The 72,089-nt window shown below is 42.7% G+C and overlaps 2 long non-coding RNA genes across 8 annotated transcripts; one reads left to right on the plus strand and one right to left on the minus strand.

Moving 5' to 3' along the window:
* Positions 1–11,358: 11,358 nt before the first annotated feature.
* Positions 11,359–57,241, minus strand: LOC140633408 (uncharacterized). 6 transcript variants are annotated; one of them, XR_012031017.1, is made up of 8 exons: positions 57,047–57,239; positions 49,310–49,433; positions 47,150–47,220; positions 45,138–45,291; positions 44,251–44,369; positions 40,482–40,587; positions 33,819–34,564; positions 11,359–15,204 (listed from the first exon to the last, which is right to left on the minus strand). It is a non-coding gene; the product is annotated as an uncharacterized lncRNA (long non-coding RNA). The 6 variants fall into 6 exon arrangements; XR_012031016.1 differs by lacking the exon at positions 11,359–15,204 and adding an exon at positions 31,869–32,012; XR_012031018.1 differs by lacking the exon at positions 11,359–15,204 and having other exon boundaries at positions 32,714–34,564; positions 57,194–57,241.
* LOC140633409 (uncharacterized) lies at positions 47,753–55,978 on the plus strand. 2 transcript variants are annotated; one of them, XR_012031021.1, is made up of 4 exons: positions 47,753–47,927; positions 52,359–53,560; positions 53,700–53,808; positions 54,781–55,978. It is a non-coding gene; the product is annotated as an uncharacterized lncRNA (long non-coding RNA). The 2 variants fall into 2 exon arrangements; XR_012031020.1 differs by having other exon boundaries at positions 52,359–53,808.
* Positions 57,242–72,089: the final 14,848 nt, after the last annotated feature.

The following is a 72,089-nucleotide window of genomic DNA, read 5'->3' on the forward strand; positions in this document are numbered from 1 at the left end:
TGTCATCTCCATCTCCCTCTGGACCGTACGTGACATGAAGGCCCACACCGGTCATGTCCCTACTGTCCCACAGCGAGGGATGCACACGAGGGGAGGGCTTAAAGCTGAGTGCCTGTGGGGAAGACAGCTGTGGGGACCGATGCCCATTCCGGAGAACGAGCTCAGTTCTGTCCCCAGCATTTGCAGGCGGCAGGGAGACTCCTCCAAGCAGCATCACCGTGGGCTGTCATAGCTCTGAGTCTAGGGCCAGGGTGAGGCGCTAGGAGCAGGAGTGAAGATCTGCAGCAGAGGTGACAGCTGAGGACCCGAGAGAGGGACCGCTCTCAGAGGAGTGAGGGGAAGGAAGAAACCAGGGTTCGCTCTTGGAGGACCACCCCAGGTCTTTCTGCCACGAAGGACGGGGAGGGGGGGACCCACAGGCACCAACTGTCCGTGCAGACGGGGCCTGAATTAGACCCCAAAATGATGGTCCTAATAGTGAACACTAAAAAAAAAAAAAAAAAAAAAAATAGTGAACACTTATTGAAAACTGATTATGGGCTACATCTTGCTTCAAGTATTTGATGTCTATCATTTCAGCAAATCCCAGTGACTACCGTCTGTGGTATGGCCCCACTCTCCAGGTAAAGAAATGAAGCACAGAGAGTTTAAATTATATGCCCGAGATCATAAAGCTGCTAAGTGTTCAGCCTCAAGAGCACTCCACACCCTCTTCCTTGACATCTTCCCACTAATTTTAGTTACTGATTTCTTTTCTATAATCTGCTGATCACCCCATTTCACTGGATCCACACAGAAAAAAAATCACAGTATATCCCATTTGACATTCCAGCCATGACTTTCTTCAGGCCAGTCCAAAAGCCGTTAATGCAATTACCGCTTGAATCTAGAGGAGAAAGAAATACTCCCATCTATTCACGTTGCAGTTGTTACTATCTGGTCACCAGAGAGTGACCTTTCAGGTGACACAAGAGCTACACCCAATTAAGAGAGATGATTCCTCGAAAGCCCAAGGCCACGAATAATTGAAACCCTCCAGCCAGAGCAGAGGCAGGTCAGAGCAGGGTTTCCTTAGTAGACAAATTAGGCCATGGTAACTTCACGAAAAACCTATTCCCTGTGGTTTCTGTTGCCACTGCTTCCTTTAGGATCACGATTGCAAGAAGAACACGGGATTTTTCTCAGTCAGGGGCTGTAGGACAATAACGTATATATCATAATATGTAACATAATAAAAATACATCATGTATTTATACACAATATGTAGCAAAATCATAAATTATAATAATTATAATTTTAAGTAAATATAATTTTAATAATTATAATACTACTTAATATATAATATAAAATAAATATATACATTATATATTAAATATTACCAATATGTAATATATTATAGTATCATAAAAATGTTAAATGTGTAGATATAAATTTTAATTTTATTTTAACGAAATTGTGATTTTAGTTAATTAATTCATGCAATATATATTGCATAAATTTGTCCCTGCAAATTTATCTCTTTCTCCCTGTCTCAGGGTTCAAACAGGCTCATGATTTCCTGACAGGAGTTTCTTTTGTTATTCATAATGAACCTCTTCTGACTAGACTGTGTCTGAGTTTCTGCCAACAAGATGACTCATGGTGGGTTCCTAGATAGTTTCAAGGGAGGGTCTAGCTACGCCGGAAAGATCAAGCATGTGATTGGAGGACTGGAACTCAGCCCCACTCCCAGATTTCCAGAAAGGGCAGGAGGGCTGAGGTTGGGTTCAATCACTAATGGACAATGAGTTAATCAACCAAATCTGGGTAACCAAAAGTCGATGAAAACTGGACGATAAAGTTTGGAGAGCTGTCTGGTTGGTAACCATATCCATGTACCAGGAAGGTCGTCTTGTACCCCGACTTCTTGGGGACAGGCACTCCTGTGTCTCCCCAACACAGAAACACAGCCCTCGCCCTTGGTTTCTTCCCCTTGGTTGTTTGTGAGTTGCATCCTTTGTAATCAAACTGTATTGTAAATCTAGCATTTTCAGTGAGTTCTGTGTAATATTTTAGCAAATTATCAAATCAGAGAAGGGTATTGTGGGAACCCCCAACTTTATAGTTGTCCTGGCAAAACTGTGAGTAGCTTGGGGATGCCCAACACTTGCCACTGGCATCTGAAGTGGGGACAATTTTGTGGGACTGAGCCTTTAGGGGGTCTGCACTCCTGTGCATGCAGTTAGTGTCACGATGGAATTGCATTGTAGGATGCCCAGCTGGTATCAGAGGATTTGTTCTGGATCATAGTAGCTAAAGTGAAATGGAAGGTGAATGTGTATTGAAACTCACCTTGGCATAAGGTGAAAGCACAAACATACGTGACAGGTTATTACGTTTATTCTACAGCATGTTTCCCATTTGCTGATAGGACCCAACTACTTGAAATAGTGACTTTTCAGAAGCTCCTTCCAGAAGCCTTTGCTAACTTGAAAGCTAACTTAGACACAGCTTCTCTGGATCTGGGGCATATATGTCTCCTTGCACATATCACATGGAGCAGCATGGTTGACTTATCTATTGGCTTCGTCCACTCATTGGTTCTCAACTGGACAAAATTTTGCCTCCCAAGATACATCTGGCGATGTCTGGGGCCATTTTTGATTCTCAGGACCAGATGGAGATGTGGGTTGAGGCCTGAGATATTGCCAAACATTCTACAAGTCACAGAGCAGCCCCCACCGCAAAGAATTATCAGCCCAAAATGCCACTGGCACCGTCATCAAGAAACTCTGGGTTTCCGCTGGATGGGGAGCTTCTTAAGGGTGGAGAACATATCTTACTCATTCCTGCATCCTTCGTACAGAAGCAACTCTTGCTGAATGGCTGAAGAAATGAGAGAGGAAGCTAGGACCCTTCGGTCTGGCAGCTATAAAGAACAGGTTGGTCTATCTCGAAATATTCGCTAGCAAAATTTAGCACGAAAAAATTCACAACCTAAAACATTTACATGAAGTGGGCTGGGTTTAGTGCCTCACAGTACCCATCCAGGGTCTCAGAGATGGGCACAGTGGAGGGTCTGGAGTGGTGCTGAGTCCGGGAGGGTAGAGCTTCAGTGAGAAACTGGGCTTTGGCACCAAATGTGGACTAATTTAATTTCTGACATTTACAATATAATCTTGAGTAAGCGGTTCTTTTCTTCTGAGTCTCTATTTTGTCTTCTAAAAATGGGAATATGCACTTTACTTTACCACATGGACATCATGCTAAGTGAAATAAACCAGTCTCAGAAAGACAAACACTGGGTGATCCCACTTACATGAGGTCCCTCAGGCAGCTAAATTCATAAGCACAGAAGGTCGTGTGGTGGACGCCAGGGGATGGGGGTGGAGGGGATAGGGAGCTGCTGTTGAGTAGGGACAGATAAGTTTGGGAAGAAGCAAAGTTCTGGAGATGATGGTGGTGATGGTCATACAACAGTGCGATGATGCTTCATGTTACCGAACTTTACATTTAAAAAATGGTCAAAATGTTCAATTTTATGTTATGTATATTTTACCACACACACACACACACACAAAAAAAAAAAAGAAAGAAAAAGAAAGAAAAGAAAAGAAAAGAAAAGAAAAGAAAAGAAAAGAAAAGAAAAGAAAAATGAGATCTGCTCATTTGCAACAATGGGGATGGACCCAGAGGGCATTATGGCGAGTGAAATAAATCAGAGAAAGACAAATAGCATATGATTTCATGCGTATGTGGAATCTTAAAAAACAAAACAAAGAAACAAAGAAGTCTCTTAAATATAGAGAACAAACTGATGGTTGCCAGAGGGGAGGTGGGGGTGGGGTGAGCAAAATAGATAAAGAGGATTAAGAGGTAGAAACTTTCAGTTATAAAATAAGTAAGTCACGGAGATGGAAGTACAGCATAGGAAATATAGTCGACAGAGTTAACAAAGCATAGAGGGCAAATGAGAAATGGGTCCATATGTATGTAGATTTGATAATGGGAAACATTTCAGATTCCTTCTTCTTCTTAAACTCTGCACCCAGTGTCCAACTCCCCCCAAAAGTTTTCTAGTCCTACCTGGAGCCCCTGGCATTTTGTTCCAAGATGAGCCCTAATACAGGCTAAAGCAGCCACATAACTAGAAGTAAAAGCATTGCTAGTCTGAAAATCACCCTCCCTGACCTGCTCTCCCAAAGGTTTATCCAGGGAAAAGCTCAATCAACCTCTTCTCCTCTTGGGCACTGGTGATAAATTACATTGGGCAAAAGGCAAGAGCAAATATTTATTGATTAATAAATCATTAAAATTGACAGACAACCCTGTATGATAGGAGTGAGTATTTGTTAAGGTTTATGGGGTGCCAGACTCTGTGTAGGATTTCTTTTAATAACGATGATAACGCCACCTGGAGGGGGACTATTGTTACGTGGATTTTAAAGATAAGGTGACAGAAGAAGGAACCTGCCTCAGGACACACCAGGGAGCGGGCAAGAATCTTGACTCAGGCCCCCCCTGTGCTGTCCTGCCTTCCACCATTTCCAGAGATATTCATTTTCTGTCTGGAATGACGTCAGTCTACTCTACAGACTATCAGCCCCGTGTGGGTACTTAGTGAATTCTCCAGAAGTACTTGTTGCACCAGCAAACATTGGTACTGCAACTGTGTCTAGTGTTTAGGGTTAGCTGAACTAAGTCTCCTGGAATGGAGGTTCCAACCACTGAATTTATCAGCTCCTTGAAGCTTAACCAGGTCTCTGGGCTTCCTCCCTTCTCCACACCTTGTTCTTGCCGCTCCCTCTAGCTCATCCCCACCTTAGGTTTATATGAAGGAGCAGCAACCTCCTGACTCAGTGGCAAGGAAGTTTCTAAGGGCATCACCCATCTCCCGAGTCCACCCCAAACTTGGAACTGTGCTGGGTCCCACCATCCTCTTGCCTGGCTCCCCACAGGTGTGGGGATAAAAACCCAAGGCTCCTTCTCTCCGAGCCTTGGGAGGCACTAATTCAGTTTGGATAATGAGAAGGCCTGCCTTCTGGTTTTATCTGCCAACGCTGATGATTTATACAAACTCAGGGAAGATTTTCATCCCATTGGTGTCCCATCTGCCTCTCTGAAAATCAGAATTTTAGCCTAAGCTGCCATTAATCCAGAATCTAACCAACCAGAAAATTCATTACCAAAATGCTTCTTAAAATCAGCAGTTGGGAAGAGCAATCAGCTGTAGGAAGACGGAAGCTCATGCCAAGTGTTCGGGTGCTAAGAAATATTACCATTTCCTGTTTGTCTGTTTTGTTTTATTAAACAAAGCAAATTCCCCTCCTTCGAAGTTGGGGGGTGGTGGAGGCAGAGGCAGGAGGTCTATGTGAAAAGAACGTGGAACGTGAAACAAGGCTGTGATGAAGGGAAGTGTACAGGGCCAAGAAGAGATAAAGTAAAGAAGGGAGGTGGGCATGCAGAAGCACAGTAAAGACAGTGGAGGAGGGGATCCCTGGGTGGCTCAGCGGTTTTGCGTCTGCCTTAGGCCCAGGGCGCGATCCTGGAGTCCCGGGATCGAATCCCATGCCGGGCTCCCGGCATGGAGCCAGCTTCTCCCTCCTCCTGTGTCTCTGCCTCTCTCTCTCTCTTTCTCTCTCTCATAAATAAAATAAAATAAAATAAAATAAAATAAAATAAAATAAAATAATAAAATAAAAAAAGACAGTGGAGAGGAACGAAGGAAGTGGACATAGAAGAGAATGGTCAGTGATCTCACTGTGCAACAGGCGTGTCAAATGCAAAGCATGGATTTCGAGGGGTGTGTCATGGAAAGTCCAGAAGAGGAGCTTACAGAGGAAGCCCGGGCTCTCTATATTCAGTGTATGTTCCAGGACGGCTTTGAATTGGAGATGCTGCTGGAAGACTCTGCTGATGGGCCGGGGAATGTTCCCTGACACGAGAGTCACCCAGGAATGCTCCGTAGGCTGAGCTCCCATCTCGAGGCACTCCTTGGAAGGCACCTGGGGTGGAAGCCCTGGGCCTCTATCTCCTCCTGGCTTCAGATTTAGTTTGTCTTTAAAATGCATACAACGATACCTACTTTTTGTTGGGAAAGTCAAATTAAGCAAAAGATATGAGAATATGTAATATCATAGGGGCCCCATAGGGAGCTCAGAAAATGTCAGCTGCATCAAGCTAACGGTTTGCATTGTTTAAATGAACTGTGTTCAATACACACGGCTTTCAGCTAATAATCAGAGCATCTCCGGTCTCCGACACGAGCAAAAGATTTATGTTAGGGAGTGCAGCTGACTGGCTGCCCTGGTGTACTTTCTGAAGGCTGATTCTCAAAAACTGGACACGAGATGCCTGTGATGAAAGAAAGATCTAGACACCAGAAGTGCAGAAGAAGTTTGAGATTTTTTTTTGAAATGTAATTGCAAAATGTGGTCTTGCTCCCAAACAATTTCCAATGCAGATAGCAACAGTATGCTTTGGCGCTGCCTCCTGAAACCCAGTCGTCAAATTTCATGTCATCGCAATGCCTGTTCTTACTTCCCAGGCTCAGTAAAATCAAACTGTTGGGGGGAAGGGGGGTAAAAGCATCACTGCCCAGGAACTGGTGTGACACACGTTAGCTTGTGGCTTAGGAAAGTCAAGTAAACTATACATAGGCCAAGGCTTTATTATTTTTTTTCTGACTTGTCTCATAATGTGTTTGTAGTTCCAGTGACTTCCAGGGGGATTTCAATTTTAAAGCGTAGGTGTAGCTGAAGTAGAATGCTATGGAGAGAGCTCATTGGAAAGGAGGATTACAATCTAAAAAATTGTTTCCATCTCTCTACTTGCCATTAATATACATCATTGATTCAATCTCTGTGCCCAGATGTTACCCAAAATGTAAGGCTTATGATTATAGAAAAATGGCACAGGGAAGGTGATCAATCGTCAGATCTGCAATCTTGGTTTGGCAATCTTGGTTTGACACAGAATAGGTGATTTAGAAATGTTTTTGAATTCTGCTAGAAGGGAAACAAAACTATTCACTATTCCTTTGCAGAAATGAATTCTAAGAAAGAATTTGAAGGCTTTCACTATTCATCAGGTCTCTGGAAAATGAATCCAATTAATGCAGTAATCAATTGAAAGGGATGGACTTTGTAAATATAGCAAGTTTTGGAGAATTTTTGTTTGTTTGTTTTAAACAAGCAGCACAACCACAATCACAAGCCAATTTCCTATGTTAATGTTTTTGATTTTTTTTTTTTTTTTTTTTTGCATGACATGAAGCAAAGCAAGGGCAGGTGGGACGATGTGTTTTGTCTAGTTCTATTAAATAATTGGAAACCAGCTCACCAGTTGCTCCCAGCTGAGAGCAAACATTAATATAATTTCCAACCTGCTCTTCCAAAGTTCAAAGCTGAATATGAACTTAAATACTTGAATATTTCCCACATGTAAAATATATTTCTCTGAAACCGTGGTAGCGCATGGACTTCACTAAATCGTGCCATGTAATTTCAGAGGGGATTAAGAATTAAGTTCTTTTTAAATGTTGTTGAGTTGTGTGTATTCAAGATAGTTCCTTATTCTCCTGACTCAAAAATGTACTATCATTAGAAGTGGAAATTCATAATAAAAAAGTTTTCAAAAATCCCTTTGATTATTTGTATTACTCTTTGCTAAACAATGGGGAAATGGGTCCTGAACTTCTAAAAGCTCTAGAATTATTACATTTTCCAACTGTAAGAGGCTTAATTTTTTGAGTCTATAGCATTAGAATATTTAAGAATTGACTTTCCTGTTTAGAATCTGAGTTATTGTACTCTTTTATATCAGATTATTTTGTATTTGAAGAATTTCTAAGTAATGTTTGTGCACAAATCAAATATTTTTTTCTTGTCATTGCTTCCTGGTGTCTATCTTACCCCCAAGTCCTGACCCCTAGTTCCCCTTGTCTGGACACGAGTTCTAAGGGGCACAGGATCCTGGCTTTATAGCCACATTATCCTTGAAAGAATAGGTAGGAAGTGGTAAAAGTCATGTCCTCCATGCAGTAAGGCTGCCATTAACACAGTACAGAATGCTAAGTAAACAATGGAAACTGTCTTTCGTTCAGGCTACTGTTACAAAACACGAGAGCCAAGTGCCTTAAACTACAGACATTTACTTCTTGAAGTTTCTGGAGGCTGGAAGTCCAGGACTGAGGTGCGGGCAGATTCTGTCTCTGGTGAGAGCCCACTTCCTGACTCACAGATGTCCACCTTCTCTCTGCAGCTTCACGTGGTGGAGAGAGCGCTCTCTCTGTTTCTTATAAAGCCACTGATGCCCTCACGAGGGCCTCACCCCTGTGACCTAATCTAACCTTAGTTACCTCCCAGAGTCCCATCTCCAAATAGCATCACATGGGGTAAGAGCTTCAGCATATAGAGTCCGGGGGAGGGGGGAGGGGATATGATTCATTCTAAAGCTCAAACCAAAGCAAGAGGAGCCCAAGGGAACCATGGCAAGACCCAAACTGAAAAAAATTCACTGCAGAACGTTGATTTGAATTAATTCCAGAGACAGAAATGTCAGTGTACCTGCAGGAGCTTCTTGCACATTCCACGTTGCATTTGTAAAGGGATGTGCCATCGAAGGGGACCAGGTCAGCATGCAGCCCCCGTAGCTGATTTAGGACCCTCCACACAAGCTTGTCTGCAAGCAGACACTCGGGGCCTTTGAGCACTGACCTCCTGCTCTACCTAGACCTACCTGGGGTCTTCGTTTTGTGAGTTTTGGATTGCTAGACATAGCCTCACTGTGATTGAATGCGTACAACTTGCTGCAGCAGAGCAGCAAGAGGGAGCCAGGATGGCATCTGGCGGAGCGTGTCTGATGCTGTTGCTGTCCCAGCTCATCCTCCCCACTGCCCTCATGTATGAGGAAACCTCCCCGTACTTAGTCTGGATGGGGTTGAGAGCAGGAGCCAGGGACGCTGGTTAGCCCCTGGGTTGCTCTCACTATCGCCAAAATAAGAGGAGATGAAGTGCTCTTGAGGCCGACATAGCCCTAGTTCAGGCACCTATTTTGCAAGCAGCTGAGGTTGAAGAAGAGGAAGAAGAAGAAGAAGAAGAAGAAGAAGGAGAAGGAGAAGGAGAAGGAGAAGGAGAAGGAGAAGGAGAAGGAGAAGGAGAAGGAGAAGAAGAAGAAGAAGAAAGAGATGGATTTTTTTTTTAAGATTGACCAAAGATACAAAGGGATTATTGGATTTGAAAGTCAAATGTCTGATCTGGTGAGAGGAAATGAAAAACGGAAAAGTATAATTAGAAATAATATTAACAGTGAGGAAAGGAAGGAGGGAGGCAAGGGGAGAGAGAGAGAGAGAGAGATTGTGCCTAAAAGTCAGATTTCTAAATACTTTGGTCATTTCCCAAACAATCACTAAGGACTGATTACGCATATGACATAATCAATATGGGATTCAGAAGTCTTCTGGAAAAATTTATTTATTTATTTATTTATTTATTTATTTAAATTTATTTTTTATTGGTGTTCAATTTGCCAACATATAGAATAACACTCAGTGCTCATCCCACCCAGTGCCCCCCTCAGTGCCCATCACCCAGTCACCCCCACCCCCCGCCCACCTCCCTTTCTACCACCCCTAGTTCATTTCCCAGAGTTAGGAATTTAAAAGAAAATAAAACAAAATAAAAGTCCTGTTGCTTGAAGCCCTGTCCGTCAGTCCCTTTCCCCAGGGCTCCATATCCTGGCCCAGACAGATCTCCCTTACCACTCCCCAACCAGGCCTCCGCAGGACCCCTGGATGCTGACCTCAGCATTGTAAAGCACAGCAGTCCAGAGTCCAAGTACAAGGGCCTGATTTGCTGACAGTTTTATAAGCCTCCGTAAATGCCAACGGCTCCCTCCTCCTGCCTTTGTGGGGCTTACAGGTTTGCATTCTGGGGGCTCGCAGGCTGCAAAGCTCCAGCTCTGCAGTTCCCGTCTGAGGCTCGGGAAGGAGCTGCCCAAAGAATCACAAAATGTGGCCCTGCCCTGGAAGGCAGCTGCCACATGAGGCAGCTGTGGCATGAGGCTGCATGGATAGCAGCAGGTCGGGGTCCCTGTGTCGGGGGGAATCTCTCTCTCCTGCTTGGGTAACCACCCTTCTACAAGTGTGCAGAAGCTTAGGACAGGCATGCTGACCAACTCAAAGGCTGGGGAGACACATGCCACCGTCCTGTGACAACTTCTTCTCTTTTAAAACATCATTAATTCCAAGAAATGGAATGCAATAATGCAATAATGGGAACCCAGATGAAGTGAGGACACCCTGCAATAATGGGAACCCAGATGAAGTGAGGACACCCTGCAGAATCTTGGAGAAGCAGAAATACTCCCCACCTCTGCTCCCACTGCAGTCAGAATAAACACACACACTGGCACAAGAGGGTACACACACACACACAACACACACAAACACACAGGTTCACACACACACACTCACACACACACACACACACACACACACCACTCTCTCAGGCTGAGAATGTTCAGCACTTAAGAAGTTGAATCTGCTAAACGGGTACATCCATGTCGCTTCTCCCCACTTAACTTGCAAAACCTGAACACCACAGAACTCATCAGTAGACACAGATCTGCCGTGCAGAGTATTGGCACCCAATACGCAGAGCCTCCTGCCTGGGGGGCCCTCGCCAGGGCCCTCCTGTCCTTAGGGCCACCACGATGACAGGTAACACAGTGTAACTCGTGCCAGGGGCCACACTAAGCATTTTACCCCCATTGTCTCATTCATTCATCACAGAGAAATACAAAACCTTTCATGGGTTGGAGTTCCTATTTTCCTATCCTTTATGATAAACACTATGGCTTAGAAAGCTTAAAAAGGGCCAAAGTTAATGACAGACGTTGCTTTGAAGCCCATATCATATAATTCAAACATATTTTGTATTTGCCACAAAGATACAGAATAGCAAAACCCCCCAAAATATAATGGTTTAAAACAATAATTTATTCTCAGGAATGTGCAGGGCAGCAGGGCAGCTGATCTAGGTGAGTGCAGGCAGAGGTGGCCCTGCTCCACGTGACCCTCACCCTTTCAGTGAACTGGCCAAAGCACCTTCGTATGACTATGACAGCAGAGGTGCAAACGTGCACATGGAAGTGCACGAGCCCTTGGTGTAGTTTTGGAACTGGCACACCAATGCTGTCTTCCCATTCTACTGGGCAAAGAAGGACATGTGCCCAGACCCAGACCCAGACCCAAGGCTGGAGAAATACATGTCACTTCTTTTATGGGAGGACATCTGAAGTCATTTAGGCAGAGGACAGATACACAACCTGCTGCCCCCAACACACCCCCCTGCCCCCATCTCTTGGCCTCACACTGTCTCCCCAGGACTATCCTGGTGAGGTCGACCATTCTGGAAACCCCCAGGCCTATCCTGGTGAGGTGGACAATTCTGGGAACCCCCAGAACTATCCTGGTGAGGTAGACAGTCTGGGAACCTCCAGAACTATCCTGGTGAGGTGGACAGTCTGGGAACCTCCAGAACTACCCTGGTGAGGTGGACCGTTCTAGGAACCCCCAGGCCTATCCTGGTGAGGTGGACCATTCTGGGAACCCCCAGGACTATCCTGGTGAGGTAGACAGTCTGGGAACCTCCAGAACTACCCTGGTGAGGTGGACCGTTCTAGGAACCCCCAGGACTATCCTGGTGAGGTGGACCATTCTGGGAACCCCCAGGACTACCCTGGTGAGGTGGACCATTCTGGGAACCCCCAGGACTATCCTGGTGAAGTAGATGGTCTGGGAACCCCCAGGCCTATCCTGGTGAGGTGGACCGTCTGGGAACCCCCAGGCCTATCCTGGTGAGGTGGACGGTCTGGGAACCCCCAGGACTATCCTGGTGAGGTGGATGGTCTGGGAACCCCCAGGACTATCCTGGTGAAGTGGATGGTCTGGAAACCCCCAGGACTATCCTGGTGACAAGGACCATTCTGGGAACTCCATAAATTCAGTCTAATGTATATTGTTTCATGCTGGGAGATAACATAGATTCTGGTTAAGAACACTGCTTCGGCATTAACATCAAAAGATGCTCTTCCTGGGGATCCCTGGGTGGCTCAGCAGTTTAGTGCCTGCCTTCGGCCCAGGGCGTGATCCTGGAGTCCTGGGATCAAGTCCCACGTCGGGATCCCTGCATGGAGCCTGCTTCTCCCTCTGTCTATGTCTCTGCCTCTCTCTGTGTGTGTCTCTAATGAATAAATAAATAAAATCTTAAAAAAAAAAAAAAAGAAGATGCTCTTCCTAAATTCCAGCTGTTGCCCACTAACTGGGGGACCTTGACCAATTAATTTAAATTCTCAAAGCCTCATTTTCCCAGTAGACAATAAATGCCATGTGCTCAAATCTGGTGAAGTGAATGTTCTCTGCCATTTAAGACTTTACAGCTCAGCAGGAGATCAACGTCTTCGTTGTCGAGACTCTTTGGCAAGCATCCGTGATGTGGTGGTGGGATGGGATAACTTTCATCTGGAAGGACAAGCTAACACTGAGCTCCTTCAACCCCAGAGGACTCCCTCTTCCCCTCCAAGGGACGGATATGAATGCAGAGGGGGCCGCTCCTCTGACTCCAGAGCTGGTGCAGATGTGCTCACCTTCCCCTAGTGGGCTCCCACTTAAAGTCCTCAAAACTCTTCGGCCCAATATATTCCCAACCAACATTACTTTCAGTGTCCCTTGACTTTGGAGTTCAAATGTGTGTGCCAGGTGAACTGCCGTATGACCTTACTTGGCATCTAATATTTGAGGAGCTGTGCATGTAGCTCTGTTGGAAATAGGTTTTTTGTCTCCTTGAACTGTTCTCAATGGGACCTTCAACAAACATGCATCCCCTTGCCCAAGTCTTTAAATCCTTCTATTTTCTAGTTCAGGTAAACCCATTTTGAATCCATTTTGATGTTTCTGTGTGTTACCAAAGGGCCGTTCGAAGTAGATGGGCTTTCAGCGTGCAGAGGGACCTGCTCTAGCACTGTCCTGGCATGAGGATCACCCAACAACCCCGCAGAACCGTGGGTGTGTGGCGGGGTGCTAACAAGAGTCTAAGTTTGGGGCAGTCTGCATTAACCAGACAGAAATAAAGCAAGGGTGAAACAGTGAGTTGGGGACCCGGGAGGTGTCTATGTCCTTGCTTGACTTCTTCAGTGAAATCTGAGAAAGAAAAGAAGCTTCCCTGATGTGTGTATGGATGTGACCTTATGTGGAATCTTCAGTGTTATCACAATCTGGCCTGATGCTCCCACTGAGCCTTGCATTCTCTCAAGGGACATAAATAATCTCAGAGCATCCACTCAGACCCAGGTCACACGAGATACCCAAATCCTCCAATCTTACTAAATAAGTGGCTATCACATCTTTACCAATTCTTGCTTTATCTTGGCTCTAGTGTGCCCTGCCTCTGGATGAGATTTATTAAGATACTCACTTACAGACTTGTTCCTGCTTTTTGACAATTCCCAGTTATTTAGTGCAAACCTCTGTTTCCTTACACCCTCCCCCAAATTACCCAACCAGAGCCCAAATCCTGTAACAGTTTCTTTCCAACAACGTCTTACACTGAGATGCCCTCTGTCCCCAAGCTGTACGTTCTCTCTCACTGCAACTAGTCATAAATCCCCCTTGTTTAACCACAGACATGCTCCTGGTGGCCTTCGGCTGCAGGACTTTGACGTATCTTCAGTACGGAGTTGAGTTCTAACATCTTGGTTTTGGTTACTTATTTTTTTGCTTCTGACTACTGAACACTTTGTTCATCCAGAACCACTGGGCATCTCAGGCCACCCACACAGTCAGAATCCCCGAGAAATCCTCTCTGTGTTCTGCTTGCTGTGGCATCTCGCTCACCTGGGTCAAGCGTGGTCTCCCACACCACAGGTCAGGAATCCCAGCCAGTGGACAAATCCCTACGGAGCGTCCGCAGGCTAAGCTCTGGGCTAAAGCTTGAGAGGGAATCACTTTGCCCCAAACATCATTTTAACTCTCCACCAACTACTTTACACGGTGTGGAGACAGCTGGCAGGGTTCAACTTGGTTTTCAGGGGATCCCAGCGACCTGGGTTACCATCCGTCTGGCACCCCCCACACACACATCCCCATTCCAGAGTCTTGAGCCCACTTTGAACCAGGATGCTGCTTCTCCAAGTCTAACTCTGAGCTCAGAAAAGCTCACAAGAGGTGAGCCCAGAGAAACAAAGCAGGAGGAAATACTTAAGGGAGGACCCTATCTGCGCTGATGGGCTGAGGGTTACTTGGAAATTTCGCTTATTCCATGGACAGGCTTGGGTTGAAATCATCCTTGGATTGTTCGTCACCTTCAAATCTGCAAAATTGCCTTTGACATCACAGCCGAACAGACTCCCCTCATGGGCTGTGGTTGCATTTTGTTTCCATCTGAAGTGGAAACACCCCAAGAAGTGCTTTGCTTTGCAACATCCTGTATAATTTTATTCTGTTTGGATTTCCCATCATCTGTAAAGAAAATAAATAGCTTTCTTGCGAGCAGTGTTTGGGGCAGTATAACTATAATCAGTTTCCATTTCAAGTTTCTTCTGCTCATCTTTTCATTGCAGCCAGAGGTACTAGATTCTGATGGTCCTTCTTCTCTTTGTGTATTGATCTTGGTCTGTAGCAACTGGCTGATAAACGTAAAAATCTTGTGTTTATCATGTGCCAGATTTTTTTTGTGAGGTTTAATTTTTTTCCTTTACAAGCTGTTCAAGTGTGCTCGCTGTAGAGACCAGATGGTTTTTCTATCGCCTTGATGTTTCCTTCATGTGAATGATTGTCCAGAGATTTCTGAGGCTGGGCTGGGGTAGTATAGTTTCTATAGTTACTCTGGTTAGCATCTCTGCATTTATGCCTTTGCCAGCACAAAAGAATATTCAATCTATCAAAGTCTGGAAACCGCTTAAAAGTAAATGGCCCTGTGTGTTTTGAAATTATGCGAGGAAACCCCAGGTTTCAAGTGACCATTAATAAATAATTACCCTTTTCTTAACGTGTCCTGCCGATTCCTGATAAGAAAGAGTTGCTGGATGGCATAGCTGGTCTACAGCTTCGGGTGGTTCGAATGTGCCTGTCTTCTATTCCCCACAGATGTAAGCTTCCAGAGGGCAGAGGAAAGCCTCAGCCAGGTGGTTTCTCCTGTGATTTCCAGGTCTCCAGTCAGCAGCAATCTGAAGAGTGGGCAACATAACAATAATAATACTTTTAACTGAGTAGGGCATTTCGATTTTTTCTAAGTCTTTCTAGGGCCATTTAATGTATATTCACACACATGGGTGTGTTGATGTAGCTGTCTCACCAAAACGACAATATCCTTTAAAAGCGTCCCTTTGCCTCCTAATCCCATCACCCTGAAGTATCCACCGTTACTAGTTTCATATGAGTTTTTCTATACTCATCAGACACTCACTTTAAAAAAATTTTTTTGCATCATACTTTACATCACTTTCTACAACTTTCTATTTTACCTTGTGACCATTATGGACAACATGACATTCTAACTCGTCCCTTGCAGACGTGCCTTCTGCATATTAAGGGCTGCAGGGCTCCGCTGTGCAAAGTTGGCCTCCTTTGTCCACGCTGCCCTAATTCCTTCTAATGACAGACAGAGTCGCAATAAACATCTTTGAGCGTGAAAAAAAAATTACAATGGCCTACCAAGGTTTTGTTTTTGTTTTTGTTTTTTTTTACCTGTTTAGCCAAATGGGGATCTAAGGCTCTTGTCTTCTCACGTACATCACCCGATGAGCGCCCCTGCGTCAGTGAGCTGAGGTTGGCAACAAGCTTCTAAGAGATGGCACCCAGTTTCAAATGCAAGAATTATAGATATTTTAGGGAAACTCCATCCTGTTGCTTACCCCTACATTTAGTTTGAACACCGAATCCCAACATTTCTTGCTTTTAAGTGTTTCCCAAGTGAATCCACTCTTTTTCCCTCTCCCCTGGATCCCCATCAGCCCCCATCTCTCCTCCGGGTCCCTGGGATGGCCAGGCAGACCTCTCTATGCCTCTCTTACCCCCCCTTCCATCCGGCAGCCTGGCCATCTCTGTAACACTCCACTCACATGACAGCACTGCCCCTCCGAGCCCCCTCCCTGTGGTCCCTCTGCCCTCGGGATCAAGTAAACACTTCTCCACACAGCTTTCACGGTCCCCTGCTTTCTGCCATCACCTGGGATTTTGCCTTTTCCCACCTCATAGCCCATAGTCCAGGCAGGCATTGGAATAACGTTCAGTTCCTCAAAAGCACCCCCTTCCCTCCTCCACCGGGTCTCTACACCTGCCATGCCCTGAGCCCCGGCCAGTCTTGCTCTCTCGTCGCCCTCCCCCCCACACCCCAGTGACTCCAGCTGTATACACGGAGCAGGCAGCATCCCTGTGACCCACAGGGAGCTTCAGCTTTTGGGCCTCGTGGACTCCAGTCACTTTCAATGTCCTGTCCTATTTTTTTTCAAGATGTTATTTATTTGAGAGAGAGATCGAGAACCCGAGAGAGAGCACAAGTGGGGGTGTAAGGAGGGGCAGAGGGAGAATCAGGGTCCCTGCTGAGCAAGAAGCCCAAGTGGGACTCAACCTCAGGACCCAGGGATCATGATCTGAGCCGAATGCAGATGCTTAACCGACTGAGCCACCCAGGTGCCCCTGTGTCCCTAATTTTAAATTAATACTTGTTTTTTCTTGAATTTTTTCTTAAAAAGGACTCACCACACTTTATAAACTCCAGACCCCACAAACCAGGGTCCTCCTTTATCGGCCACCAAACAGCTTTGCCGCGTTATACCTCATGTACAGTGCCATTGCCCTCCTGGGCCTTTCTCTACTATGGTACCCCTGTGGGCTCCTTCATGTAATTCCAGAACCTACTCTTCTACCGATCAACATGTTGAGATTTCCCAGGCGGATCTCCCTGTGCTCCTTCCATCCTCCTCCTCGTACACGCTCATAACGTCTCTGTTTATCCCTCTGCACAGGACCCGATCTTCCGTGCTTTTTCTAACATTTGCTAATTTAGTATTCTTGGCAGAACTCGGGCACATCCTGTTGACTGGCTCTTCCAACTCATTGATAAAGATTTTTAATAAACTCAGAAACCCCTGGGATAGTCTTCTAAACACCTTCCAGCAGCTAAAGCTGCTGCCATTTATACATCACTTCCACTACCTTTGGTGTGTGGTGTGGGAGCCAGTTTTTCAATCTGCATTGGAATTCTCCTATCCCAGCCAATTTGAACTTGTTTTGCAAGTAAAATTTCATGAGACATTTTTATCAAGTGCTTTAGTAAAGTCAAAATAAGTAACATCTGCTGTGTTGCTCTTAACCATCCGTTTGGGTGATGTGTGTGCATGTGTGTACGCGTGCGTGTGCGCATGCAGACGTTTCTTTTCGAGAAGCAGGCAAGGGTGTTTGCTTGGTGGTGTTTGTCCCTAAGAAACCCATGCTGCTGTTGGTCCTGGATTTTGCTGTTCTCTGGTTTGGTGCTAGTTTCCGTCAGTTTTAGGATTTTCCCTTCTCCTTATATGTGCCTGATACTACAAACAATGTTTAGCTGGTCAATGCCGCTGAGCATATAGGACTGAGTTTCACGAGCTCACCTCTTCCTTCATTGGAGGACCTCGGGGGTTCACTCTCTGCTCCCAGCTGATTCCAATCAAAGTGAACTCCCTCCCACAGGCCTCACCCGGCTCCAGGTGCTGGCACCCACTACCCTCCGGCGCAAGATGACTTGGTGCATGGAGAGCAGACTCTCATTTCCTCCACTTTCTGGTAGCTTGCTGCCGGCCTCCCTCTGGTAAATCTTCCCAGTTGACATGTGACTCAGGACCTCCTCAGCCCATGTCTCTTCAATTCTGTGTGCCTGCATTTTCTGGAACGGGACTGGTCCCTCCCTGACAAAGACTCTCTCCCTAAGCAAACTTGAGTCAGACTCCCTGAAGCTCTTCCCCCCAATATGCCTCCCCCTTGCCATACCTGCAGAGGCCAATTTATCATGAACCCTGCTAAGTCAGTCTAGAGAGAATCCTTACCTTCCATACCTGATCCATGGTATCTGACCGAATTCTTGATCGCATAGATGTCTGATGACCCTGAGCTGCTATTAGCAAGAAACCTGTCAACTGTTCAGCCGGCATCACACCTTTCCCTGACATCTCTTGGTGAGTTCCCATCCACAGATGCCACCCCGCTCCTTGGCTACCTGTCCGTGCTATTTAGAACTGAACCCGGTTCTGTACTGAGGTCTCTTCCTCCCGACCCCTTGTTACTGCTATACTTCCTGGGAAAAAATCTGGTTTTTACTGCTTTAACTACTGTCCAGCTCCAGTTTCCCTGATCATACCCACTCCCCTGCCCCTTGGAAAGAGACATGGAGGCAGAGTTAATTTCTGTAATAGTCCTTAGGCTCTTGAGGTGATGCCACTGAGGATTCAGAGCTTTCGTGGCAGGAGGGTGACAATCAGGGAGGAGCAGGGAAACAGATCGGAGGCTGAAAGGAGGATGTGAAACTTAAGATATTATATACCAGTAGTGATCTGCAGAAGATACAGAAAAAAAGGAAAAACAGAGATTGCATAAAGGTGAGCGTGTAAAGAAAGCTTGAGAGCTTCAGAGAAATGCAGATTTTGCTACGAACCATCTGTGATGGTGGCACGAAGCCTCTGACCTGAGAGGTGGAGACTCTGTGAATATTGAACGTTTTGGGAAGCTTCTTTCTCCCCACTGACCCTACCCTGTGAGCTGGCAGGTGACAGTGAGCACCCAGGTTGATACTTAGGCTGGGCGCTTGGGGAGAGTGCTGCTGTGTTTCTCTGGGTTCCCCGGGGTGAAGCAGAGGAAGTAAGAGGGTCACAGACACAGCATGTTTGAGTTCTGCTGTTTCCATGCCTAGAGCCTGTGACAGGGCTCATTTCCTGAACCATTTCTGATGCAGTATTTCAGACTTCCTGTCCCTTACGAACATGTCAGAAAATAAGCCTTGCCCCTCCAGGAACTGGGTCATTCTTAGCTTCTAATCTCTTCTCTAAAACCACAGGAGATGCCATCCTACCCATAAAGGGTGGTTTCTGGCCGACGGTTGTCCCTACGAAGACTAACCCTGACTTTATCCTAGGAGTGTCTAAGAAAGAAAATCCATAATACATTTGATGCTTGGCCAATGGCACTCCCATTGCATTTTTCTGGCTAAATGTTAAAAGGAGCATCATGAAATTCTGGGTGAGAGTGTAACTAATAATATAAGGGTTGTTAAACTAGAACTCCTCCTTTATGCTCGTGACCCCTCGCAGCCACCCCACCACCATCCGTTTGCGTACTCAGCACCCATGACTCAAGTTGGCTAGTATTTCCTCTGGCGTTGCACTAGGCCTTGGGGAAGCTCCCTTCGGTCTGTTATCTGCCTCGAATTTACCTCCTTCCTCATTGTCTTTGTTCCAGCCCACAATCTGGCTCTCCTTTCTCCTTCTCTGCAACTTCCACGCCTGCCATCATCACCTTCCTGATGAAAAAGCAAAAATTATTCCCTACCGAGAAAGTAAAAACCTGCCCGGCCATCCGTCAGGCTAGAATAACAGAGCCAGCTGCAAAGTTAACAGGAAACAATATTTCTCCCAAGGACATACTGCAACTCTCACGAGTCATAACAACTCCTTCTTTGAGTGACTACTGCTTTTTTTTTCTTTTTTTTTTTTTCTTTTTTTTTTACTCGCTGAGAAACTCTGTTCTCTTAAAATCCTAGACTGGGAGAGCCTTTGCTGTTCAAAATTGTACCAATAAGGGTGAAACCTCCCTGCTTTGGTCTGGAGGACCCAGTCGTTTTTTTGACACAGAGAGGCAGTCACAATTTACAAACCAGGTGCAGAACTTCAGATAAGAGCACAACATGCCATAGCTATCTTAACGTTATTGTTTCCACGGAAACACTTTGCAGGCCAGACCTGACACTGATCCGAACACTACGCTACTTTGCCTTGTGCCTATCAAAACATTGCTTCATTCAAATTTTATCTGAACTCCCATCGTTGCCCCCCCCTTTTTTTTCTTATTTTTTTCTTGGTGAGATAGTCTCCAGAGTGCCTCATTCTCATTGCATTAGATCAATAAACCCAAATGCATCAGTTTGTTCCTAGTGGTCTTACGATCGAGCTAGGACACTGAGTGCCTGTTTATTTACCACAACAGAATGCATTTCCCCAAAGGTTGCCAGAATAGCGACTAGGTGCATCCCTTACACTTACATGTGGTTCTAGATTTCTTTTCAAAGTAGTTAGAAACTGGAACTTCTTCCTTTGTTAGGGATATTCATACAGGAAATAAGCTGTTTAAATTATACAAATCTTGTACTCAAGGAGTCAGTCAGTCAATACTTTCAGGCAAAATTGGAAACAATTACCCTAGACCAGGGATCACTTTTTTTTTTTTCTATAAAAGAGCAATAGTAAATATCTGAGGCTTGATCACATATAGTTAACCCTGTTGTGTAGCACAAAAGCAGCTGTAGACAATGTGTAAATGAGTGAGTGTGACTGTGTTCAGATAAAACTTTATTTACCAAAACAAGCAGTGAGCCGGATTGGGCTCAAGGACCATATAGCTTGCTTGCTTTCTTTCTTATTTTCTTTCTTTCTTTCTTTCTTTTTCTTTCTTTCTTTCTTTCTTTCTTTCTTTCTTTCTTTCTTTCTTTCTTTCTAAGATTCAGAGAGAGAGGCAGAGACATAGACAGAAGGAGAAACAGGTTTCCTGCAGGGAGCCTGATGCGGGACCCAATCCCAGGACCTGGATCATGGCCTAAGCCAAAGGCAGATGCTCAACCACTGAGCCACCAAGATGCCCAGGGCTTATAGCTCTCTGCCCCTGGTCTTGACCATGTTGATAAAGTGGAATCACAGTTCATGAGTTTGCTAATTATCTTCTCCATTGAGTATATATGTCAAATATTACATGAGTGCCTAAGGAAGGTTGATTGAAATTTGAAGTTCTTTAAGAGCCCACAGAAAAAGAGATAATCCTATAGTTGTGATGAAGGACCATGAGAATTAACCAATGTTTGGTGCCTACTCTGTGCTTGATACGTAATGTAAAATGACAAATCTTCATAGTGCTACCAGGTCGGTATTTAAATCCCCATTTTATATGTAAGAGAATCTGATCCAGAATAATTACGAAGCCTTCCTAAAATCATTAGACTGTTCAATAGTGGCACCAAAATGCAGAACCGAGTCCATCTTACTCCAAAGCGGATCGTTCTCCAATACACCCTGTATGAATTTAAGCAAGTCAGCTCTCCTCTGCCCAGCTATGTCTTCTTTCTCATCATTGTTAACAGAGCCAGGACATTCTATTCTCCTGTGTGTGTTTAATCAGAGACTTCTGTGAAGACTTAGTAAAAGAAACATTTTATAATAGTGAGCCACCAGCTTCTTCCTACAAGAGCCTCCTGACAACATCTTTCTGAGAACAAATGAGAAAGAACTAGAACTACTGAAGATGAAACTCAACTAAGCCAGCCAATGGGAAATAAGCAACAATGGTCCCAGCTGATCAACAGGACACAAAGGTAGACAAGATCAGGGACGCCTGGGTGGTTCAGTGGCTGAGCGTCTGCCTTCTGCTCAGGGCATGATCCTGGGGTCCTGGGATCAAGTCTCACATCGGGCTACTTTCAGGGAGCCTGCTTCTCCCTCTGCCCATGTCTCTGCCTCTCTTTCTGTGTCTCATGAATAAATAAATAAAATTAAAAAAAAAAAAGGGCAGATGAGATCTCTGGAGCTGGTACACGATTGAGGGATTCTGATCCTAAAAGTATTGGGCTTAATCCCTCCAAAGCCCCTGAGGTGTGTCCCGCCCCCAAATTCAAATGCTGAAACTAACCCCTAGTGTGATGGTGCTTGAATGTGGAACCTTTGGGAGATAAATGGGTTTAGATGAGGCCATGACAGTAGGGCTCCCACGATGGGACAAGTGTCCTTATAGGAGGAGACACAGGATAGCTTGTTTTCTCCCTCCATCTGTACACACACACTAGGGAAAGACCATGTGAGGACATAGTGAGAAGGTGACTGTCTGCAACCCAAGGACAGAATTCGAACCAGACACATACCCTGCTGGCACCTCCATATTGTACTTCCCATTTCCAGAACCATGAGAAATAAATTTCTTTGCTTAATCTACCCAGTCTATGGTATTTTGTTATGGCAGCCCATGCTGACCAAGTCACACCTCGAGGAAAAGACATGTATCCACAAAAATCTTTGAAATAACTAGATCTCTTCAGTAAGTTTCACTTGAAAAAAAAAAAAAAAACTATCTAAAGAAACCACACTCTATTCACCTTTGAGACCTGAATAAAAATAGGCTGTATTGGCAGAGCATTGAAAGCTCTGCCCTTCATGTTCTCAGACAAGAAAATTTGAATTGATTTCTAGACTAGAATCAGAGTATCGTTGCCTCACCCTCAGCAGCAAACAATCAGTGGCCGGCCCTCACAAACTGCATAGATAACATATTCACCCTCTTTAGGAAACACTAAAAAGCTAGCTTCCTTAAAGTATACACTAGGAGTAATCACCACCTTGTCATGATGCATCTTAATGCCATTTTATATTCTTTGGGGAAGAGGAAGAGAGAGGATAGCTGACAGGGAGGGTAATTGAGTTACAGACTATGGTTCATGAAACCCAGAAAGACCCACCGTGCGGTACAAGTCACAATATGCAGCTAATATAGGCTAGGCAGGCTTTGTATGTAGGCTACATGGTGGACCAAACAATCCTCACCATGGCCAATTTTAGAAGTTATTTTCTGGTCCATCTGTATCACCCTCACCCACTCAGTCTATACAGAGGAGCTGGAACTGCAGGGAGTCCAAGCAAGTCCAGTTAACACAAGAGTCCCAGGAGTTGACCACAATTAAACACTCATATCTGCCTTATGCATCTGCTTTTGGTTCCCAGATAAGTCAATGAATCTTTTGGGGAAGTTTGAACAGAAGAGCGTCTTGGCAAATGACCACTCTGCTTAAAAAACAGACTAGAGCTAATTTCTCACCTCTGATGTGCTAGGAACGGCTTTCCTGCTTACTGAGGGGAGGTAGGGGTCTTTGCTCTGATATGACAGTTCAGGTGTCAGATAAACCATGAGAGAGCCAGGGATCTAGGACACTCATTTTGTAGGAAAAGGAACTCCAGACCAAGGTGTAGGCCTTAGCTGTCTCACTCACTAACTCTTTAAGTGTGAGTGGATCGCTAAAGCCTGACATGAACCTGAGTTTTCACACAGGGAATTGAGGATTGTAGTATTTACCACCAGGGTTGAGCTAAGAGCAATTGTGTGATGGAAACACAACTAAGGAATTATAACATTTTTTTCTTTTTCTGATCAAAATAATAGTGAAGGGGGCCGTGGGACTAGGTTCCAGGTATTTGTCATGAAAACATCTCAATTCACAATCTTCATTTCATTGGCAAGCCCTTTGAAAGCACACAGTAGGGGCGCCCGGGTGGCTCAGTTGGTTGAGCGTCTGGCACTTGGTTTCGGATCAGGTCATGATCTCATGGGTCATGTGATGGAGCCCTGCATGGGGTTCTGTGCTCAGTTGGCAGTCTGCTTGGGGATTCTTTCCCTCTGACTCTCCCCCTCTCTCTCAAATAAATAACTAAATCTTAAAAAAATAAAATAAAAAAAAGAAAAGCACCCAGGAATTCAGAGAAGGTAATGTCCAGAAAAGGTGGTTATAGAGAAGGCCCTTGGCCAACACATCTTCCTGCCTGTAGAAGCCTGGAGCGCTGGTGGGGCTCCATGATCTATGTCAGGATCATTAGCAGCTGTCACTCTGACATTTAATGATGTGTGCAGAGACATATGAAGCCAAAGTCTTGGGTTTGAGCCCCTGTTATACTGGCCTCTACTCAGGTAATTTGGGCAAGTTATTTAACTTCTTTGCTCTCTCTTTAACCAAACTGGTAAGATAGGGGTGGTATGATAGTAATTTTGATGTGCCAGCTTGTCTGGGCCAAGATGCTCACTTGTATGATCAAAGATTCCGGATGTTTGGTGAGGGTGGTTTTGAGTAAGACTTAACTTATGATGGATTTTGAGTAAAGCATATGGCCCTCCATAGTGGGTGCGTCTCATCCAATAGGTTGAAGGCTTGAATAGAACAAAACACGGACCTCCCCTAAGCAAGAGGAAATTCTCCAGCACACAGCCTTCAGACTTCATCTACAAAATCAGCTCTTCCTGATTGTCTTGAAGTTGAGCTTTGAACTCAAACTGCAGCTTTTTTCCTGAGTCTCTAGCTTGCCAGCTTCTCTCTTCAGATTTTGCAGTCAAATGCTCTACCCCTGAGCTATACCCCCTGTCTTCAGATTTTGGACTGAAATACACACACACACACACACACACACACACTCTATTGGTTCTGTTCCTCTGGAGAACCCTGACCAATACTGATGGCAATACCTATCTTGCAACGTTGTTTTGAGGGATAAATGAAAGTACTTGGTAATACCAAGTTAAATATCCTATTTTCATTATCATAAGGAAAATGAAAAAGAGAGAAAAAATCTCCTGCCATGGCTTCTACTTTAGCAAAAAATGATGCCACATCTTATTGTTTTTGTGTGTCAAGGGGATGGCATTACAGAGACAATGATCCTCTTATAGACCCAATGGGGCTAAATGTCCAACCCTGTTGGAACAAAATTGCTGTTTGTATTTGCTTGAATTATCCAATTCACCTGAACTCAAGGGAGAGGGACAACTATAAGAGCTTGCTTCTTTTAGCGCACACCAAATTTTAGGGCAGAGGCATAGAGATTGCCTCTTCCCTTTTTCCACAAAGGTAGCCTCATAAATGTGTGATCATGTGGAATCTGGTAAAGGCCCTCCTAGAGGCTACCTGTTAGGATAAAAGGAGGAAGAGGATGTGCGCCCTTGAGAATGACAGTACAGGTGGGACCCTTGACACTAAGTTTGGCACTAGATGCAGAACAAATCCCAGGGGAAACCCCATTTATGTGTCCTCTAAGCACACCTTGGACACCTAGTCTTCTCTCTACTAACCTGCTCAGAAGGGGTAGCAAAGAACCCCTGAAGATGAATTAAAAAGTTGAGATCCATGGTTAATGAACATATTCAGGAACCTCTGAAGCTCCTGTAATTAAAAAGCCAGCCTTTGGGGGAGGGTGGGGGGAACCACATCTGAGCCATTAGGAGGAGCAGCGAGAAACATGCAGGTGAATGAGCTCCCAGCCCTTCATTCTGACCATGGAATTGAATTTCCCCTTCAACCACAGAATAAAACATAATTGGATTTCTCTAAGTCTTATGGAGGTATAACTCGTAATTCGGAAGAATTTGTGTATTTAACTTTCTTCCTCATCTGACCCAGGGGGATGAATTTGAACGAAATGATGCTGGAACAAGGCTGGAGGGGGCTCTGATGCTCGCCGGGCCCCTCCTTGCTGTACTGCGCTGCTGCTGCCTGCAGAGCCCAGCTGAATACAAAACCCAAGCCTCCTCTCCACCTTCCCTCCAGTGATTAATCTTTCTGTGCTTTCCGCAGGAACCTCCCTCTGCAGTGTGCATCATCTGGCCGGGATTTCCCCTCTCCTTATCACCATCACTGTCTTTGTTTTGGGAAAAAGAAGGAAAAAAATCCATGGCTCGTAGAGCCTGCATGGGAGGGCAGCTATGTGTGGAACCCACCCCATCACATGTAAAATTCATGTGGCTCCCTCCCTCTGCCAACCCGAGCATCCTTCCTCTCCCTAAGAACTCAGGACATGCAGTGCCAACCTGCGTTCTCTCTAAGACTAGAATCCCCAAATTTTTACTTATTAATAACTAAAATCATTCTCTAACGAGTGCACTACTGCTTTGAAGACACCAAAACCCCCTTCCTGAGCATGGAGATACTCCATTTCTGTGCCGAAAGAAACCAATATTTCTGAACTCCTTTACCCTTCACTGAGGTAGTTGCCATGGAAACCATAACATTAAGCCAGGCAGTTACTTACTTCCATATTACATAATATTATCTAATGCTTAGTTACTCCTGAACAAACGTGTTTATTCAGTAGCTTTTTGGTCCATGTAATCAACCATATCTGCCTTGATTTGATTAAACAAGGAGCAGCAGCATAAAATCGTCCATCGCTGCGCACCTTGCGCCTGTTACTCATCCAGAAAATGACATGCTCTGCATTTGCCAAAAGGTCTATATATGTGAAGTTGTGGAAGAGGCTCTGTCACTGCTTATGCTATGTGTGGTTATGGATTAAAGTAATTGAGATTAAAAGGACATGAAGTTAGAAACTGGAGAAGTGTTTAAGATGAAATTACGATAGTTTTGAGCACTTTTTAAAATGTGTTATTTTTTTAATCAAAAGGGGAGGAGACAGCACAGATTCTCTGGAAGTCTGTATGTAAAGTCCTTCAAGGGAAGAAAATGTTCCCACTTAGGAACATCGTCCCCCGTATTCGTAGTGGGTTTCAAGAGTACTCACTCTCCATTTCCGTGTTATTTCTGGGACCATAATGGATGACCATTCTCCATGACCTTGGGCTCCTTCCTTGTTTAGGTATGGCATTAGACAATCCCTTATACCTCTTCTGGCTCATTTTAATGCACAATTTTTGGTTATTTCTGATTCATTTTTATGCACAATTTTTGGTTATTTCTCAATGAGGGCAATAATGGATAGAATACTAAGACATAAGTAATGCTTATTGAGACAAGGTTCTTGAAGGAGTAGTGAAACTTGCTCTTGCCCATGGGTCAGTCTACTGTCCATACATAGCAAGATCTGGAGAAATTTATTACTGCCCCCATTTTTTCCTCCCTCCCTCCCTTTTTCCCTCCTTTCTTCCTTTTGGTTCGTCTTTTTTTTCTTCCTTCCTTCCTTCCTTTCTTTCTTTCTTTCTTTCTTTCTTTCTTTCTTTCTTTCTTTCTTTCTCTTTCTTTCTCTCTTTCTTTCTCTCTTTCTTTTCTTTTTTTCTTTCTTTCTTCTTTCTTCTTTCTTTCTTTCTCTCATCTTTTAAAAATACTGCTTTAGGGATCCCTGGGTGGCGCAGCGGTTTGGCGCCTGCCTTTGGCCCAGGGCGTGATCCTGGAGACCTGGGATCGAATCCCACGTCGGGCTCCCGGTGCATGGAGCTTGCTTCTCCCTCTGCCTGTGTCTCTGCCTCTCTCTCTCTCTCTCTCTGACTATCATAAATAAATTTAAAAAATTAAAAAAAAATTAAAATAAAAATACTGCTTTAGACAGTCGTTGATAGTGTTTATTAAGAAATGAATTGAATTCCTAGGCTGACATTTTTAAAACATTTTACTAAGTATTCGTATAGTTCTATAACCCATTGATGAGTCTCTGATACGTCCTTTTTAAGTATGTTCTTATTAAAGACATAATGATAATGCACATTATTATTTCAGGGGAAAAAAGATAAGGCAAAAGTCCATTAAAACCACTCAAGACTCCCACCACCCAAAAAAGAAAGATTTGTGCCATTTTAATGCAAATGGAAATAGCATGTAATTAGAGACTCTGCAGGAATACTTTTTCTTTTGATTTGGTCCATAACTCCTTTCTTCGTGTATTTTCTTGTGTGTATTGATTCTGTCATGTTCTGCTCCGTCGTGACATTTTATTTCAGGGTCTTAATTTGTTTTGCATGGAATCCTTGGTCTTTTCATCTGCAGAAAGTCAATGTTGACTTTTCCTGCTGTTCTAGAAGGTTCATTTCCCTGCAAAGTTCTCTCTCTCTCTCTCTCTCTCTCTCTCCTCCTTTTGCTATTTCTAACAACTCTGAACTGGCCAGCACATTGCTCTTTTTATGCAGCTTCCTTTGTCTATGAGAGCCTTCCTCCCTCTTTCTTCCTCACCGTTTGGGCATCACACCTGCCTACCCTACTCACTTCTTTCTGTAAGACTCAGTTCAGGCATCAAATCCTGGATGGAGTCTCCAGTTCACAACACTCGACTCGACCCACCCACCAGTGAATTTTCCCTTCCTGGCTTCTAGTTCTAATTCCTAACCTATATAGAATATATAGAAATAATTAAAATATTAATGTCTCAGTTGTTGATCAGTCTCTCTCCATTTATTTATTAAACAAATATCTATGGGGCCCTACTCTGTGTCAATCCAGGACAGTAGGTCATCAGAGGTAAATAAGACCAATGGGGTCTGGTCCCTAAACAAGCTTATCCCTGCATCTTGAATTTCCTAGCAAAATATCTGGCCCATACTAGACACTTAATATTTGCTTGTTCAATTGGTTTTTAAAACTGCCACCTTTTGTACATGTGTTACCTAAATTTTAGAATAGAAAAATATAAACTAACAGAAAAAAAAGATTTGTCTGTACTCTCACTTAGCTACAAATTAAGTTACACTTTAATGTACATATTTTCCAAACAAAATTTTCTTAGATATAACACAAATCTTATTTTAAAATGGGGTCCAACAGCACGGGTTTCTTGTACTTGAATGCCCCACAGGCATGACCATCAGCATGCGGATGGCTTCTTGTCATGCAGGCATAAATGTTTCTGAATGAGGGGACACTCCAACGGATAGGGTGATTTTTTTAGCCATTCTTGCCTCGGGTCTGGCTCTATATTTTTTTATAACTTCACTACAGGGCAGACTGCTGACTTATCCACTCATCTGGAAACAAGAGCAAGAAAGGATAGGAACTCGGTTCCCTGAAGACAAAGAGTTCAATTTCAAGAAAGCAGACCAGGATTCATCTTTGTCTATGGTTTAATAATCTAAAAGTTCTGGTGGGTCACACAAACCTTTATCTGGGTCTCTGACTTTGTACTCCAAATATTTGCCTACAAATACACCTCAAAATGTAATGTTTGGAGTCAAACTACCTTGACTTTCAAATGTTGGTCCTACAGTTGGGAAACTGGACAATGAAATCTCTCTTTTGAGTCTCAGTCTCCTTTTCTATAAATTAGTACAATAATGAAGGATTGATCAAAGTGCATGCATATATAAAACCCTCCGGCTAATGCAGGACACACAGAAAGCATTTAACAGACATGAATGTTACAAGTCTCTCTCTCTCTCCATACATACACACATACGCGTACACACTCGTAACTCAAACACACAAAGATCACAGACTTCTCTCTTTTGGAAAATTTCTAAGTCCTTTCTCCTTAAAGTAATACAATATTAATTACATTTGTAGTTTATACACCCCCACCTTTTAATAAAATGTTTTCCTTTGGCTTGAAATCTCATCAGCATATTCTTTTTGAGTCTGTAAGTTACTTATCTCATAGTATAAGAGATTTCCTCCGCTTGAAGACTCAATGTTAGCTGCACTTAAGAGTTTTCATGGTATCCACTTCACCATTGTTCAGCCATACAATCACAGAAAAGAAAACTTTGGCCCCTAGTAGTCCTAAATGATTCCGCTTTGACACATCTATGATAAATTTTGTTTGGGGAGTTGAATTGAAACCATTTCATAAAATGGAAATTTCAGGTGGAGAATTGCAAAGGAAGATTGTTAAAGTAGAGGGCATTGTTACCACCACCCTGGTTCCCTTTGATTGTTCAGGATTTTGCACTTCAGTTGGGAAATATGTTATGCTCACGAAGACCATCTTATTTTATATCCCAAGTCACAGGCTGGAAGGCTCTACCCCTCATGTACTTCAATAGGAAACCCCCAAATTAGAAAAGAAACAAAGCTCACCCTTCAAAATGTGGGGAGTTCTGAGTTAAAAGAGCCTCAAGCAACCAATCCAGGTGGATCAAAAGAAAAAAGATGATGAGGAATATGAAAGCCAGAGTGAGGGGAACTGCCATTTAAATTCTCTTTATTTCCCCTGGCTCTACTTGCTACAATTCCAGTAGCCTCTTTATGTGCTCTGTTAAAGGAAGGCCATGTGTTTATTCTGCTATTAACAAATCAGGAAGCCTTGCTGAAATGTTTGCTTTAGCTTAACACTATGCTTGGTGGATAAGTTTAATTCAGGTCAGCACAGTTTCTTTTGCGGTGATAATAGTGGGACCTTGCTGGGGGGTTGGGGTGGGGAGAGAATATGTAGGCACGTATACATTTGATGACAGAAACCTACTTTTATGCAATTGGCTGCCTCAATTTATCCAAATATTTGTTGGATGTTCTCATAAGCCTGCTTTTAAGGTAAACGGTTCATAAGATTTTATCACCCACCGTATTTATTTATTCTCAAAACAACTCCTTCAGTACGTATACACTTACGTTTGACTTTTTTTTTTGTTTTGTTTTTTTACGTTTGACTTTTTTTTTAATAATAAATTTATTTTTTATTGGTGTTCAATTTGCCAACATACGGGATAACACTCAGTGCTCAGCCCGTCAAGTGCCTCCCTCAGTGCCCGTCACCCATTCACCCCCAGCCCCCGCCCTCCTCCCCTTCCACCACCCCTAGTTCATTTCCCAGAGTTAGGAGTCTCTCATGTTCTGTCTCCCTTTCTGATATTTCCCACTCATTTCTTCTCCCTTCCCTTCTATTCCCATTCACTATTATTTATATTCCCCAAATGAATGAGACCATATAATGTTTGTCCTTCTCCGATTGACTTATTTCACTCAGCATAGTACCCTCCAGTTCCATCCACGTTGAAGCAAATGGTGGGTATTTGTCATTTCTAATGGCTGAGTAATATTCCATTGTATACATAAACCACATCTTTATCCATTCATCTTTCAATGGACACCGAGACTCCTTCCACAGTTTGGCTATTGTGGACATTGCTGCTAGAAACATCGGGGTGTAAACAATTCCCACTGAGCCTCACAGTGGCCTCGCCGGATCAACAGGGTAAACATTACTCACTGAGCCCTGCACCAGGCAGGGGGCAGAGCAGCTCCCCCAAGTGCTAACACCTGAAAATCAGCACTATAGGTCTCTCCCCCAGAAGACCAGCTAGACGGACAGGGGAAAAACAAATTATTGACCAAGCAGCACTGGAAAGTTCCAGGGGACGTTTGACTTTTGATAATTTGAGTCCACATCTAGTCTTTGAAATCTTTAGCACTTACCATCCCCACTTTATAGAGAAGGCAGCCAGACGCTCAAAGAACTAAGGTCATACACCCAAGTCCAAACATGAGTAAATCAGTGATACTTGGCTTTTTAATGAAAGCTATAGAATCTGACCCCAGGAAAATGTGAGATACATAAACTTTACATATGACTTCTGGAATGGTAGTCTCCCCCAGAGCCCACTCGTGGAAGTCCAGTTTAAGGAATTCCCTATAGTAAGTGAAAGGCCTGGATCTAATCTCATTCTTCTAAATGCAAGTCCAGCATACCTGCCCCCACCCCACCGCATTCTAATATCTAGACTTAAGTTCATGTGGTCCATGTCTGTCTACAGCCTTTTTTAAAATGATACTCTGACTCATTTCTTTTTTAATTTCCAGGCTGAAACAACTTTTTGTCTGCCTGATTCCTTCACTCCTGAATTGTTCTGGATCTTCTCTGAAGCTGACATGCAGCAACACATTCAGAAAGTACCATGAAGATTTATTCAAAGGATGCCCAGAGTTCCCCCTGGTGATTCCAGACAGCAGTACATCGAATCCACATCTTGTGAGCATGAGAAATTCATTTAACCTTTGGATATTTCATCTTGGGATTGGTAATCTTTTGTATGGCCATCACCAATTGTTGCCACTGATGTGCTGCTAGCTGACCTGTCTTTGGTACACTTAATGGACCTCTTATTTGAACGCAGAAGCTAAAAACCTAAATAATCTATTAACTGATTGAATTAAAGAGAATGTTAAAATAACCAAGTCATCCTTCTTTGTGACCAAGTTGGGTTTATTCTAGGATTCAAGCACCATGCAATAGTAACATCATAGTTGACTCAAAATAATGAATTAAGAGAGAAAATTCCTTTCAAGCTGTGCTGAAAAGCATTTGATAAAATTCAGTGCCTGTTCGTGATGAAAATGCTCAGCAAGCTAGGAATGAGAGGAAAATATTAGAAATGCATTACATATTCTTATTGAAATTTGGAAAGGTGAAATATCTGCTTGCTAGAATGGTCGCTATCAGCATTATGCCACAAATCTTAGCCAATGCAATGAGATATGATTAAATAGAAACCCTAAATACTGTAAAAGAAGAGACTGGCCAGATTTTGTTTTTGCATACAATCAAATTCTCTACACTGAAAAATGCATCATTGACCTTTCTACCTTTGCATTTGCTGCCAGTCTTGTGGGATGAGTGCTAATATCAGCCTCTCAGACCAAGGTCGCAGAGCTAAGAGGATCTGAGCCATGCTGTTACCTTTGTCTGTCTGACTCCCAAGCCACAGGCTGCATCACCATCCCATTTCATCTCTGCACTGTTGTAAAATGGAAAGGGTTATGAAAAGCAGGCACCAAAGTTTCCTAACCATTTCTCCTGTGTGTCCCTCCTAAAAAAAAAGAAAAAAGAAAAAAAAGAAAGAAAAGAGAAGAGAAAGAAGAGAGAGAAGAGAAGAGAAGAGAAGAGAAGAGAAGAGAAGAGAGAGAAGAGAAGAGAAGAGAAGAGAAGAGAAGAGAAGAGAAGAGAAGAGAGAGAAGAGAAGAGAAAGAAGAGAAGAGAAGAGAAGAGAAGAGAAGAGAAGAGAAGAGAAGAGAAGAGAAGAGAAGAGAAGAGAAGAGAAGAGAAGAGAAGAGAAGAGAAGAGAAGAAGAGGCTGGGAAGTTTCTGTAAAAGTCAGAACTCTTGTCCTAGTTAAAACACACACATACATACACACACACACACAAAAACAACCTTCATTCTTCATTAAAATAAAAAGACTAAACCAACAGAAAAATGCCAATGAGCAGCACATGCCCACTGGAATTATTACTCATGGAACTCAAGCCAAGGATGTGCTTTTATTTTTCATCCTAAGATCTCATGGGTCAGCAGAAGCCTCATTTTTCTAAAATAAAATAAACAAGGGATATCTGTGCCATCTCTCAGAGGCTAATGGCAAGCCCAACAAGGGCGCTATCCCAGAGCATTTCACATAATCAAATGCCAAGGAGAGTCTCTGCAGGAATGGGGGTGGGGAGGGTTAGGGAACAACTTCTCCCAGCCACCTTTGCTCTGTCCCTCTAGCCAGCACTTGTTCTCAAGCTTTTGGTTGAAATTACATCAGAGGAAGAGAAGAAAAAACATAAACATTTGCTCTGCTACCTCTTAATTTTTCAAAATATAGTTGGCTTCACTGTCCTGAATTAATTAAGCTGCACTCCATTTAAAGCACCATTGAATATTTCTCTTTGCATGTGATTCATTTATGCTTCCTTTTCTTCTACTGATAGAAATCAGTGTGTAGGTGAGCACGTCTTGTTAGGTCCTTAGAAAAGAAACTGCATCACCAAGATCTGGTATTTATAAACTAGGCTTCGAAGCAGTCAGAGAACTCCAGAGCTATATTTTAGGGAAAAAAAAATGTGTTCTCTGCAATATATTGAAATACTGAGTGAATACTATGGGAACATCATTATTATTATGTGGCATAGATCTCTGACTTCAGCATGGTTCTTTGTGGTGTAGTCTATTAATATAAACCACCGTAGATATCCATTATAATGTACTACCGACATATGGATTTTTCTGTTCACTTTAAAATAGGTGGTTTTAATTTTATACTAGACTATCATGTAGAAGAGAATCACGTCTAACTATCTTCTGAGGTTAAATAAGAAATTTCGAGTTGTTTCCAAACACCTTGTTTCTGCAAACCTGCTGGCCATGTTGGGAACAGCTGGATTCAGAACTTACCACCTGTGCCTCCCTGGATTTGAGCAAGTCCCTCGAGTTCTGCTGTCAAAGGAAGGCTGCCTTGTCTGGTTGCTGCTGTTACTGCTCTAGTTTCTGGTGCTGACGACCTCTGAACTTACTCTCCCTTCAATAAAATGAGTGCAGATCATGGAAGGAGCTCACACCAGGATGGGATGAGTTCAGAATTATAAACTAGCTCCTCCAGCTTCATAGTTTTATCACACAACGTGGATGCAGATTTTCTCCGTCAGCATTGATTTCCTGAAACTCAAGAGTCAGGTGGATTCGAAAGAGAGTTTAAAAAATGTAGGTGTCTTTTCAGGTTGGGTTGCTCATTCTGAGTTGAGCTCAGCCAGAGAAAGACATCGTTGTCTCTGAGTGTGTTCACAAACACGATGGTGGGGGGGAAAGATGTGTGCTCTCAGCCCTACCGAGAATACACAGTCTTCTGTGAGCTCACTGTTGCCCAGCCTAACGGCTGGATGTTGCCCTCTGACCTGAGTATGAAGCAGAGCTTCTGAGGCCCTCATGTTACGCATCAACTTTGATATTTATAAGTTCACAGATGTCTCATTGTCATCTCGCTGAGCTGGGCTGTGGCACTCCCGAGCGACGAGAGCCACGCAGTGTCTTCATCCATGTAGTCCTGGCATGCACCTCGGATGACAGTCTCATCTCTCACAGGGCAATGTGGAAATGATGCATCATGGTCAAGGCTACTGGCGGTATCATCGTCATCATCATTTCTATGAATATCAATCAGACACTCAAATGAGTCAAAAGCCTTGGAACAAACAAATTAAGGTGCTTGGGTAGGCATCATGCCCAACGCAACACTCTCCCCCCTGGCAAAAAGAGAGCAAAGAGGGAAAGGATGAGGATTTATTTGGGGTTCTTTCTGGTGCCAGGCACTGTACTGGGTGGCGGGTGGCAACCACATCATCAGCTGTAGGAAGAGTTTAACCAGCAGAAGTCTTGAGAGTCCCCCAGGAAGATCCCAGCAACCGTGTTCAGATCCAAATGGAGGATCTGTGTGCAATTTAAACTTTCTAAAGGAAATCAGTGGTCTGCCATAAAGATCTAGTGTGCAGTACAAAGATTAAGAGAATGTAATGAAGAGGAAGGCAGGAGCTGCCCTCAGTCCCTTGGGCCCAAGCCTCAGCTCTGACTTGTGCCTGTCAGTTTCCTCCCTGTATCTCACAGAGCCTCTGTGACATGGGTAATAGCGGGCCTGTGCCATTCTGTTGTGGTGACACGTAAATAAGAATCCAAGCAAGCTCTCAGCACACCAATTCACACGCAAGGGCAGTGCCTGTTCTCCTCACACAGCAGATTCAGGACACCAACCATACTGAGCGGCACATGAGATTGTAGAGTCACAGCACCTGGAGACACCGAGCAAGGCTTTCCCTGGAAGGAGGACTTAGCAGCAGGTGCCGTTTTGCAGAATATATTGGAAGAGACAAACCTCCTTAAAAATACAATTGATCAGACCATATCTGATGTTCACTTTGAGCATAGGCTGAGAGTAGAAGCTCTGATATTAGCACACGGTACCCAAGCCCAGACAGGAAAGGCCAAGAATAGCATTGGCAGCCACCGAGGATCAGTAGACCTTGCTCAACACAAAAGTACCAGAGAACCAGACCAGAACAGAAATCGTTCTTCACCACATCCTGCAAAGGATTTCCCTTTTTCTTTTCTTTCCTTTTCTCTTCTTTTGAAAAATCTTTTCATCCAGTTTCTGAATGAAGGGGAAATGGAAAAAGGTAATAACACCCCACGGTGTGGTATGCATTTATGTTTGAGTCAATTACAAAGAAAACATGGATACTGTTTTCATGCCTTGCTTCCATATCCACTCATTGGTAGCAGTTCTCTCTGGGTAACTTTACTCCCTGGGGGCACCTTATCCCCAGATGCTGCTCGAGACCCCCAGAGTAGTGTAGAAGCACACATCACCCAAGGATGTCCTCCTGCCTGGAAGTCCCATGTACTGATGTCACATACTTTCCCTCATTTCAGCCCATCTACTGAGGCAGGGGTCTTGGCTGTACTGGGAGAAAATGGGATCACAGACCCTGAGCTGCAGCCCAATGCCACCTTCACCATCCCAACGGTCTTGGCACTTGGCTGCTAGGATTTCTATATTCTCCGAAACTAGATGGTCCTTTACTTGAGTGAAGTCTGTTTACCTTTATGCTTCAACCCCCAAACCTATGCAGATTGAGGAGGAAACCACTGCTAAAATCATCACATTTTCTGCCTCGACGTGAAATTGTCAGAGCTACCCTCTGCAAGGTGTGAGCCAGATGCATATCTACTTTTGAATCCTGATACTTCAATCTGCTCACCTCGGGCCCCTGTGTCACATCAACATTTTGCCGCTAAATTACCACTTGTCCCTGTGTGTTTCATCCTCTTGTATTTGGGTTTGGATTACCAGTTTAGTATGGGCAAGAAAGAATCATAAAAGCAGATGGTTTCACTGTGGACTCTAAGATGCTTTCTGGGCGTATGAATGATAGGGATGTGATTTTAGTTTACTAAACAAAGAAAATTTCAAAAGAAGCTCCAAGATTACACGAGAGAGGTGACCTTGGGACCAATTCGTGTCTGGTGCTGGGAACATGACATGCATCCTGCTAACCAGGGAGCAGGAGATAGCACTTCTCGAGGAAATTTGAAGAGATCTTTCCTCCTTGTTATGGACAAAGAGGCTAGTGAGTCCCCCTCCCCACCAACTTGTGCTTAGGAAAAGGTAGGAGAAGTTGGGTTCAGCAATCGCAGAAGGAATTTTCTGACATGGTAATCTCTTTAAGGGAAGCCAAGTGGAAATGGCATTTGACCCCTGGCATCTCCATGAGACAAACATAGTAAGTGGGGAAGTAGGCGATTGACACTAAAAAGTCACCCCGGCAAAGGCGGTGCCCCCCTTTCTTCCAAGAATTTAACTGGATGAATGAAGACAGAATTATCGAAGTTGTGGGTTCTCTCAGAATACATACAATGGTGTCATTTTGTAGTTAGAATTTCCTCCCAGTTGTTTACGTTAATTTTCAAAAGGAAATCACAGAAGAAAAGCATCAGTGGGTATTGCTAAGTCATAGTTCAAATTATTTGAGGCCATTGTCCTTGAAGAATCCCAGTCTGTGAAAGGTAGGTATACCCCATCTAAGAACAGTGTAGAGCCTCTGGGGGAGACTGTCTTCTCCCGGGGTGCCCAAGAATGGCTGTACAGGTTATGTACTGCACAACTCTGGAGGATACCATTCACACCGTGGTTACATAGTCTAGGTGACTGGCATTTCTTAGAATTATGCAGTGCCCAACATGAAAAGATGAGCAGATTAAAATGCTCTTTGGTCATCATATTGACATGTCCTAAAAATTTCAGAACAGTGACTGGAGAAATGGAGTTGGTATGAAAGAGACAAATTTGGTGTAATGGAGAAGGGTGACAAAGAACAAGAATGAAGGGGCTTTCACCAAAGCATGATGAGTCTGAAACCCTGTTCCAAACTCCTTAGGAGACAAAGCAAGAGGGGAAATACCTCCAGATTCCAGAGTTGTGGTATATGTGAAATTAGAACAAGCTAGTTGCTACTCAGAGATACAGATTTCCCTGGTCCTATGGTCTGAGAGAAATTTCTCCCTACGTGTTCAGAAAGAAATAGTTGAATGCTAACAAACTCTGAAGATGATGCATTTGAATGTGAAGCAAAACATTTCCCAAGTTGAAGAACTAGGACAAGTCAATGTTCCTGAGAATTTCTTTCTTACCCTAATCCAGAATTGGGCTACTTCAGAGCACTTGACGTTTGTCTCTCATCCTTAGCAAGGGAATTTGGAAAGTGAGTTTAGAAGGAGCAGTAGCTGTGGTCTATTTCTATTCCGATCCGACCTTCTTTCTCATAACAAGATATAATTCACCCAACACATGACTTGCTAGAGGCTCAAACCCTAGGAGCCTCTACTCTTAGAGATTGAACAGGCTCTTAAGTGGAATCCTACTGATCCTACCCAGAGCAAGGACGTTGGCATTTTGAGGCTTCTCATACATGACCCATCCCTCTTCTGCCATCCACCAACCTTACAGGTACCCGGACTGCTTAGGTTCTGTGTTTTGTGAATTTAGAAGCTGTTGACTAGTGTCATATCTCAAGTGGCTTGTGCCATGAGCCTGTTCAAGAAAAAGGCACACTTCTGAAAAGTCCAGGAGTGATCAATAAATATAGACTCAGGAGTTTGTTGAAATAGGCTCATTTTAATCCATTCACTCTCACAGAGCCACTGTGCTTGTGGAAAAAGGCTGGGGTCAGCAGAAAGAGCCATTCCCAGGAGATCCTATCATTTGTCTACACAGGATGAAAAAAGTAATGAGTTGAAACAACTCTATCTCCAAAATAAAGATATCCAGAGAAGAACTTAATGCAGTGTTGGTTGTTTAAATGTATTTTGCAAATTAAAAAGGCAAGTGCACAACTCGAAGTTTTGCTTTCCCCATGACAACACTATCAGTTGCTCTCTGCTTTTCCTCATCAGAGTTTTGCTCTAAGTCTGGGCCTGCACTATATGTGTAACCCAGGTGGGAAGCCTTCATATCTTTTATGTACATCTACAGTGTGACCTCATTAAATAGGATTTCCCAGTTTGAAGTCAATGACAATTAAGACAGGGGATCACTAAAATTTTCCTTGGCACTACTCAGGATAAAATGGTTTGCTAAGCAAATTAATAGTGTCAATGAGATTCCAAGGGAAATGTTTGCCTACTTCAGAAAACAAACTGTTGTCAAGTACATTAGAACCTCAAGCTATCAATTAGGTGCGTGCCAGACATGCTTAGATGAATGATATAGCCCAGACACAGACAGACATCGAAGCTTCCGAAGTTACGCTGCGTATTAGCTGGGTGACCTTGGACAGGTTAGCTCATGTCTTCAGGCCCTGCTTCCCTCCTTGAAAATCAAGATGAAAACATCCCAAATGAGCTAATGTATCCAAAGCACAAGACAGTTATGAAGCATTGATATGTGATGGCTGTCTTCTCTCTCTCTTACCCTTATTCCAAAATGCTACCTCTACCCAGGAGACAGAGCACATCCTATCATCCCAAGGTAAGGGACTCCACTTGAGAGTCATGAAAACTGTTTCTTTTCAAATTTTCTACTTCACAGAGTGGCCTTTAAGTTGGGTTTCCGAGATATCATTGTGCTTTAAAAAAGAAATGAGAATATCTAAAAATATAACAAGATTGCATTTTGTCCTCCTAATGTGCTTCTATAATAGGTCTCAATAGCTTTTAAAAAATAACTAAGCTGATTGCCACTGGTGGAATTACATTTGGAAATATGTATCTCTTAGCAGATGTACCAGAAAAATTATCCTCATACGCAAAGGGTAATGTGTGCATATAGCATCTATGCATGTCTCTAACCCCGAATAGAATGCATCAGCTCCATAGCAGGGGTGTGGCATATAAGGCAAAGAGACATGTGTACAGCTCTAGATACTATTTACTGAGCTGTGAAGAACTGAGTTAACCATGCCCTAGAGGCCCTGCCTCAGACGCCACATTAATGATTCCTGCATACACAAATTCATTAGTTGTTTAATTAAGTTAAATCATGAATTGAATTTGTTTAATCATTAATTAAGGAACAAGGAGCGCTGTGCTAAAATTTAGCACCTCAGGAAAAAAGGCAGAAGAAAATAGCAATCCCAAATTCCTGCTTCCTACACCACCCTGTGGTTAACCAATCTGTCCTCTCCTTCCCTACACACACAAACACACACGTGCACACTCTCAGAAATCATTCCCAGAAAATTTTTTACCTTTCCTTTTCAAACTTGGTATTGTTTTCAAAATACAAGTGAAAGTCATTTCTTTGCAGATTGTATATTTGACTTTTTTTGGCCTTCTGCAGATGGGATTTTTCTTATTTAAGGGGGAGGGAGGAGATTTGCTTAGATTCATAAAATAAAAATGGTGGCTTTTTTTTTTAACCCATGAAGGACCAATGGGCAGCAGAGGGACTAAATTTTAACCCCAAATGGATTCTTAAGAGAACCCTACCAGTAATCTCAAATGCTTCCAAAATCATTTTAAGAATTCAGATAACAGTACAATTAGAATCCCAAACAGAGGTATTCTTAGGCCTCCAGCCTATCAGAGTATTGAGAGTAAAATGGAGAATTGCATTTACTCAATACCTGAAATGAAACTCCCTTTCAGCAACCACAGTGGAATGTTGGAAGCCACCTCAAGCACTTGCATTGTGAAAACGTAAGACAGTGGTCATTTTCTTTGTGAATATCAGCAGCTCGCCTCTCGTGATCTCAGGCATGACTTGTGAATCCTATGGCCCCTCCAGATGGTTGGTGCCATAATATTGCACCAAGGCAATCTATTCTGGTTTCTAGCATTAATCAAGTGAGGCATTTCTTACAGGTGTTCCCCCAGAACAGGATGTGAATTCTGGTACACTTGATTTTGTTTCTCATGTTGCCAAGGGTTGGGGGGGTGGTAGATTTGGAAGGTTTACTTGGCAGCATGGTGAGGGGACTCCAGGCTGAGAATCCCTGCTTTGGCATAATTGTCCATATCCTCGCAGAAGTGGCTGGGTTAGTTGTCATAGCAACAGACATAAAAATTATTCACCTGATTTTTTCCTTCTGGCTTTTCAGGGTACAGCACCATGAAGTGTGGGAAACCTCTCTCCAATTTGCTCACAACAAAGGCAGGTGAGTTTTCTCATCTATTATTCCTGAAAGCCGATTTTCAAAAAAAAAAAAAAAAAAACATCTTTCAAAATTTAGCCTGGTGGACCAGTCAGCACGCAGACATATTTGAATGATATGTAACCAGACAGAGCAGTATACACTATATCAGATAAATTGGACCACCCGAATTTACTGACGGAGGTTCAGATCTTTGTGGACTGGAGTGAGATGAAGGATTTCACAGAAGAGGAAGTTACGGGTAGAGGAAGAAGAGAATTATTTGTTCTCCTAACTTATTGAAACAGAGAAAGGGAGATTACTGGATCCCTGTAAATTGTCTCTCTGCAGAATTATGTTGCTGCTTTGGATGATGCAGGAAAAAAATGGACATTTTTTAGTGCTTTGGAATTCATAGGCAGAAGATATATGTAAATATAAGTATTTACAAAGCTATAAATATACATATACACATATCAGTTGAGTTCATAGCTAATACTTCATATTCAACATAATCCTACAAATATGCATTTAGTACCTGGAAGTTGTAGAACAAGGTGCCACATAAGTATGAAGTTGAATGAAATAATCAAGAGACCATCTTTACAACAGAGAGTAATAGACAAGCCCGCTAGTGACCGAAATACAAAGCCTACAAGCAAATACTTTCAAGAGAAGTACAGATGCAGGCAAATGCCACAGAAGAGCTCAGCTTCCTAACTGAAGACATCAGGAAGAGATCCATGAGATGAGTGGCATTTGGGATGAACGAAGTATTGGCAGAGAGAATGGGGACAGCCAAGGCAGAGAAGCGGGATGAGCAAGGGCTCTGAGGTGGGCCTTCCAATTTCAGGGCAGGAGTACGAAAAACTAGAATAAAGATACAATACCAGGAAGGACTCAAATGCCAATGTCAAGGTCTGTATTTAATTTGGTGAGTCACTGAGAATTTTTTGAGCAAGTAATGACATGACTGGAACTTCACAAGACAGGTTCACAGGACAGATACTCATGTGTAAAATGAGCTGCGGTGGGGAGGAGGGTGGGCCAGGGATGGCGACATGCAAAGGTGTAGCTGCCAGACTGAGCACTAGGTATTTGACAAGGAAGAATGCAGACTCAAAATGTCTCCAAGGTTCCTGTGGCTAAAGATGAGGCAGCCTGAAGATCAATAAAATAATAACTTCAATGGAGTGAAACACCCACCCACACACGCAGGCCACTGGTTACCTCCAGAGGAAATTTTCCAACCTGCTTTGGAAACTGGTAAACAAAGGGAAAGAATCAAACATTTATAGCACCTTCCTTACACAGACTCAACAATTTGGATCATTTCCTTGCATACATGTATTCCAATTAATGAATTAAGAAGAAACGATAGACTAGAACATCACTACCTTTCAACCACTAACAAAATAATAGTTCTAGGTCTGTGGTTCTCAGAGTATGGTCACTGGACCACCAGCATCAGTATCACCTGGGAGGTTATTGGGCCAAACCCAGATCTACTGAATCAGAAACAAAGGTGGAGTCTCAAAAATCTGTAGTTTAATTAGCCTGCCAGGTGATTCTGGTGCATACTCAAGATTGAAAACCACTGGCCTGGACAATTACCATCAACGGCTGCTAATATTATCATGAGCCTCCTATTAGAAATATAATACGTCACCTATGCAGCAGCTTTGCCAAATAATGCATATCATGCCTCTTTATCAAACTATCTATTTATAGGAAATGTGGGGGACTATAGAATACACTAAACAAACTTTTCTGATAATCTAATCAACAAAATTCTAACTGTGGGAAAACCTACCAGACAAATACAGTGGGTTCTTCAACAAATGAATTGTAAGGAAAAAGGAAGACAGAGGAGGAATCAGAGATCGAGCATTTTTGACAAGAAATAGATCAACTGATTGTGGTGTGTGGATTTTATTTCTATTTGATTCAGGTAGATGTCAACCACAAAAACAAAATTACAAGATAATTGACAACCAGAAGTGGAACACTGACTCAAAACATGATATTATGTTAATTATTTTTCAGTGATAAAGTGTTGTGGCTGTTTTTTTTTTAGAATCCCTATCTTTTAGAAATACATACTGAAGCATTTATAACTTCAAAATAATCTGAGTGGGGTAGATATAAAAACAAAAAATAAGATTGGCTGTGAACTGATTATTAGTTGCTGGATGATGGGTACGTGGAGGTTCATTGTGCAATTCTGTCGACTTCTGTAAATGTTTGAAATTTTCCAAAAACGATTTTTGTAAAAATAGAAAGATTTCAAAGATATATTTCCTCTACCTCTGATGCACACACAAAATATCTCTGAGGTTAGCAGCTGGGGTGATCATAAAAGTGGTGAGCAGGAGAAAGTACTGGAGTTCAGGGCAGGACAAGCTTGGTTTTGAGCATGTGGAATTGAAGGCACTGGCAGTGTGTTAATGGGGAGGATTCCAGGTCATTTGGGAAGGTTGGCTTGTAGGTTGGAAGAAAAGCTGGTCTAAGAATTACCAGGTTAGATAACATATAATATAGATATTAGCTCCATATATGCTCAGAAAAGAACAAAAAAATAAAAATAAGTTGCCAGAGTAAGTACCATTGTACACTGTTTTATGACCTAGCCTAGGAAGAGAAGATGTAAAGATGCATGTTGGGTGTTATAAGTCTCAAATGTCACAGCAAACGAATACTTGACCTTTGCATAAGTCAGGATGGGCTAGGTCATGTACAAACAATAGGTAACCCCCAAATCTCAATGATAAAACAAACTTAAATATATATATATATATTTTTTTTAATTTCTTTCTTGCGTATATGGACAGCACTGATTAGCATGGGTGCTCCGCTCATTGGGCTTCCCTGGAAGCAGGAGCATCTCCAGAACAGATGTTTCAAGGGGAAGGCAAAGTGGTAGTTCATGCCTTAGATTAAAATCTAAGCCTCTTCCCTGTTTGCATGTCACCTCATCGCACATCTCATTCAACAAAGCGAGTGACAAAGCAGGTGCCATACTCTCTCACCCCTGAGACACATCTGAATTCCAAGAAAGCAGGATGTGCAGTCTTCCCAAATGGCCCAGTATAAGGAAAGGAACATTTATGCACAGCTCTGTCACAAACTGAATCGGGTCCCCCCTCAAATTCATATGCTGAAGCCCTAAGCCCGCATGTGACTGTTTTTGGAGGCAGGACTTTTCAAGGATGTAATAAAGATTAAATGAGGTTGTAAGAGTGGAGTCCTGATTGAATAGGATGGTGGTGCTCTTGTAAGAGGAAGAGACACAGGGAATGTGAGCTCACGCAGAAAAGGCAGGCCATGTGGGCGGACGGCGAGAAGGTAGCCTTCTGCAAGCCAAGAGGAGAAATCTCACCAGATATCAACCCTGCCAGCACCTTGATCTTAGACTTCCAGCCTCCAGACCTGTTGGAGAATCAGTGTCTGTTGTTCAAGCGCTGGTAAGCCCTGTCTTGTTATGGAAGCCCTAGCTGACACCGACAAGCCCCTGTGGCTACCACAACACAGAGGCTGTGTCTCAGGGTAAGAACCATCCTCAGCATTACACAGTTTTTTTTTTTTTTTTAAGGTTTTATTTATTTATTTATTTGAGAGAGAAAGAGAGCACAAGCAGGGGGAGCAGCTGAGGCAGAGGGAGAAGCAGGCTCCCCTTGTGGGGCTCGATCCCAGGACTCTGAGATCCTGACCTGAGCCAAAGGCAGACGCTTCGCCTACGGAGCCACCCAGGTGCCCCAGCATTACTCATCTTTGTGAGATTCCAGCGGCGTTACTTGGCGGTTTACACCATCTATCAGATTAAATGAACCTGGTAAAAACAAATAAAAATCAGACACAAGTAAATGCTTCATTAAGGACTCCTCCCTGTCTACGCCAAAATGTATGTTTTAAGAGTTATTTTCATACATTTCAGATGAGGATAAATAATCTAGGCTCCAGCTTTCATCCCAACTTGTTTAACAAACAAAGATGCTGCCAAGTAAACTGTATTACTTCTCTCCACTTAGAGTAGAAATGATCTGATACAGAGACTGAAGCCTACCTGCTGGCTGATGGTTACTGTGTGTCCCACTGGCTGGGATTTCTATAGACTTCTGCTGGCTTGTCTTTGCATCTGCTTCTGGTCTCCTGCCCCTGGGGGGCTGTCCTCTCTCCAGCAAAGGTAGGCTGACCATCTTTTTTTATGCCCTTCCATAGTGTCCTTTATGGTTATCCCTGCTTTTCTTTTGCGTATCAAAATTACCTTTTCCCTAGGGCACGTTCCTCAGGGGGCTGCACCCCCAGGTCTGCTCTGAAAAGGGCTGCCATGGCCCTAGGAGAGGCAGAAAGCTTGCCACTAGCTGGGGAATGCTTCGTCATCACCCATTCTGGGGCTAGGGCAGGGCTTTCCCCTGCCGGCGCCTGACCAGGACCCTGACAAACTGAAGCGGAGGGAACTTAGGCAACTTGTCCAAAGTTACAGCAGCAGATCTCGGGAAATAATAGAAGCAAAGACTAACTGATCAATTATGATGCGCCAGACGCAGAAGAAAAGTACTCAGAGTACAGGATGGATCAAATGGAAGAGACGTTTCACCTCAGTCATGGCTTGGGCCTCCAGGGCCGCAGGAAAAAAGGTGTCAAGTATCCTCTGTTCCAAAGTGAAGTTGAATCCAGTCTGCATACGCAGGACTTGCAAGGTGGTTTTGGGATGGTTGGCTCATCCTCCATCTCCCAAAGTGTGTGGGGACCTGGCAGTCCAATAGAAGAGTGGAGGTAAGCCTTGGAGAAAATTGTTGGCATTTCTTCAGGGGGTTGCCTCTTCCCTCTTATAACTTGCGAGAGGCTTGAAAGGGACACCTGCTGTTTGTCCCCTGGAGTTGAGAGGTACAGAGAATATGGGTGTCTGATGCCCGCCTATGGAATATAAAGCTGATGACAGTGTTCAAGGCTGTGAAGGACAGGAAAAGGCAGAGCTACAGTAGGAGGTCCCTGCACTTGCCCAGGCAGGGAGGTGGCATCAGGAAGCCTGGGAGTCCCATGAGCCAGTAGGCTCTGTCCAAGAGAAGTGCCCAGGGAAAGTAGCACAAAGGTGCCTTGCAGAGGCCCAAGAAGAGGGAAGAGTGGAACCCAATACCAGCTGAACCGTATTCTGCACAACTCACAAAAGACCCCCATGGTACAGTCTGCTGAGGAGAGAGAGCTGTAGGCCAGAGTGTGGATGCTGGGTCAAGACAGGATCAACCACTTCACCTCCTAATCCTCTCCTGCTTGTTGATTAGGCCAGGGATGAATGTGAGGACAGGGAAGGAGGGGCTAACCAAGTAAAGGGATGCTGCAGCCTGCTCCCCCATCCGGTTTCCCTCTGAGTAGCACAGAGGGAAGGAGATGTTCCCAGTGGAGTAAGAGTTCTGAATATGTGTTGGTCATCTGAGCTGGATATTTTAATTGCTGAAACTGGAAAGTTCTCATGACTGAAATGGACCAGATGGGAATGTAAATTGGTATAGCCCCTGCAGAAAACAGTATAGGGGTTCCTCAAAAAATTAAAATTTCCATATGACCCAGCAATCCCAGTTTTGGGTATAGACTCAAAGAAAATGAAAATGGTATCCCAAGGAGATATTTGTCCTCTCATGTTCAGGGCAGCATTATTCACAATAACCAAGACATGGAAACAATCTAAGTGTCTGTCAGTGGATGAAGAGATAAGGGCAATGTGATACATAGAAATAGAGATACAGATTTATATATCTCTCTATCTAGATCTTTATCATTATAATAGAATATTATTTAGCCATGAGAAAAAAGGAAATCTGGCCACTTGCAACAATACAGATGGATCTTGAGGGCATGATGTAAACCGAAATAAGCCAGACAGAGACAGACAAATACTACATGGTATCATTGATAGGTGAAACCTGAAAAAAAAAAAATCCAACTCATAAAAGTATAGAGTTGAAAAGTGGGATAGAGGGGAACATTGGTAAAACTTCTTACACTGTCTTACACTTTCATCTATGAGATGAGTAGGGTGTGAGGATCCCATGCATGACATAATGACTATAGTTGATAACACAGTATCATAGAGTTGAAATTTGCTAGAAGAATAAAACTTAAATGTTCTCATTGGAAAAACTGAACAGGTGAAGTACATGTTCACTAAATGGGAGGAAAGTTTTCACAGTGTATGTCATTATGATATACACTTTAACTATTTTACCATTTTTTTGTCAATTATGCTGCAAGAAAGCTTAAAGAAGGAGAAGAAGAAAGAAGAAGAAGAAGAAGAAGAAGAAGAAGAAGAAGAAGAAGAAGAAGAAGAAGAAGAAGAAGAAGGAGGAGGACGAGGAGGACGAGGAGGAGGAGGAGGAGGAGGAGGAGGGGGAGGAGGAGGATCAGAAAGCTATAGAAGCCACCTGTTGGGACAGAATAAGAATTGGCCCAAACTTAGATTTGAAGGTGGCTTTATGATTATGCCCCACCGAGTCTATCTCAATTAACAAATTCATTATGCTTTCCAAAGAATGGAAAATAAAGCAAAACTTTGACAGCCTCATTTAGGGAAAAAAAGAAGTATAGGTTTTGGAGTTTAACTTTGTTTCAAACCTGGCTCTCCCACTGCTGAGCTCTGTGGCCTGGGCCAGTTACTTGACATCTCTGGGCTTCAATTTCTGCATCTGTGAAATAGGTGTTAGGTTATTCATTTCCCATGATTTTTTCAGGAGAAAAGTATAATAGTTATCGGTATTTTATGGATAAGGAGGTTGAGGTGCAGAGAGGTTCTGTACGTTCACCTCTCAGTGTAGCAAGTAAGTGGGTGATTGGGATCCAGACCCTATGGCCTTATGCTTAACCACGACAATATGGCAGCCCACCAACTGTGCAGAAGGAAAGGAGAAACAGAAAGTCTGGGCATTGAGGCTGACACTCTGATCCACCTTTCCCTTTAGTAATTTAGAGAAGTGGATCAAAGCTCAAGTGACATTGTCCATAAAATAGAGCCCATCATATCTGTTCCTGAATACTTTTTAGGACTTTCATACAATTCAAATACGATAGTCTTAATGAAAATACAGATTACAAATCGCTTTTAAAAAGCAGAGTTATTATGGACTGAAATTTGAGTCCCTAAAAAATTCATTTGTTGGAACCCAATCCCCAGTGTGATGGTACTTGGAGCTGGGAGCTTCTGGGAGGTGATGAGGTCATAAGGATGGGGCCGTCATAATGGGATCAGCAGCCTTGTCACAGAGGCCAGGGAGCTGTGCATTTTGTCTACACGGCGTGAGGACACAAAGTCAACAGTTTTGCAGCCCAGAAGAGGGGTCTCACTACGACCTAACCACCCTGGCACCCAGAGCTTGGACTTCTGGCTTCCAAAACGGTGAGAAATAAATGTCTGTTGTTCATGAACCACTCAGTCTATGGTTCTTTGCTTTAGCAGCCCAAACGGGCTAAGACTACACTAGATAATATTATTGCCTATTGAATGTATTTGATTTCTCACAGGGAGTTTTAGTCAAAGGAAAAAAACACAATGAAAGAAAGATAAAGAAGGAATTTCTAATGACACTTTGAGTTGCTTTCTTATTCAGACTCTGACTCATCACTGGAGTTAGTAACAACTTCTTAATGGTTAATGTCAATGGTACCAGTTTTATTTTAATGAACATATGATATTTCAGGCATCATTCCTTAGGACAGTAAATCTGTGGCATGAAAGGAAGGCCACATCCCAAGCCCAAAAGACCCCGTTGATAAGAATTGTTTTTGAAGAACTAGCGTTGTTTACATAAATATCTTCATACAATATTGTTTTAAGGAATCCAACCTTGAGGCTCGAAGAAACAGGAGGAGCATATATATGTCTCAAGACCAGATTTTACTATTTTATCTCTGGCTTTGCAGGTCACACATTCCCAAACGCTGATGGAATCTCCCACAGCCTCTCGGTTCTAGCCCTGAGCATTTTGCAGACCATGACCTAGAGCCTGTACGTGCCACAGGCCTTTCTTGTAAAGGAAGATCTGTCCCCTATACCAGAGTTGTCCAATGGAAATAGAATGTGAGCACAAATGCCAGTCACAGATGTAATTTTCAATTCAAATAGTCACAGTAAATTAAGCCACACACATGAAAGCCACATTTCTGTAAAAAGAAACAGGTGAGCCTAATTTTAATAATATATTTTAGGTAATCAAATATATTCCAAGTTTGTCATTGCAACATGCAATCAGTATAAAAAAATATTGAGATAGTTTACATTCTTTTTTCAGCCTAAGCCCTCAAAATCTGGCTTGTATTTTACACGGACAGCACATTTCAGTTCGGGCTAGCCACATCTCAAGTGCTCAATAGCCGTATGTGGCTAGTGGCTTCATAGTCAATAGTTCAGGTTGATGCCTTCAGCTGGCTTGTCCTGGGCCCAGGGGAACTCTCTCTGAACACAGAATGTCAAACCTGTAGGGTTATGGAACCCACCAGAGATACCATCTTATACATGACAGCAACAAAGAATATTAATATACAGTCCATTGAAGAAGGTGGGGGTTAGGGGTGCCAATGCCCCACACAGTCAGAAATCGTGTATACTTTTGACTCTCCAAAATCTTTACTACTAATAATAGCTTACTGTTGACCAGAAGCCCAATAACAAAGTTGATTAACACATCTCTTGTATGTTATATCTAATACAGAAGCTGTGTTCTTACAATAAAGCAAGCTACAGAAAGGAAAATGTTGTTAAGAAAATCCTAACACGGGCACCTGGTGGCTCAGTTGATTAAGTGTCTGCCTTCGGCTCAGGTCATGATCTCAGGGTCCTGGGATCCAACCCTGCTCAGCAGACAGCCTGCTTCTTCTTCTGTCTCTGCTATTCCTCTCTATTTCTCTGTCAAATAAATAAATAAAATCTTTAAAAAAAAGAAAATCATAACAGAAAACACATTGATACTACTGTACTATGTTTATTGAAAAACTTCTGCCTGTGTGGACCTGGTATAGTTCAAGGGTCAGCTCTATAGTCATCAGAAGCCTATGCAACGTAGAATTTGCAACTCACATCATTTTTCACAGATGAGAGGAGTGTGTTGTGTTCACCCATTGGTCCTACAACAGAAAGGATGTTGGATTGAAGAACATAGCCTCCTTAATTTCTCAATTCTCCAACATGTGGACAGGTTTAAGTTTGCAGATTTCTGCAAATTCAACTTCTCAGAACCAGAATCTTTATTACAAGAAACAGCTTCCTAATCTGTAGGGAACTGGTAAAGGTCAATATTTGGGTTACTTTCTTTGACTGACAGAAGCAATGAAGCTTCGCTCCCTGTACAAAGTGAATTGTCATTTTATTGAAAAACAGAATAGACATCTTTTTATGGAATTTGTTACATGCTCTGTACATTTTTTTCTTGTTATTGTGCTTAGCGCTTTTTATTATGTTTATTAGATTTCCCTTTAGATCTCTACGATGGTTTCTTTATTACTTAAAAATGGGTTTGTCGATCATTCCCCCTTTTTTCCCCCAATTTTTCACTGAAAACAAGTTACACCACCTGAGTGAATTATTTCTCTTGGCAACTATGAGGTAGTGAGGAAATTTACTCTTTCCATTCAAATTTATATGAGGTCTTTATTTCCCTGTGTGTCAGAAATGCTCCCTGCAACTCTTTTTTTGGATATTTGAAAAGTTCATTTGTAAAGATGCCCAGACATCTATCTCCAGTTCCCTTTAGAAAGATGCCATTTGGGTCGTTCCTGACCATATTGTTGATGTCGTTAAGTCAGAACCATTTTGTCCACTGAATGCAAGCAGTCCTTCGAAGAAAACAGTTTTATCTCTTAAGTTCCAAGAAGACTGTTTCCCTGCCCCAACTTGTTCGTATACTACAGTCAACTTCTATGCCTCCCTGCCTATAGCAAGATCAAATCAATAAGTAATGCAAAAACAGAGAGCAATCCCAAAGCTATTTCTATTTCACATTGCACCAAATTATGTGTTTGGCTTTGTTGTTCATGATGTCACCTAAGATTTATGGCATTTTTTTTTCATTTTTTGGCTCAGATTGTTATTAATATTAAATCCTGTTTCTCAAGCATCTACCAATTGAAAATAAGTGAGCACAAGGTTTCCCAAACATAATCAACAAAGCAGCTAATCAAATCAAGACTAATCAAGACCTCACTGTATTATCTCCCCTTTTTCATTTATTTGTGAAATATTTACTGAGCACTGATCTGATCAAGGCACTGTGCTAGTCTCTGACTCTGTTTTCAGGAGCTCACACTTTTGTAGAAGATATAAGGCACACAACTAAGTGACAAGCATGATAGACAGTGATAGTTTTGTGAGAGAGACAGAAAAAATTGCCATCGCAGTTCGAAATGGGGGGAGAGGCATCAAAAGAAGTTAAGCGTGAGACGGCATTTGAAATAGATATGAAGCAGTGGACTGGATTTGGACATCGGAAGATATGAAGTAAATAAATACCAGGCAGAGGAAGCGGGGTTCATCTGAAAGCAAGTTATCTGCTCTTGAAGAAACTACATAACTGTTTACTAATTTAGAGCACTCCTGGTATGTGCCTAAGACTCTGGGAACGTGGGGCGTCTGGGTGGCTCAATCGGTGAAGCATCTGCCTGTGGCTCAGGTCATGATCCCAGGGTCCTGGGATCGAGTCCTGCACCAGGCTCCCCATTAAGCAAGGAGTCTGCTTCTCCTTCTCCCTTTGTCCCTTCCCCCTCCTAGCACATGCATTCTCTCTCTCTCTCTCAAATAAATAAATAACAACATTTAAAAAAAAAAAAGACTCTGGGAACATGAAAAAAATGCACTGCTAAGAGAAGTGCGAATTGTTGCTTATTTAATAATGAATTATTGAGGCCATCCCCAACATAAATGTCTTCTGTTTTTGTAACTCATAGGACACTAAAACTGGTGAAGTAATGGCCCTCCCCTCCCACAGACTTGTTGAGGCTTTCTTGTTACTTGATTATGCGTTTGAGGAATAAAATACATAATACTACCCTTTAGAAGGGAAGCATAATTTCCATTCCAAACATTTGTCTTGTGTTCATACAGTTGGTAGCAGACAGAGGCACACACGCACACTCATTATGATCATTATCTCTAGCACAATCAACATTTCTACTGAATGTATTTCTGAAGGGAAAGAAAAAAGTCCCAGTCAATACATATGCTTGAGCTGGTGAAATGTCAAAAATTAGTACCTTTCTTTGATGCTTTCAATGCAAAAGAGTCTGCTTTTATAATTCATGTCTTCATTTAATCAGTAATGAATCAACAAGTTAGTCTATGCATAGGAGGGCAAAAAAAACAAAACAAAAACAAAAACAGCAGTACGTCAATGCAATGATAATGAAGGGGATTAGGGCATGCCACCCCAAAAGATGCCATTTTGGCATGAGGATTATTTTGAGCTGAAGGCAATGAGAAACAGCAGATGCAGGAGGAACACGCTGCCCTCCTCTTTTCCACCTAAAAGCAGGGCACACGCTTCTAGTGTGAAAGTGTCTCCTCTCCTGTAGCAAGAAGAAGATGACACACTGATTTGAGTCTGCACAACAAACATTACTAAATGCTGTTTATCTTCCATTCGTCTCCCCCGTATATTTACTGCCCCTTGAAGCCCAAATCCCTTTTCCTTCAACTAGTCTCTTCTCCACAATTCATCCCCTTTGTTAAAATGGCCTATAAACTCTCAAGCCAAACAACTTCTGTTTTTCACCTGTTTTCTGTGAAGCTTCCTGTACAAACAAAATAAACCTTTTCTCTTATGTCTCTGTCTTTTGTCAGTTTAATTCACAGGCCTCGTCATTGAACATAAGAGGATAAAGGAACTTTTTTTTCCCACCCAGACACTGGCGACATCAGAACTCAATAAATATTGAAAGACACTGACCAGCAGGCCTAAGATACAGTCTCAGAGGCCCAGATAATCATTCGCTCTAGCAGCTGAGCCTGGCAGACACACAGACTGAGTGCGCAAGCTAAGTTACCGGTTCGAGGCATGTTCCAGGAATGAGTCTTCTAACAGCATTGCTGCAACCTCTCTGCTGCTCCCTGACGCCTCTCAACTCAGGCCACCAGAAAAGAACGGTTTAATCTTTTTTGTTTCTGTTTAACCTTTTTTGTTTCTGTTTTTCACATATGCATGTTCTAGTTGATTAGCAGGATGATAGAAAGTATCTGTGATATGCTCAGCTGGGCTGGGAAGATAATAAACCTCATCTTCTTGGGCCTTCAGAACTGAAGAGCTTCATTGCTCTCAACCCAGAAGCACATCCTGCCATTGGAAGATTTGAAGATGCATGTGAAAAAAAAAAAAAATTTTTTAGGCTTTGTTTCCCAGGCAACTGCTCTCAATTCAAGATTGAATGCAAGCAAGAGGATCCCCCAGAGGCACTTCTGTCCCCCACTTCCTCTCATCCCCTTTATCGCAATAAAGCTGTAAACTCTGAGGACCCAGGATGCCACCTTCCTTTGGAGAACAAAAGGAGGAGATGCAAGGGATGGTTCAGCAGTGATGCTGAATTCACTAGGATGAAATGCCTGCTGGAGGGCAATAGATTGTAGAAACACCGTGTCAGATCGACAGGGAAGAGGCACAAGTTGACCCACATGTTGGCAGGCCAGAGACGATGGAACAGCAGCCATTCTGTCATTTGTCATTTGTCTTGACCTTGAAGCAGCAGTTCATCTCAGTTGATAACAGGCCAGGAAAGCTGGCCTTTTCAGACCCACAAAGTAAAGCCTTGGTGTCGGAATGACACCTAAGTTGCCACCAGGGTTGCTTTAGCACGGCACGAGCCGTAGGTGTCTACTGTTGAAATCTCCTGCCATTTGCATTGTAAGGAGCCTGAAATCACCAGGGATTTTGAAATCACCTTGGCAGTCAGTACCGACTTGGAGATTTTCCAATAGTCTCAGGACCTGTTAAATGTATGTGATACCCACATACCAACTATGAAAACACGCTTTGTCCTTGCAGTTAGAAGGTAGGGGCCACTCCTCCCTGGAAGGCATGCCTCTTACCAGAATCCTCCCCTCAGCTTTCTGAAGTGAGGCTGAGTCTGGGGAGGGGACGTGGGGAGGAACACACTTTAAATGTGTTATGTCAAGATTTTTCTTTCTCAGTGTGCTCGTGGCACTGGCCTTCCGATACATAGCACAAGGATCGTGTGCACAATTTGACGTTCGAAAATAAAAGTAGCTGTTGAATCGCTAGGTGTTGGACATTTTCTAGGTAGGTAAAAGGTACAAACTTGTTCTTTGGAAGAAAGATCCAGTTGAAAATGATTTTTTTAAAGCAAATATTCACTATTGCCCCCCATCCATCTATCACTACTTCTACCGAGAGTATTTCTGAAAAAATATTGCTAAAAATGTCTAGTTTAGAAATTCCTATCAATGATGAAGTTTGTGTAAGAAGAGAGGTTTGAAGACATAAGTTCTAGATTATTCTAGAGGAGTATTTATGACTTGTTTTCTGATTAAGATTTCTTGCTTTCGTAGCCTGACAACATCGATCCATGTATTGCTACTCTATAATTGCTACTGAGCCACAAAATTACAAATGTCCTCAAATTAGTCATTTTCCAGCCGTGTTTTTGTTTTTGTTGTCTTATGACAGCCTGTTCCATTAGACCGACAGCATTAGCTATTGAACTTTTCTCTCAACACAATTTTCCTTTTAGCAAACCTGTTCCCCCAAAGTCGCCTAAAAGACTTTTGGGATTATCCCCCTCCCTCAGCCACATCCACATGTCTAAGACTCTGTGCAAACCCCTTCGAATGGCCCAGTCATCCTCTAGACATGTGGGGGTAGGGAGACAGGTGGCAGTGTCTTCCATTTTCCAAATGTAGGACTGTGCTTGGTCCTTTCCTTTGTGTTATTTTGGTTTGACTACACAAATAATAACATAACTTAAGAATCCAGGAAGCTTTTCTCCAAGCATCATTTTGGTAGTATAAATATCAGGCCTTAAGTAGAATGGAATGCTTATAGAACATCAGGTCTGTGTGTGAAAGGAGGTTTTGGGGGATGGTGACAGTACAAGGGACACCCCAAGGAGTAGGAGCAAAGACAGCACAGCGACCCAGCACAGTCAGGGTGGCGCTTTCATTATACGAACAGGAAACGATATAGATTTGCCAACTAGGATGTTCGAATTTAGTGTTGTGAAAATTAATGTTTTGTTTTTTTTTTAAACCCAAGAATGCCAGTACTCTCTTGGTGTTTATTCTATCCAAGGGACAACTAATTTCACAGAATCTCCAGTAGAAAAACATCACAGCAAGCAAAGAGAGAAAACAAGAGGACAAAGAATGAACAGGACAGAAATGGGATAAAAAATACAAACCACGAACAAATCAAAGAGGAAGAGATGGAAGGGTGAAAAAGAGAGCGAATATAAAGCTGCCTCCGAAATCTGCAAGAGCATGATCCCCTATTTGTATAAGACAGAGTTAAAAGAAACAGAACAGTTATCCGGATGATGATATATACTACAAATGCCAAAGATTAAAAACTGCCTGATTTCACATACTCTTGACTTTCCGTTCCAGCATGTTGCTGGAAGTTCCCAGGCACATGTGTCTGTGAGCAATCCCAGCATTCGACGATGCAATATAAGAAGCTCAGGATTTTATATCTGGTAGGGGTCTTGGAAAGGATTTAGTTCAAACCCCTCAGGATGTAGATAAAGAAAGTAAGAAATGCTTCCCAGACTCGGAAATCTGTTCCCTTCGTTCCAACTCAAGTAGAACAGATGAGGAGTAATGGTAATGGGATGAGGCACACGGTAGGGGCGTTGGTGACTATGAGTGAGGCCAGTGTGGGCTCAGCAAGCTATTATCTTTGCAGAGCCGGCAGTTGGAGCGGTGCTGCTCTCTGGACCATCAGCCTCAAATTGAAAACCATGCGTCTTTCACAGGAGCCATCCTACTTTTGGAAATTCAGTGTCAGATGGGACAATCGCACCAGATTCCGGAGCAAGCTTTCTTCTAAGAACTTAAGTCATCCCTTTATGAAACAACCTAATCTAAAATGCGTTGGAAATTATTTGAGTCTGGATTCAAAAACGTCAGGCTTTTTATTTATAAAGAGACTATTTTAAGATAGGACCCAAATATTTTTTTCCTATAAATCTGTTTGAACTGTTTTTGAGACCATTAGCCAGTTTTCAAAGAATTTCCCCGTTTAGCAAAGGGAAGGTTTGAAATATTTTCAAAACTGCAGAGTTAGGGGCAGCCTGGGTGGCTCAGCGGTTTAGTGCCGCCTTCAACCCGAGGCCTGATCCTGGGGACCCCGGATGGAGTCCCACGTCAGGCTCCCTGCATGGAGCCTGCTTCTCCCTCTGCCTGTGTCTCTGCCTCTCTCTCTCTCTCTCTCTCTCTCTCTCTCTCCCTGTCTCTCTCATGAATAAATAAATAAATATCTTTAAAAAAAACTGTAGAGTTAAAAATTTTTCAAAACCATGTTTCCTCTGAAAGCTTTTTTGTTGTTAGTACCCATGGGTTTCCCATACACTTGTGTATATTATATAAGACTTTATCCCATATACGAGGCTGAAGAGAAGTCCATAAAAAGGCCACTACACTCTCCAAAGTAAATATTTTTCCCATTACAAAAATAACAAATATTCAAAAAAGAAAGTCCAAAAAAACACAAATATAATTAGAAAAACATGACTCATCACTTCATCATTGTCAACATTTAGTTATGTTTTCTTTCAGGGTAATTCTCCAACACATATTTTTTGTCATATTTTAAATCATAAAATTGATGTAAAGAAGAAACTGTAGGACAGGATGTTTGCTGGTGGCAAGGTACTTGGATTATCGAGAAAACATCTCAATTTTTCCTGCTTCAGAGTGCCTTGGAGTGCTACTACTGGTGTACCTAATACTTGTGGTGTTTTACTACTGTTTGTCTCAAGCACCTTATGGCTGACTTTTAAAGTGTGTTTCCGTCCATAAAATCTCCGCCTTTTATCGTGTCTCTTCTTTAATATTAGGTCTTAAATCACTGGAGTGTTGAACTACCAGAGTACCACTTGGGAAACTTGTCCCTCCCTCAAAGGAAACCAAAGAGTGATCTAGCAAGAAAGGAGTAGGTTGGAAGGGAAATGAGAATCAGAAAGTAGAAAGGCCCACAGCAAATGAAGAAGCATGAATTCATGAGTAAAAGCATTTCTTCCCTGGAAATTTTCTTAGACAGAGTGGCAACTCTCTGTAAGAAGGATGTTGTCAATTTAATGTAGCAATTTAGTACACATTTTTATCCCATAGAAAGGATAAAGTTTACAAATCCGTTCGCACCCAGTGAACTGGGTGTCCAGACCAGCACACCTTCCTTCAGAAGAGCCCCACGGGTCTGTGGCTTACCACGAAGACAGCATGGTGGCCAGGATGTTAGAGCAATGGTGGATAGATCAATGAAAGTGTGATCTGGAAGTAGAGGGTGCTCTGAGGACCTGTACCTGTAGACTTCAGCCATCTGAGAGACTGGCGTGCTAATGGGAGTGTTAGATTTTCCTCTGTGAAGCTCCAGGACCCGGCGTGTGGATGCATCCAAGGCTAGAAGTCAGCTGTCTAAAATTAATTTGCCTCTAAATATTGAGATTTACCCAAACATAATGGTATGCCTTGTCCATGCTTCCTTCCATCCTGGAAAGTTTAATAAGCAGTTGCTAAGCAACCTCTAACTAGAAGGTTCTAAAGAGAATTTCTACACTAGGTTGTACATTTTAGGGACTTATACTGTTATCTCTCTAACATGCCTTCAACTCCCAAACTCATGGATACATGATACTGCCAGAAGGATCTCAACCTCAGGAAAAAAAAAAGAAAAAAAGCTGGACTAAGCACCAGATGACTCTGAATCCTACTACCCATTAAATTCTTAGTTTTTTGGCGGTCCACTCAAGAATCATATCCCCAGAGTCTTTTGTTTCCAAGTAAAAAAAAAAAAAAAAAAAAAAAAAAAAACATATTTCTTAATTAATTAAACAAATCTACACAGCACAATCTATGTATCTATGTCTTGGTACAAAGAAGTCCACAAGACAATGAGTAGAATGCCCAAAACAGACCCTCTCCTAAAAAAAAATACAAAGCATATTGCTGCAGTTTTGTGCTAATAAGCCTTGCAAAGCAGTTAGATTTTCTAATTTCCTAGTTCTTATTTTTCATGACAACATCTGTTGACCTACAACTGGCATCCAGCATAGCACATATGTGCCAGAAATTGTAAAGGTAGACGGGAGCAGAAAAGGAGGGGGCTGCTGTTCAGGAGCAAGGAGGAGGAAGAAGGAAAGCAGGATTTTTGTTTTTGCCTTTGTTTTCTTGCTTTTGTTTTTTAATTTGCTTCTTAAAGCCAGAAACAAAATGCAAAATACCCACAAGAAGAGAAAATCTGACCCTGAGCTGGTATGGGGCAGATGGAGGCTCTTTGTACACATTCACCAAGTGACGGCTGGGTTGATGGAGCTATGTTCTGAAGGTCATGACTGTCCCCAAGCAAATGACCATTTAATGACTTTATTGCATTTCCCTTCCAAAAAGTGGTAACATTTCGTGCTAAATGTTTACAGGTTTTGTTTGGCTTGTTTTATGTCAAACCTGCTTCGAAGGTCAGCAGCACCCAGTCCCCCATCCTTCTAATTCTATGCTGTGTTTCCTTCTGCAAAACGAAACTATTCCTGACTTTCAGCCGTCTAAGCTAAGACAGCCGTGGGTTTCAAGGGTATTCACGGAAAAAGATGAAGTTTAATGAGCATCTATTCTCTCAAAAGATCTCATATTTTTGCAACAAACCTCTAAATGATGCATAGTTCAGGCATGAGGCCATTTGAGATTTGACCCCATTGTCACTCTGGACCTCAGTTCCACTTTGCCTTCATAGGGCTTATGTTAATAAAGCAAGGTGAGAGTGAAGACAACAATCCACCTTTTTTTTTTCCTTCCAGAAATGACACGATATTTAGAGAAAGAACAAGGACTGAATAAAAAATAATTGCGCTCACTAAAAGCGATAGCTTCCCGGCGCATAGTTACAGATACTTTTTACTGAACCACTAGTTGCTAAAACTAATGATTACCTCTGGCCTCAGTTGGAAATAACCTACTATCCAATTATAGTTTCCAGAATAGTTCCCATCTCCTCTTTAGAGCAGGAGGCAGGAGCAGTAAAAGGTAATTAGCAAGAACTGCAGGGACAGCATATTTTCTACACTGGGTGACAATGTTGAGTTCAACTGAGTGAGGGAAAAGTGGCTTTATTTTCTCCCCTTGATGGAAATTTTGACTGCTAATGTTTCTGTGTATTTGACGTGTCCTGAGACTGTATAAAACCACTCCCATGAGCGCGAGGGAAACTGAATAAAGACAGTAGAGAGAACCAAGATAATTGATGGTGGTAACCCAAGCCAGTGAGGGCTTGATTGTTTCTCAGACTCTGACAATCAATTGTCTTTGCTCTGCCCATGAACTGGGGAGGACTAGATGGGAACACAGGCTGGAAATAGATATGCATAGAGTGGTCCCGTGGAAAGCAAATTATTTTATTTTTTTAAGGTTTTATTTATTTACTTTTGAGAGAGAGAGAACACAGAGGCAGTGGGAAAAGAGAACCGTCTATGAGCAGGAGCCTGTTGTGGGGCTCAACCCCAGGACCCTGGGATCATGACCTGAGCCAAAGGCAGACGCTTCACTGACTGAGCTCCCCCAGACACCCCAAGGAAAGCAAATTATTTTAAAAAGGATGAAAAGTTTTAATAGAAAGCTGATAATAAGGCAAATAGGCTCCCAGTGTAACGATGTAATGACAACCATCACTGGCTCCGTGTGGCTACTTCTGGCAAAACACTCCGTTCTCAGTTCTCATTCACTGGAAAGATGTGTTCTGTATCTTCAGTGGGAGGGGGGATGTGGATTCAAGGGGCTCAAAGTCCAGTGAATGGTGGGGGGCAAGGAGGGGGCATATTGTTTAGAAAAGAATTAAAAAGGAAGGATTTCTAGGATCAGTAAAACCAGTCAATAAAAAAAAAAAATCAGTTAATAGACACGACTGAAAATTCGGGTGGGGGTGGGGGGAGCAAAAGAAAAAACTCCAAACCAAACAAACAAAAAAGGAAAAGTGTTGGGACTTTCTAGAAGCTGAGGCCCAAGACCTTCGAATTGGGCCTAAGATGCTCTGAAGTCCAGGGATCTGCAGTGGAAGGGATTTGAGATTCCCACCTGACGTGGCATCTCTGTTGTCTCCTTTTTGGGTGTCCCAGGAACCGTGTTTTGCACGTATTGGCGCAAAGCTGACCTGAATGTATGGGAATTCTACTCTGACACCCTGCTGTGGATTTCCCGTCTCGTCCCACTGCGTCTGCATTAGCTGTGCCTTCCACCAGACGAGAGAGGTAAGAGCTCCCATATTTTATGAATAGAAGAAATGGGCACCCAAATCTGGGTTTCTCCGTCTGAGAGTGGCCAACGGCTCTGAAGATCTGGTTTCTGAAAACAGTCTTCCTGCCAGCATCTTGGGTACCTCCGGGGAAATGATTAATTCCTCCCGAATCTCATTTCCAGAGAAAAGATCAAAACTGGCAGAAAAATAACCCAACTCCATAGATATGACTGTGAAGGAGCAAAGTGTGGCTTATAATTCACACGACTGCAGTCAGAATTTTCCCTAACAAAGAGGCCTCTAGTTGTACAGAGAAATAGCAGGCAAGCTCATCAGCAGCCCACGGGGTGTGTCTGTGACACTCAGACTATGGTCCCCACCCAGGGCCCTTTTTAGATGAGCAGATCCACCAGTGCCAGCGCGACCTGCTAAGTACACCGTCTTTCACTTCTGTCTCAGACACCACAGCAGTGACATTGGGAGACCAGCTTCTGAACCCATACCTCCCGGAACCTGCAGCTTGAGTCAATTGTTGAATAAAAAGCATGAGTCAAGCAAAATTAAATTGCCTTCCCTTCTGGCAGATTCGAAGCCCGGGAACCCCTTTCTCTTTACCTAGATGATTGGGACTGCGAAGACCGACTTTCTATTCATTTTCCCTCCTGACCTCTAATGAAAGGAATGGAATTCTTTGTGCTTTCACAAGTAGAACCTAAGAGCCTCTTGGATAATCTCCGCAAGGAAACAAATTGAGGAGTGCCTGGGTGGCCCAGTGGGTGAAGCATCTGCCTTCAGCTCAGATCATGATCCCAGGGTCCTGGGATTGAGCCCCAAAGTCAAGGTCTGGTTCCCAGCTCAGTGGGGAGTCTGCTTCTCCCTCTGCCTCTCCCCTTGCTCAAGTTTGTGCTCACTTTCTCTGAAATAAATACATAAAATACATAAAATAAATAGATAAAAAATACATAAGAGTTTTTTATAAAAATCTCTTTTAAAAAAAGAAAGAAAGAAAACAATTGGGCAAGCCAACCTTTGTGGCAGTGGTAACCCCCTGCAGCCTAGGTCAACCTCTTTCATATTTTCCTGGTTTTGTTCCTCCAGCTCCTTCCTGATGGACTTGCCTGCAGTTCCCTGGGTGCACCCCAACAGCAGCAAGAAGGGGAGGCGAATCCACAGCTTGCTGTTCACAGGTTTAAGAACTATTTGGCCTAAGAGGGCTTCAAAGTGCCCACAGGGCATACTTTCCTCTTTGTAGTTTTCACCCATAGCAGAGGGCTCCTGCCTCAGTTTCCCTAGCTAGCGATCGTATGCACACTCAGGAGCCAGCTCATTGGGCTAGTTTCTGAACTCTTGTCTATGTAGGGGTTATAATCCTACCACCAGGACAAGTCTTTGCACAGATATTGTGTCACACCCCCACTCCCTGGGCATCTTTCACAGTTTAGGCTGGGCCTTTCCATACATGGTAGGCCTGAGCAGAGTCTTCTCAGTCCACGACTAGGCCAGTCTCCCAGTACCCGTCCTGTCTTCCTGTCTGACCCATTTCCCTCCCTCCTCATCTGTTCACCCAGAAAGCAATGTGACTCCCAGTCAAGGCACCCCAAAGAACAGCTAGTCTTTGTCGCTGGAGCATCCCAAGGGGCTCCAGTGTCTACTGTCGCTGGGATGAAGCGCCAGAGTAGGGCTTGGGACACTGTCCCCAGATCAGGGAAGACAACCCCCAAAGTTTCATTCCACCCCTCTGCTCTCTGGATCCAGACTGACTTCCTGCCTGTTTGAAGTGTAGGTTCCCACTGTCCGTGACTTTGACACTTTGGCAGATGACACAACTCTGCTTTCTAAGGAAGAGAGTAACTGAGAACAGTCTCCATCCCTTCTCCCCATGACCTTTTTTAAATTATAGGAGCACAAAGGCAGGTTTGAACTTCTGAGAGGTAAGCCTAGTTCTACACTAGATAGAGAGAGACCTGGGCAAAGGATGAGGCTTAGTGGAACACTGCATCAAATGGGTCTCAGCATCCTCGACATTCCACCTGGAGACTGGGGTGGAGTAATAAGATCCTGGTGGATGGCACCATTGCTTGAGGCCTCCCTCCCCATCCTTCTAAATAAAAGATTTTTGGGGGGCCCCTGGGTGGCTCAGTGGTTGAGTGTCTGCCTTAGGCTCAGGTCATGATCCCAGGGTCTTGGGATCAAGTCCTGCATTGCACTCCTCACAGGGAGCCTGCTTCTCCCTCTGCCTGTGTCTCTGCCTCTCTGAGTCTCCCATGAATAAAAAAGTAAAATCTTTTAAAAAGAGGTGTTTGTATCATTTTTTAAGTAAAATCTTTTAAAAAGAGGTGTTTGTATCATTTTTTTTTAAATCTTTTTATTTTTGAAATAACTGCAGATTCCTAGGAAGTTGCAGAGATAGGACAAGAAGGTCCTCTGTCATCTTTATCCAGTTTTCCTCAGTGGTGCCATTTCACATAGCTATAGTACAACACCAAAAAGGAAGAAACTGACATTGGAGCAAATGTAGGGGTACAGCTCTAAGCTATTTTATCACTTGTATAGATTTATGTAACCACCACAGTCGAGATACTGAACTATTATTCCATGATCACAATGCCCCCCCCTTTTTAAAAAGATTTATTCATTTGTTTGAGAAAGAGAGAGCCCACATTCATGAGCATGGGGGAGTAGGGGCAGAGGCAGAGAATTTCAAGCAGACGCTGCCCTGAGTAAGGAATCCAACTTGGGGCTCAGTCTCACGACACCCAGATCATAACCTGGGCCAAAACCAAGGGCTAGACACCCACTGACTCTGCCACCCAGGTGCCCTCTTCATAGTAGAACGCACTTCCCTTATCCTCACCACCCCTAATCCCTAGAAACCACAAATGTTGGTCTCCATCCCTTCAATTTTATCATTTTGAAAATGTTGTATAAATGGAATCATGCAGGGTGTAACCTTTAAGATCTTTTTTTAATTTCCATTCAGCACAATGCCTCTGAGATCCAGCCAAGTCATTGTGTGCACCAATAGTTAATTTCTTTTTATTGTTGAGTAGCATCCATGGTATGGGTGTACCACAATTTATTTAGCTATTCATCTAGCAAAGGACATTGAGGTTGTTTCTACTTTTTGGCTATTAAAAATAAAGCTTTTATGAATAATAGTGTACAGGTTTTTGTATAGATGTACATGTTCTCTCTGGGATCAATGTTCAGGCGTATAATTGTGGGATTTATGGTAAGTACATGCTTATTTTAAAAAGAGTCTGCCAAACTATTTCCCAGGTGGCTGTACCAATGAATGTATGACGGATCTCATTTCTCTGCTTCTTCCCAGCTCTTACTCTTGTCGCTAATTTTTTCTTTTCTTTTAGCTTTTCTAATAGGTGTGTAGTGATGTCCCATCCTGGCTTGAATTTACATTTCCTCCATTGCCAATATTGAAATTCCTTTTATATTCATGTTTGCCACCTATATGTCTTCTTCAATGAAATGTCACTTCAGTCTTTCACCCAATTTCTAGTTGGATTGTTTGGGTTGTTTTTTAGTGTTGACTCTTGAGAGTTCTAGATATGAAACCTCTGCTGGATATGATGTGTGCAAAAGTTTTCCCCCAGTCTGTGGCTTGTCTTTTCCACTGCTTGCCAGGGGAATTTGCAGAGCTAATCTTTTTAATTCTGATAAAGCCCAATTTGCCAGTTTTATTCTTTTATGGATCGTGCTTTTGGTGTGTTGTGTCTAAGACCTTTTCGCTTGGCCATAGGTCTGAGAGATTTTTCCTCTAGAAGTCTCTAGTTTTACATTTGACATTTAAATTTATAATCCATTTTTTCTTAATTCTTGCATAAGGTGTGATATTTAGGTCAAGGCTCCCCCTGCCATGAATATTCAATGGTTCCAGCACCATTCTGAAAACACTATCCTTCCTCCATTGAATTACTTTTACCTCTTTTATACGTGTATGGATTTATTTCTGGGTTCTGTTCTCTATCACACAGTCTTGTTTATTGTAGCTACATAATGAATCTTAACATTAAGTGGAGTGATTCCTCCTGCTTCATTTTTCTTTTTCAAGACTGTTTTAGTTATTCTAGTCCCTTTACCTTTCAATGTATGTTTCAGAATCATCTTGACAACATCTATGAAAGATTTTGCTGGAATTTTTATAGGAATTGCATTAAACCTACATGGATTGCATTGCATTAAACAGACACTGACCTGACATCTATCCTACCTTGAGCCTTCCAATCCACGAACTTCATGTGTCTCTCCGCTTGTTTAGATCTCTGATTGTCCTCAGGGTTTTGTAATATTCAGTATACAAATTTGGTACATGTTCTGTTAGATTATACCAAAGCATTTCATTTTGGATTAATTGTAAATTGTGTTTGGGGGCATGTTCATTGCTAATGTATAAGAATACACTTGATTTTTGTATGTTGATCTTTTGTCCTGCAACATTGCTAAATTCACTTATTAGTAATACACTCTTCCTTCTGGCCTCCAGGGTTTCAGTGAGAAATTTGCTGTTGTTTTAATTATTTTCTCCTACAAGTAGGTGTTGTTTCTCTCTCACTGCTTTTAAGGTTTTCACTTTGTTTTCAGTTTTCAGAAGTTCAATTATAATATCTTGATATGGATTTCCTTGGGTTTATCCAGTTTGGGGTCACATTGCTTCTTTAATCTGGGGGCTTATGTCTTTTGCCAAAGTTGGAAATTTTTCAGCCATTCCTTCTTTAAAAAAAAAAATAGATTTTATTTATTTATTCATGAGAGACATGCAGAGAGAGGCAGAGACAGAGGCAGAGGGAGAAGCAGGTTCCCTGTAGGGAGCCCGATGCAGGACTGAATTCCAGGAGCCCAGGATCACAACCTTAGCTGAAGGCAGATGCTCAACCACTGAGACATCTAGGTGCCCCCATTATTTCTTTAAATACTTTTTCTGCCCACTGTCTTTTCTCCTTTCCTTCTGGGACTTTGACTACATGAGTGTTAGATCTTTTTTATGGCCACACAATTCCCTCTGCTCTTTTTTTTTGTCAGTTTTCGCTCTAATTTTCAGATTAATTATGAATGCTCTGTCTTCCAGTTCACTGGTTATTTCTCTGTCTTCTCTACTCTACTGTTGACCCCATCTAGTATATTTTTTTTCATTTCAGTTATTCTTTTTTTCAGGTCAAAATTTCCAGTTGGTTTTCACTTTCTGTTTTGTTGCTGAGACTTTTTATTTTTTTAATTCATTTCAAATGTATTCATAGTTCCTTTCTGAAGCATTTTTATGATAATGGCCATAAAATCCTTGTCAGATAACTCCAGTATCTCTGTCATCTGGGGTTGGCATCTGATGATTATCTTTTCTCATTTGAGTTTAGATTTTCCTGGCTCTTGGTATGGCAAGTGATTTTCCAATCATATCCTGGACATATGCAGTATTATATTATGAAAATCTGGATCTTATTTAAATCTCCTGTTTTTAGCAGACCTCCTCTGACTTTGTACCAGCAGGTAAAGGAAGGAATCACCTCATTAATGCCTCATATAGGAGTGGAAATTCAGGTTTATCGAAGCCTTTGTTGATGCAGTAAGGGAGGGGCCGTCTTGTAACTTCTGGACAAGGGTGGTAGTTCAGGCTTCCCATTAAGTCTCTGATGACTCCATTCTGGCAGGAGAAGTAAGGGCCTCTCTTGATACATGGTCTCTACTGACACTATTGTGTGTATGTGTGTATGTTCATGTGTCTGAGTGTGTGTGTTGAGGAAGGAGGTTCATCACTCTGAATCAATCCTGATCCTCTAGTGGGTCCCATACAGGACCACCAGTGAAGAAGCAGTGGGTCCCTCATTCCCACTGTGGATGGAAGTTCAACTCTCTGGGTGGCCTCTGCAATGAAGTCTCCATTCCCCACTTCTCTCTTACTATTGGCCTTCTCTCTTACTGTTCCAGCAGAAACTAGCAGGAACTAAAGGGTGCCTACTTAACAGTGTGTCCAAGGCAGAAGACTGAGCTCCCTACTCAGCTTTTTCTGGCAGGTGTGGAGAGGGATCACAGTTTTCCCTGTGGTGTTAGGTCTTGTGATGGTGGTGGTTGCCTTAAACTTTTCTGTCTTGGTAGGCTGCCCATTTCCCAGTCCTTCAACTAGAGAACAACATTTTCTTGGGGCTTGTTTTGTCTGTGTGCATTAGTGCTTCCAAATTGCTGGCTTCTCCAGGGCCCAGTCTGGGACATACAATGTAAAAGGAAGACAGAGAGACTTATAACCATGTTGGTGTCCTGAGGGCTCCAGAACTGATCTGCCTTCTCTCCACCTTAAAGAGTGTTCTTATGTTTATTTTACACATAATATTTGGGATTTTTAGGGAGAAGTATGTCTACACGATCTTATTTGGAATGTTTACACCATTTTAAACTTGAAATGTAAAACAGCTAGCTTGTGAAAATTATGAAGATAATCTACCATAATAAACATGGGCAAGCAAGGAAGCATTCCCTAGGAAAACCAAATGGTCATTTATTGTGAGCTGACCCATCTGAGCAGGGAATAAGCATGATTCATTTATAGACCAATATACAATGATCTGAAAGGACAGAGAAAGATCCTTAAAGAAGAAAGAATAGAAATGGTAGCAAGCACTGAACTAGTCTTCAGAATGTCTTGAAGGGCAGGCATATGTATGACCTCCATATGAGCTACCATGAGATGTAGCACACCCAGAAATAAAGTGGGCTCTGGAGTAAGCCTTAGTATTTATATATCACTCACCTGTTGTTACTTAACCTCCCTGAGCATTTTTTCATGTCTAAAATAGGGGTAAGCCTTTAAAGGAGTGTTGTAAGATTAGAGACAAAAGTCATAAATGTTGTAGCGAGGCACTCTACCTTGCTGAAGAAACGATAAAATACGATAGGTTATGAAGATATTAAATATGGAATGATACAATGAAAATGAGCTCAAGAATGTGTGGGAAACAAAGGCAAAAGAAAAGATTTACTTCACTTCCTTACTACTTAACAGTCCACTGGTAAGTCCTTGAAACAGGCAAAGTGGCCTTCCTCTAGGGACTCAGCTGCTTCGAGGTTTAGTACTTCGCTTAGGGCCAAAGGCAATCTTAGCCCGACCCCCAGGATCCTGTGAATCTACTTTAACATATAAAAATTCCTTTAGAAACTTCCTTTATCTCTACCCGCCAATATATATGTTACCAATCACCCTCCAAGCATATGGCTCACCAATATACATCCTGCAGGGTCTGAGTTTTTACTAGACAGTAATAGATAACATTTGCCTAACAATAGCTAGCCCCCTCAAAGTCCTGGAAACCTCGTTTCCAAGACACTTTGGAGGCTTGCACTGTCCCTAACCCTTTCCCAGCCTGAAAGTATCTAATGGGCTACACCTCATGACCCCAGGGCTGCTCTGTCTGCCCCTGGGTCCTGTCCCTATGCTTAAATAAAACCAGCTTTTTGCACCAAAGATATCTCAAGAATTCTTTCTTGGCCATCAACTCTGAACCCCACCACTTCCAACCATATCAGAACTTAATTTGACAAAACCATGGAGGATATTCGAGAGATAAAAGAGAGTGTAACTTGGTGTATGAGTTAGGAGGCTGTTGTACGTTTTCTGAAAGAGGAGATAAAAATTGGAAGCCAGGGGCATATTTGGTCTGATAGAAGGAAAAAAACTGAAGAATACCAACAAATTTTTTGAAAAGGAAAAAATAACATTATTTATGACTGAATACGACAAATACAGATGAGTAAGAGCTCACTAATTCTCCGTGAATGTAAGGAGATGGTGGAATTTATTTAAAAAATTAGTGTGGGCAGCCTGGGTGGCTCAGCAGTTTAGTGCCGCCTTCGGTGCAGAGTGTGAATCTGGAGCCCCACCTCAGGCTCCCTGCATGGAGCCTGCTTCTCCCTCTGCCTGTGTCTCTGCTTCTGTATGTGTGTGTCTCTCATGAATAAATAAATAAATAAATCTTTTAAAAAAAATTTAGTCTAAGTTCTTTGCAGTTATGTGAAGTAATCAGTGCTTCTTTGCCCGCATATATAATCAACTCTTGCCAAGTACAGGCTTTCTCTAGAATCTCTTCTTGATGATTAAGAAAACAATGATTCACAGTGTAGAGGCAGAGAAGTTTTCTTCTCTTCTAGGTTCTTTGGCTGGTCTTATAATTAAATTGATATATGGTAAATTAACAAGAGAAAAACACAGAGAAGTTTAATAATGTGTGTACCTCGTGTAGACATTGAAGAGACACAAGGAAACTGAGTAACTCCATTGAAATGGTTGAAACCATCACCTTAAACATCATCTCCAGCCATGAGACGTTGGGGGTGGGGAGTTAGTTATGGGTGGGGTCCAGGAAAAGCCCATGAATCAAGGGTGAGATTGTTATGTAGATTTAAGTCACCATCTTCTCCACTGATAAGAGTTTCTAGAGATTTGGGGTCATCCCCTCTAGCAAGTACAGCTAGGGAGACACCCTTACAAGTGGAGATTTCCTTTATAAATGTAAATGTCTCTTGCAAAAGGGTAACTTCTGCTCAGTGTTCAGAGCTGGGTCTGGGTCAGCCTTGTCTGCGGTTTCTTAACAATAACCAGTTTAAAATAATCCCCTCACCAAAGAGACGCGGTAGGGGGCAAATTCTGCTCCCCTTCAATGATTATCTTTTTTTATTTTTATTTTTAATTTTTTAGTAATTCTGTAATATACATTTAAACAATTCTCGTTCTTGGGATCCCTGGGTGGCGCAGCGGTTTAGCGCCTTCCTTTGGCCCAGGGCACGATCCTAGAGACCTGAAATCAAATCCCACGTCGGGCTCCCGGTGCATGGAGCCTGCTTCTCCCTCTGCCTATGTCTCTGCCTCTCTCTGTGTGACTATCATAAATAAATAAAAATTTTAAAAAAATAAAATAAAATAAACAATTCTCGTTCTTAATATTTGAAGCTTCCCCTCTGGAGATTTCTCTGCACTTTTGATTTTTTATATTATATTGTATTATATTAAGATGTTATTATATTAATATATGTTACATGTTTTAACATATACTTATGTATCAGAGAATTTTCTAAAAAGGAAGAATTATCATAAATAATCTTATTTATGAGTAAATTTTATTTTAGCATGAAGTTTTTCATATTTAAAATTCACAGTAAAGACTTTATGGATTGGTTACTTTGTTTAATTGTGAAACGTATTTGCAAGTGGGCTAAGCTATCCATACTTCAATTGTCTTCCTTTTATTTTATTTTTGTTTTAAAGATTTTATTTATTTGAGAGAGGGAGCAGGGAGAGAGTGTGCGCGCATGCGAGGGGGAGACAAGGGGAGAGGGAAAAGCAGACTCCCCACTGAGCAGGGAGCCCAATGCAGGGACTGGATGCAGGGACTATATCCCAGAACCCTGATACCATGACCCAAGCCAAAGGAAGACGCTTAACTGATTGGGCCACCCAGGCACCCCAATCGTCTTCCTTTTATACCAAGTAACTCTAAGTCACCAATTCCACATTTTCCCAAATCCCTCCTTAGGATGCAAATCTCAGTTTAAATTTTTAACAGGTATACACTTCCAAACTCCCCTACTCAAATAACATATAAATACCCATAGCTGAAAATGAAAGATTTCTTTTGGTTTACCAGGAGTCAAGGAGAAAAGGCAAGAGGAAAGATGACAGTGGCATCATGAAGTATGAGTTGAAAGTTAATTTCTTCAGAGACAGGAAATGCCCATCCAAACACACCACACACACACACACACACACACACACACACACACACACACCTTGACATAAAGTAGCAAGTAAGTCCTGCACACAATACAGAAAATACTTTCCAGAGAAATGCTTGTGCATAATTCTCATAAGAATGGCAAACTACAAAGGCTTGTGTCAATAATTTTCAAAGAGAAATCATGGCTCCTGCCATTTCTTGGGGACTCTGCTTGGAATTCTGTGCCCCCCACCCCCCCGCCCACATTATCTCATGGAATTCTTGCAGCAATTCTGGGAAATGAGCAGACATGATTATCTCAGTTGTACAGATGAAGAAACTGGGTTTCAGAGAGGCTAAGGGATTTGTCCGAGGTCACCTTGCTGGTATGAACTTGAGCCCTGACTCAGCTCTGAATTTGCTTGACTTCCAGTCCTGTTGTCTCTGTACTGAGTGCACTGCTTTGTATAACATCCCCCCACAGCACAAATAGATAACGTGGGTTCTCTTTCCGATAGGAAAACAATAACAAACTCTTTCACGTTGGGAGTACTAAATTATTTCATTTGAATATTTGTCCATTTTACTATAGGAATATTATCCGTGGATAACTCGGCGACAACTAGGGAGGAGTCTTGAGTTAATTCCTGCTTCCCTCTTGTGTCAGAGACTAGTAATGACAATTGCAAGAGCTGCATGCTGCCTTCTACCTTCTTTATCTCCCCTTTGATTCATCCTACAAATGGTTCCATTTCTTCTCCTTCCTAGTGAAGGAAAAGTCTGAGTTTGAACATTTCATCTGCTCACAAAGCATACCTCAGGTCCCTTGAAAGTCTTAGTAAAATCTATTTCCTTAAAAGCAACAATCTCAGTGTGTGATAGAATAAGATTAAATCAATACAACACAATCCAATAAACCTTCTTTGTCTCCTGTCTTCCACGCAAACTGTCTCAAAACAATTTTCAGTATTAAATAATGCTATTACCAAGTGATGAGCACTTCTCTGGAGGAAGCAGAAGGAATATGGCCGCCATGGTGGGCTTTGGGTCTATTTTAGGAAATTAGTCACTGCTTTATAAAATACAGATGTATCCTTTCTGTTCACATTGTTATGTCTCTGACAAGTCGTGCTGTTTACTGCATCTTTACATGCTTTGCAAGTGCTTTCCATTTAAAGAAAGCCTCAAATAATGACTCTGCAACATTAGCTGATTTAAAAATCTGCTTTTTATGCAGATCAGATTTACTCAAGAACGCTCTAGAATTTTCATATAAAGGGATCGTATACTAACAACAGTCTAGTTGGGAGCAGAGTCTGAAGACTTGGCAACAGTTTCTTCATAGACCATATGTTTCTCCGGAGTGGTTTTAGGGAGGGTTACGGAGGTTGTTGGCAGGGGTGCTCCAGGATCACCCCAGTTCCAGTCACCTTTTGGCACTAGTGCTGAAATTATCATTAAATACCTCTCACGCCCGCCACAAAGCTTGGTGAGACTGTCGTGAAGTCAAGATGCCCATCTTTCATGTTCTACTCTTCCTTTTCTCTCCAGCTTACTGTCACTAATCTTGTCTCCCAAACCAGTGCCAGGAGCTCTCTGCCCATGACTGCATCTGAAAAAAAAATCATACCTGGCCTTGTTATTTGAATTGTGCCAGGACAAAGCTATGCCATGAGGCAGAACTGACTCTAAAGTGTCTGTGCCACCCCACCAAGGCTTCATCTCTAAAGAAGCAGGTGCTGGGAAGTAATACAGAGGAAAGAAGAAAGGGTGCTTTTGCTTGGGGGGTCCACTGTTTCTTCCCCTCGTAACAACACTCTAGCAGATCAGAGGCATTTACAGAGAGAAATTACTAGTGACTGTACTAGCTCACATGGTAGTTACTAATCACAAATGGCTACTTACATTTAAATCAATTAAAATCAAATAAAACTAAAAATTCACTTCCTTAGTTGCCTTAGCCACATGTTAAGTGCTCACCAACTACGTAGGGCTCCTGGTTAGCATATTGGACAGCACAGGTGTAGAACACATCTGTCATCACAGAAAGTACTAAAAGACAACGCTTCTGGAAGATTGCATCTCATGTGAAATTTCTTGACTCCGATGAGTTCATAATCAATGGCCCAAAGAATGGAGATTGAGAATCCCTGAAGTGTTTTCTCTTATAACTATAAGTGACTGAGTCCAAAGCAGGAAAGAAAATAATAGGGAGTGGGGGGAAGCAGGATTTAAAAGTCCACATAGGGGAATCCCTGGGTGGCGCAGCGGTTTAGCGCCTGCCTTTGGCCCAGGGAGCGATCCTGGGGACCCGGGATCGAGTCCCACGTCGGGCTCCTGGTGCATGGAGCCTGCTTCTCCCTCTGCCTATGTCTCTGCCTCTGTGTGTGTGTGTGTGTGTGTGTGTGTGACTAT

The sequence above is a fragment of the Canis lupus genome, chromosome 5 (genome assembly GCF_048164855.1).
Source record: "Canis lupus baileyi chromosome 5, mCanLup2.hap1, whole genome shotgun sequence".
NCBI classification, from domain to species: Eukaryota; Metazoa; Chordata; class Mammalia; order Carnivora; family Canidae; genus Canis; species Canis lupus.